We start from the raw sequence: 72,089 nt of genomic DNA, 5'->3' as shown, positions 1-72,089 counted from the left end.
GCATGACGTTCTGGATGATGAAGGAAAGATCAATCTCGAAACCATGATATATGCAGTAAATCAGTAGAGCATCCATCACTGATACTCTCTCGTGATGCCCTGCCTTTGGGATGATGTTGTGGCCTACAATGCGACCGATGATTCTAGCCGAATCAGTCATCTGTGCACTAGTCCGTGGCATATAACATCTGTCATCTCTCCAGAGTGTGATGCAAATCTCATGAAGCTCATGTGGTAGTAAGAAAGCATCTATCTCTGCCCCAGTCGGTATCCATACACACTCATGAGGATAGTGTAGTAATCTGAAGATCTCGGCCAGTGTGCTAGTAGAAAATTGAATCCGTGTCTCTCGAACTCGACTCTCTAAGATCAACTCGAATGGACCTCGTCTCCGACCCTCCTCGATTGATGTAAGGTTGCTATAGAACAACTTCACTAAATCCTGATAAACTGGAAGATCCTCAGTAAAAAGATGCGTCCACTCCATCGTATCGAATCTCTGACGGATCCGAAATGTGGTAAGCTGTCGTAGCCTGAGTAATCTGCCATACTCAATGCGGCACCGCTCGAAGAAGGCCTCATATAAGTACTCCGCTCGGGGTGTACTGAATAAGTCTCTGCGGTTAACTTCGTCTCTCGGCTCCAAAAGTGGAACCTGATGTCACATCCTCCCAGCCGGTACCCTAACTGACATACCCGAGAGTGTGATCCACAACCCGAAGATCAGGGATCGAGTAATCAACCTCCCACATTCACAATAACATAATCATGAACAATAATAATCGATGTGCGAAAGATAAACCATGGATCCAAATAAGGAAAGAATGAATCATATATAAATCAGAGTACTAAATATAATCAGAGTGTCTAAATCAAATAAGTAAAGTGAGGCGAAATCCCACTCTACAACCAGCGGAAATGTAGTTCTAAAAGAGAAGAAACATAATAGAATCTAATCCCAATAGCAGGTACAATAGGTAACTAAATTGTTCTCAATCTTATAGACAATATCCCTATAAGTATAAATCTCATAAATGGCACAAGGGCGCTTCCACTCTATGGTCGGACTAAGCATCGTACGGAGCATAACCACTCGCGGAATCTTCAGTGTAATTGTCGTAACCGCAATCACTTTCCTGGAGATATGCCTCTTCTCCTTGCGCTTCTTCATACTAGCAGTCATGATACTCAGAACATGTAGAGTAGTCTAACAAACATTGTACAAAAGGAATGAGTTTCAAAGAAACTCAGTAAAGCAGTTAAATCCATAATAACATAAATGGCAGGATTACAAAAAAAACATAAATGCAATATGGTATGAGACAAACAATGAATGTATGAATCTAACTCTATGTATGCTGGTCTCTAATGGCAGACATGCTTTAAGTCATAGCACCGTACTTCTTTATGAAAGTCTTATTCACTCATCATCAGTTGGTAATGGGTCCTTCATCCCTCAGGATATTCCATGGCTGGGGTATAGGTCACCACTCTCTCACATCACCATTGGTCTAAGTACCGGCGCATGTCAGGGTTAAAGCCTAGCCAAATGCAAGTCTTCTACTCAGCTACATCAAGTCAAATCCAGATACGTCCATTCCTCGCCCCTGGCAATCCTTTCCGGTATCCTTCACACTAGAGTCCTCATAGTCCCTGACTACGGACTCATCAACCCTATTGGTCATCCACATATGGTAAACGGGAAGCTCTCACGTCCTCTCACGGGTTGGTTACCGGTCTTGAGCACCCGTGAGCCCAAGTCTAACCATATGCAACCCTACCGATAAATGGTCCCCACAATGTGATTCCTGTCCTCTCACGGGTTGGTTACCGGTCTTGAGCGCCCATGAATCCCCATTGCTACCACGGGTCATTCGGTCTCAATACCCCTCCGATTAGGGTCTGACATAACAGGACATCCTAGCCAAACACTACTAGACAGTCCTTAATATGACATCCAACAGTTTAGGAAGGTGTCCAAAGGGCATCTCCGGAAACATCCCATAATATTCCCGTAGTAGTCCTAGGACAGAAGTGTCAAAAGGAACACCTCTCCTTTCCAAACCATACTTAAGCATACACAAGCATCAATTCATAACATCACATATATGGTAACTTCATATATGGAAAGAAATCAATAATTACAATCAACTTGTGTATAACTGGTAAGTAAATCATACATGAGTCAATTTAATATAAACAAATAATGTTACTGATATCAAGACAGTACCACAGTAGTATAACATTATAAGAATCTAATTAAAGAAATAAATTAACAAGATTCAAATATAGAAACTAAGATATGCAATTTATGTTGTTAAGGAAGTAACCATCCTTACCTTTTATAACTTGCAAAGGAATCTTAAGAAATCAAGTAAGATCTTGACAAACTTGAGAAGAAGGTCCTAAACAAGTGTATACAATATATTAGGAATGATCCCTAACAAAAAAGATATCAAAACATCCAAAATAGACCAAATCTGGAGTTGCTGTACTCATTGGTCGATTGGATTGGTCTACTGTCCCAGTCGACCAATCAGTCAACCAATGGAGACAGTGGCCTACAAAATCAGAGTTTTAAGAATAAAAAACCGAATTTGGTGGTTCAAAAGGGTACTAAACAAGGGGTAAACTACATTGGATAGACTTGGGCTCACGGGCGCTCAAGACCGGTAACCAACCCGTGAGGGGACGTGAGAGCTTCCCGTTTACCATATGTGGATGACCAATAGGGTTGATGAGTCCATAGTCAGGGACTATGAGGACTCTAGTGTGAAGGATACCGGAAAGGATCGCCAGGGGTGAGGAATGGATGTATCTGGATTTGACTTGATATAACTAAGTAGAAGACTTGCATTTGGCTAGGTTTTACCCTGACATGCGCCGGTACTTAGACCAATGGTGATGTGAGAGAGTGGTGACCTATACCCCAGCCATGGAATGTCCTGAGGGATGAAGGACCCATTACCAACTGATGATGAGTGAATGAGACTTTCCTAAAGAAGTACGGTGCTATGACTTAAAGCATGTCTGCCATTAGAGACCAGCATACATAGAGTTAGATTCATACATTCATTGTTTGTCTCATACCATATTGCATTTATGTTTGTTTTGTAATCCTGCCATTTATGTTATTATGGATTTAACTGCCTTACTGAGTTTCTTTGAAACTCATTCCTTTTTGTACAATGTCTGTTAGACTATTCTACAGGTTCTGAGTATCATGACTGCTAGTATGAAGAAGCGCAAGGAGAAGAGGCATATCTCCAGGAAAGTGATTGCGGTTACGACAATTACACTGAAGATTCCGCGAGTGGTTATGCTCTGTACGATGCTTAGTCCGACCATAGAGTGGAAGCGCCCTTGTGCCATTTATGAGATTTATACTTATAGGGATATTGTCTATAAGATTGAGAACAATTTAGTTACCTATTGTACCTTCTATTGGGATTAGATTCTATCCTGTTTCTTCTCTTTTAGAACTACATTTCCGCTGGTTGTAGAGTGGGATTTCGCCTCACTTTACTTATCTGATTTAGACACTCTGATTATATTTAGTACTCTGATTTATATATGATTCATTCTTTCCTTATTTGGATCTATGGTTTATCTTTCGCACATCGATTATTATTGTTCATGATTATGTTATTGTTTATGTGGGAGGTTGATTACTCGATACCTGATCTTCGGGCTATGGATCACACTCTCGGGTATGCCAGATTGGGTACCGGCTGGGAGGATGTGACAGTTAATGCTTGGATGACCTCATGTATTGCCACCACAACATGAGGTTGAAGATGGAACATGCCAGGGCACATGGTAACCGTGGTTCATAGGAGTGAGACATCCAACTTGATGTCTTTGAGGTGGCTACAGATGAGCTCCATTTCTTTACTGAGTGATTGTTGGACAGGGGTGAGCTAGTGTTAGACCAGCCTAGAGGGAGGTTACACCCATATATTGCTCAAGCTGTGGGAGTTGATGTAGATGAGTACGTGGCATCTCGAGAGGGGCAGGTACCTGCATAGGCAGCTGATGCCATTGCAAATGACGGTTGGATGGTGAAGCCTGGCACTCACAAGGACGATCCAAATTGCACTTTTGCTCCTAGTCCCAGTCATTCGAAGGGATGATGATAACGAGGGTCTTGGTGGTGGTGGTGGTGGAGGAGTACATGAGTGATTACATGTTCCATTACTAGAGGCACAACATGTCACATCCACCCAGCCGGTACCCTACCTGGCATACCCGAGTGTGTGATCCACAGCCCCGAAGATCAAGTATCGAGGTAATCAACCTCCCACATAGACAATAACATAATCATGAACATAAATAATCAATGTGCAAAAGATAATCAAAAGATCCAAATAAGGAAAGAATAAATTATATATCATCAGAATATGAAAGACAATCAGAATGTCTAAATCAATAAGTAAAGTGAGGCGGAAAGTAAATCATAAGTCAAAAGAAAGATTACAACTGTTTCTAAGATAAGAAAGAAAGATGTAACAAACTAAACTAAAGTCTATTCTATCTTATAAAGAACGTCTTCATAAACATAGACTTCATCAATGACGCTCAGACGTTCCCACTCCACAGTAGGGCTAATCCTGGTAACAAGTAAGACCACTTGAGGAATCCTCATTGTAATCTTCATGGTTTCCAGCACATTGCGTGAAGTAAGCTTCTTCAGCTTGCGCTTCCTCGTATTGACCTTCATAATCATCAATACCTGTAGAGTAATCTAACAAAAGATACTGTACAAAAAGACAGGAATGAGTTTCAATGAAACCCAGTAAGGTAGTTAATCCATAACAACATAAATAAGATGCTATATGATATGATACACATGATGCATATGATTCTAACTCTAAGTATGCTGGTCTCTATTGGCAAACATGCTTTAAGTCATAGCACCATACTTCTTTAAGAAGGTCTCAATCACTCATCATCAGTTGGTAATGGGTCCTTCATCCCTCGAGATATTCCATGGCTGGGGGTTAAGTCACCACTCTCTCACATCACCATTGGTCTAAGTACTGGGGCATGTCAGGGTCAAAGCTTAGCCAAATGCAAGTCTCCTACTTAGTTACATCAAGTCAGATCCAGATACGTCCATTCCTCACCCCTGTCGATCCTTTCTGGTATCCTCCACACTAGAGTCCTTATAGTCCCTGACTACGGACTCATCAACCCTATTGGTCATCCACATATGGTAAACGGGAAGCTCTCACATCCCCTCACGGGTTGGTTACCGGTTTTGAGTGCCCGTGAGCCCAAGTATATCCATATGCAACCCTACCAATAAATGTCCTCTTTCGAGTATCCACAATGTGATCCATGTCCTCTCACGGATTGGTTACCGGTCTTGAGCGCCCATGAGTCCCCATTGCTACCACGGGTTGTTCGGTCTCAATACCCCTCCGATTAGGGTTTGACATAACGGGACATCCTAGCCAAACACTACTAGACAACCCTAAATATGTCATCCAACAGTTTAGGAAGGTGTCCAAAGGGCATCTCCGGAAACATCCCATAATATTCCCGTAGTTGTCCAAGGACAGAAGTGTCAAAAGGACACCTCCCCTTTCCAAACCATACTTAATCATTCACAAACGTAAATCCATCACATCATATATATGGTAACTTCTTATATGGAAAGAAATCAATAATAACATACAACTTGCATATATTTGGTAAGTAAATCATACATGAATCAAGTTAACATAAACAAGTAATGCTACTGTAATCAAGATAGTGCATCAGTAGTATAACATTGGAAATCTAATTAAGGAAACAAATCAATAATGTTCAAATATAGAAACTAGATTCATGCAATCTATGCAATTAAGGAAATAACCATCCTTACCTTATATAACTCGCAAAGGATCTTAGAGAATCAAGTAAGACCTTGACTAAACTTGGGAAGAAAGTCCTAAATAAGTATATATAACATATTAGGAAAGATACCTAGAAGGAAAGATATCAAAACATCCAAAACAGACCAATTATGAGGTTGCTATACTCATTGGTCGATTGAATTGGTCTATTGCCTCAGTCGACCAACAGAGACAGTGGCCTTAAAAAATCAGAGATTTTAGAATATGAAACCGAATTTGGTGGTTCAAAAGGGTACTAAACAAGGGGGAAACTACAATGGCAGTATACTAGTATATAGAGGGCTTCAAAATACTAATCATATCAAGTCTTCAAGTTACAAATTAGGAAACAAAAAGTTACCATAATTAGATCAATCATGGTTCTTGAAGAATTCATAGTAAACATCATGGACAAGAACAATAGGATGATGGATCAGTAATTGTGATAAAGAAATCATGGAAAGCATGCATAGATCTTCAAGAAAAATAGATCTAAGACTGAAGAACATAAATCTAGTGAATGAATACATGTTTTCCTTCAAGAGCGAGTGATGATCTTGATGGAGATCATCAATCAAGCTTTAGATACTTAGGAAAAGAGAGGGAATGAGTAAAGAGATAGTTGCAACAGAGATACAACATCATCTCTACTGTCCTCAATCAGAAAAAAAAAAGGAAAAGTAATGAAGAATCAAAGATGAAACATAAGAGAGGATGATCACATACCACTTTGTGAAAAAGCACGAGATTTGACGAAGATCCGTCAAGAAAATCACCAAGAATGTGAGGGAGATGACTTGCAGAGGGCTCTGGTACGTTCCAAAGAGTTTGGAGGCAGAAAATACGAAGTAGACTCGAGATTGGACTTAAATAGAGCAAGCAAAGACCTAATTTGCAAAATCAGATCTCATTGGTCGATTGAATTGGTCAACTGGCCCAGTCGACCAATGAGTCGACCAATCAGACAAGGAAGTTCAAAATGTGGAATTGAAGGCTCAGATCAAGTCCAAACATAAAGGGGTTTTACACACACATTAAGTGACTTACCTATTAGGTAGAAATGCCTTCGAACCAAACCAGAGGGTACTCCAAGTCTATCAATTAATTCCATCTTCATCAGGATGCAGTTTCCATAAATGGAACACTGACATCAACACTCATGGATTCTAAGCCAGCCACCAAGTCTTCTACTGAAATGGCCCAAAGCTGACTTCTTGCCTTACTTCGGGTTGTCGGACCTACAAACAACAGGGTTTTCGGGTCAAGGTTAGGGCTGGGTTTCACACAACATCTCTGGAGAAATACACTGGAGAGCTTAGTACACTTATGACACCTATTGTCACAACCACCCAGCCGATACCCTACCTGGCATACCCGGGTGTGTGATCCACAACCCCGAAGATCAAGTATCAAGGAAACCAACCTCCCACATTTACAATAACATAATCATGAACATGATAAAATCAATGTAATACCATATAAACAATGAGATCAAGATAAGAAGAAGAGAGACAAAAAAATCAGAGTGCGAAAATAAATGATACTAGTATATGAAAAATCACAAGTATAGAGTGTGTGGAGAAATCACTCCCCAAATTGCAGCGGAAAAGTAGTTCGAATACAATTAAAGGTTACAATCCAGTTCTCATAAGAGAGGAAAGAAAGAAGTAAACATCTAAGCTAATGTCTCTTCGGTCTTATACGGTATATCCTCAAACATAAATAGAAGAAACAAGACATGGCCGCCTCCGCTCCAGGGTGGGACTAGTCCTGGTATGCAGCATAATCCATCAAGGGATCTTCAATGTAGTCCTCAACATTGCTAGTACCCTGGGGGTAGTATGCTTCATCAACGGGCTGCTCGTAGTATGGGCCATCAAGTTCTTCTGTTCCTGCAGGATAGTCTAACAAAGCATTTGCACAAAAGGAGTCAGTTCAAAAGAACTCAGCAAGGCAAGTTATTCCATAATAACATAAATAACATGAACAAAACATAGCATGATGCAATATGATATGAAACAGACAATGCATGTACAAATCTAACTCTATATATGTTGGTCTCTATGGCAGATATGCTTTAAGTCATAGCACCATACTTCTTTGGGAAAAGTCCAATCACTCAACATCGGTTGGTAATGGGTCCTGCATCCCTCTTGGACAATCCATGGCTGGGGTTTAGGTCACCGTTTGGTATAAGTATTGGCGTATGTCAAGGTAAAGCCTAGCCCAATGCAAGTCATCTACTCAGTCGTATTAAGTTAGATCCAGATACTTCCCCTATGGCACCAACCAACTTGGACTACGGACTCATCAACCCTATTGGTCTTCCACAAATAATAGATGGGAAGCTCTAACGTCCTCTCACAGATATAACTCACCGGTCTTAAGCACCTGTGAGCGCAAGTCTACTATTTGTAACCCTACCAATAAATGGCCTCTCATGAGTATCCACAATGTGATCTATGACCTCTCACGGATATAACATACTAGTCTCCAGTGCCCACAAATCCACATTGCTACAACTGGTCGTTCGGTCTCAATACCCTTCCGAATTGAGTCTGATACAACAAGGACATCCTAACCAACACCGCTAGACAAGCCCTAGGTATGACATCCAATAATCTTGGAAATCGTCAATGGGCACCATCGAAAATATCCCATACTATTCCCACTGATGTCCAAGGACAGAAATGTCAAAGGGACATTCCCCAATCCCAAATCATACCTATTCAATCACATTCCCAATTCCATCATATGATACCCAAATGATATTTCATCATATAGAAATATATATAATAATATGATCAATCGCACATGTAATTAACATAATGAATATTCATGATCACAAAGGAATACATAAGTATGAAATTATTGTACTGGAGGTACTTACAGCGGTCATACAATGTTAAGAATACAATAATGAAAGTAAATCTAAGAAGTTCCCAATTTAGAAACAAGATTCGTGCAATTTATGTAATTATGGTAACAACCGTCCTTACCTTAATTCGAATCGAATATAATCCAGAGATCAAGGAGAATGGTCCCAAAGTTAGCACTTAAACCCTAGACAAGCATAGATACAATATTAGAAGAAACATCCAGAAGATCGAAGGTTGAACAGATCAAAACGGACAAATACATCAAAGCTGTATTCAGCTGGCTGATTGACCCAATCGACCAGGCAGTCAACCAGATGAATAGTAACGGGGCTGAAATTGGATTTTTTATCCGAAACCTAGCTTTCGGGACTCGGATCACTCCGAAATTTGAAAGGAATGTTAGGAACAGTAAATGAAGACTATCTAATGAAGATTAGACATACAACAAGGATCAAATCAAGACTTCCCAATTTGAAACCCTAACTTTATAATTGCTAAAATCATGTTCTTCAATGAAATCAATTGCAATGCAAAAGGGAAATCAGGGATTCAATCAATAAAATGATGAGCAATAGATTAGAGACAATTACTAACATGTAATCAGACCTAGTATGCTAGAGAAATCAGTTTAGGAGATGAAATCATGTTGTTACGAAGAAAATCATAAGAATGCAAGGTTAAGAATCCAATATGAGATGTATAGCGTTGATAGAATTGGAGGGGGTTTATACAAATAAAAGGAAACAATAGAAGTGGTGGTTGCAAGGTTGCAACACCTTCTTCATAGTCCCAACAACAAGAATAAGATGAGATAAGAGTAGATTAGAGAGAGAATGAGAGATTACATATCTTGTAGATGAAATTAGAGAAGAGAAACTAAGAATCTTGTAGGAGTTCTTCACCAATACCAAGGACAGGCCTAAGAGGAGTCTTCCCACGTTCTTAGGAGTTTCTAGCAATAGAATAGGGTTATAACTACGAAGTCCACTTAAGTAGAGCACAAATAACCTAAAAATTAGATTTTCTCGTATTTAATAATCAGCTGATTGACTGCTTGGTCGACTAGCCAGTCGACCAGGCTAGGACAACATATTAGAATAGGGAAATGGAGGGCCAGATCAACTCAAAATCAAATGGGCTTCTTCCTGCATCTCAATTGACTAGTCTAGGTCAGAGAACTACCTTCAGATCATGTCAGGAGTGCATTAGGTCCATCAACTAAACTCCCCTTCTTCAAGGTGTAGTTTCTTTTCAAACACTGACAATGCATCCAAATATGGAGTACCATCATCAATCTCCATGGGTTCAGAGTCAAACACCATGTCTTCCACTGAGAGGGCCCACAGTTGGCTTCTTCCTCCACTTCGGGTCTTCGGACCTACAAATTAACATCAAGGTTTCTGGGTCAAGGTTAGGGTTAGGCTAGGGCTAGATTTCACACCTATGATGATGATCATGGTGGTGAGCTTCATCGTGGTTGTGCTATGAGCTACACTTGGCTAGGGAAAGGCAAGGGCCATGGGGGGAGCAGAAACATATGCATGGGGATGGCTATAGTGACGATACTTGATTGTATGGCTCATCCGACCATTTTGATTCGACAGACAACTTGTTGGGGGTGATGGGATCCATGAGCCTAGAGGAGTTTGTGGGCTCCACATTTGTTTATGGTTATGGTGTCCCTCCTGCTCATGGACACGATGGTACATAACTGTCTTCCAGGAGTTCGCACTATTATGGATATGTTGATGCATCATTCATGAGCTTGGATGACTCTAGCGGCTCCACATGGACCACATCTACTTATAGGGGTTATGATAGTTGGGGTCATGATCATCAGAGTATCTCGATTATCCTTCTCATTGGCTCGAGGTCAATCGAGTTTTTGGAGGCAGTATACGAAAACAGTATGTCACCAGACCCACCACATTATGCACTAGTTAGCACCACCACCACTACACCCAACATAGTCTCTTGACTCTCTTCCATATCTCTATTCTCATTACCCTCCTAATGGGAGTAGTTTTGCATCAATAGATGACTTCAATTATAGAGGTCTAGTTTCTCTATACCTTGATAACCATCAATATGAAATGTCATGGAGTGACTTTAAAAATATGATGGAGGAGAAGCTTATAGTTGTAGCATTTGGGCCTTCCGGCATGGGACATAAGTCACAAGACTCATAGCAGATGGACCATTGAAGCATAGTACTTGGTATTGACATGATACAGGTGGTGCCAGCACATGTATATACTTAGTTGTATTTATATACTTGTATTGTATAATGATGTTTACTGTCCTTGTGCATATCTATTTTGGTTTAAAATAATGTTCTAGAGTTCCAATTTTGCCCTTATACAGTTGGGTATGTGCCAATCATGGACACCAATTTAGGTGAGGTTTTAGCAAAACTAGCATTACAGTGTATTTATTAGCATCAATGAGGCTACACACCAAATTTGGGTCCAAAATGTCCTAAAATACTCCCTGAAATGGGACGTCGAAATATGGTCAATATTTTGGCAGTAATATTGGCGATTCGCTGGTTCATCAAGTTTGCTAGGGGGCAAATCGGAAAATTTTGCCAAAACTTTGCACCTTGCTCATAACTATCATAACCCTACTGCCATTAATTATTGTAATCTTTCCACAGACACCCCCCCCCCCCGCGCACCTCAAAAAGATACATAATCAAATAAGCCACAAACACCATTTGGGAAGGTCATATATATCAGGGATTTTTGTCAGCTCTAGGTCTGACATGTCTATTCATGTTCACCATTAGATTGTTGACATGTGTAATATTTTAATTCAACAATCAAATGAAAAGAGCTAATCAAACCCAACTCTAACTAAGGGTTCACCACAACACCAAAGGATTGGCCCGTTGGCAATGACCAATACATCTTAGTGAAAAGGTCAATGTTTGATTATTGTTGGTGGTATATGCAATGGTCCCCATTTGTGACATACATAGAATAGGAGTTCACAAAGAAACCTCTAATTTTTTTATTTTTAAAAAACCTATGGTTTCCCCTCCCTTTTTCACTTGCAACCATGGTACAAAAAGTCGGTGACATTTCATTGTGTCGATGGAACCCGACACACAAAACCCATGAGCGACCTGGGAAATTCCAAAAGTCATCAATATATCGGCGATATATGGCCAATGCCAGCGATATTTAGTTGAATTTTGGTTGAATTTTTGGCAAATTTTCACTCTATTTTTTGCCATTTTCTTTCTCTTCTCCAAAGCTTCCTAGAGCTTCTCTGTCATGTTTCTTGCATTTTAACCCTTCTAGCTATGTAGTTGTGTTCTCTTTGCATGTTTACATTGGTTTAAATGAGTTTTCTAGACTTCCTGTTTCACCCGCATACAATGGGTCATGTGCCAATCATGAACATTAGTTTAGGTGATGTTTTAGGCCAAAATAACATTCACAATGTGTTTATTGACCTCAAATTAGGCTACACCACAAAATTCATGCCAAAATGACTCTAAATACCCCCCTCAAAACTATGCGTCGATTTTTCATTGACGCAATGCTAAATATGGGGGAAATGTAAGGGTGTCAATGGTGTGGTTTGGAGTGGTTTTGGGCTGAGCACAGCTCGTTAGGAAAAGGACGGTTTCAGGCTAGTTTTAGTTTGGTGTGGTTTGGGTTCAGGTTGACTAACGGTCTGGACTCAGTTTGGACTAAATTAAAAGGCTTTGGAAATAATTAGACTATATCAAACTATAAGACAACGAGGTTATATAACAAGTAAAAAAGAAAATCATATATCTAACTAAGAAGTAGAAAAATATGACACATATGCACAACTGGATTATTTTGCTGGCAATGGTGCTTGGAAAAGTAATAATCATTAACATTTTAAATTGCATTTGAAAGGGCAGTTGTAAACAAACATCTTTTGTACTTGATATGGAGAAATTATGATCAGACCGGGTTCATACCTGGTTCGACCCTCGACCCCAGTCGAGTCAGAGAGAACCGACTCGCTCCCGAGCGAACCGGATCCGGAAGATGGCTTGCTGAGGAAGAAAACTTATTCAGCTACAAGCACGCCCTAATTCAACGGATGAATTAGGTTAATTACCCTAATGATGGCAGACTCGAATTGACGGCTGCGGCTAATCATTATCGAAGGGATAATCATCGCATAACCTAAAGGTTATCTCAGGAGTCCTCTACTAGTCCAAACTAGGAGAAGTCTATTGCTCAACGGATCTAACTGTTAAGATCCAACGACTACCCGAAGAAGGCTCAAGTGCATCCAACGAAGGAGATTCGAAGGTACACTCTATATAAACCTCACTGCCATACGAGGTGAGGACACACACAATCTGAGACTCATACTCAGATTCAGATACACACTGGTAGACATAAACTATCAGAGGCTTACGATCTAGATCACCTTTCCCAGTTCTTCATTCCTTAGCTCTGTGCTTCTAGCAGAGCCGTTTGTGATTAAGTTCATCAACTGACTTAGCCTTCGGAGGTGGACTCCCGACCCCCGCGGTAGGGCCACATCTGACGCTTTCGTTTTGCAGGTCATCACGAGGAGATCTAAGGGCTGAGCATATTTTGGACGCATCATTTGGCGCCGTCTGTGGGAAAGACTTGTAAAGCCATGGTGACTAGATCGGCAGCAGCCGCTGCACAGCGCAATTCCGGTATTCAGATCCCTAGAGTGAATAATCCAGATGTTCCCCAGGGAAGCCAAAATCCTATCGAAGTAGATGGTGGTTAGGGAGGACGTAATCCTCCTGATACATTCCAAGATCAATTGAATCAAGTAAAGATTCAACTCTTGGAGGTGAGTCAAGCACTCCGCATGCTCACCAGACGAGTGGTATTACCACAAGAGCTTGACCATCGCAATCCAGGGAGGCACGCGTTACCACGTGATCAACCGCGTGATCAAAGATTGGCTGAAGACCGGAATATCGGTCAGAACTTTTATGAAGGCGACCGAGGACCTAGACGAGTTGATGATCAACCTAGGCGGGACGATCGGTTCGAAAGACCACAGGAAAGTACAACCGATTTAAATACAAGGTTGGACACAGGGGTGAGAACTCACTCACCAACTGTTAGAAGAATCGGTCGCGATGATCGAGCAGTTCGTGACGAGCGGAATGTTCGAGAAGGACGGGCTGTTCGTGATGATCGAATAGCACGTGATGATCGTGTTAATAGAGGTCGTGATCATATCGCTAAAGATCACCCTACCCAGATTGGTCAGGAATTGGCCAACATCAATCAGAAATTAGGGCAATTGGCTAAAGGAAGGATGACTGAGGATATTTACTCAGTCATTCGAAAGACCCCCTTTGCTGAGCCAATTGCGGGATATCAGTTTCCCCATAACTTCCATTTGCCTACCTTTTCTACATTCGATGGTTCTGGAGATCCAACGGCCCACATTGGCTATTATCAGCAAACCATGGCGGTTTCAGGTAATTCTGATGAAATTTTATGCAGGGTTTTTGGTTCATCTTTGACCGGAGAGGCACAAAAGTGGTTTTCGAACCTCCCCTCTGGAAGGATCGTAAACTTTGATGAATTGGCGCGCAAATTCATAGGGCAATTCCAGAGTGGGATACAGGTCAAGAAAACGGAAGAAACCTTGTTTACTGTCAGACAAGGAAAAAACGAATCGATCAGAGAGTTTCTGAAAAGATTCAACAAAGTAACGATGGAGATAGAAAATTTGGATGAGCAAGTAGCCAAAACTGCTCTATTCACTCGACTCACTAACCGGAAACTCCTGGAGTTATTACTACAGGATATGCCTACAACTTATGCTGACTTGGTACAGAGATGCCAGAAGCAAGCCGAAGTCATGGAGATACTAGATGCGTGCCAAGGAGATAACAAAGTCTCCAATAAGGAATAGAAGGCTCCTGAACGCAGGCAGAAGCCAAAGAAAAATGTTCGTGATCGGGTTGGAAAATCTCGGGCTTGGCGCCAGAGGTCTCTCGGTAAAAGTGAATATACTCCATTGAATATTCCACGGGCTGATATTCTAAATATCATCAAAAGGAAAAATATTTTGAAGTGGCCACCTAAAATTCCTTTGAAACCTGGGGAGCAGCAGGATCGAGAAAAGTATTGCCGATTCCACAAGGACTTTGGTCATTATACAAATGACTGTCGTCATTTGAAAGCAGATATTGAGAGATTAATATCTCAGAGACACTTGTCCAATTTTGTTAGCAGAAGGAGGGAGGAGCCACATGAGCCACGCGTGGCTGCTCCTAAAAGGGATCGTTCGGTTAGTTCAGAACGATCAAGGGAGGCTCCGAAGTCTAAGAAGGGCAAGGAGGTGACTGAAGCTACTCGGTCACCTATCCTTAACATTTTCGGAGGACCAGAGCCCGAATCACTCCGCAATTTGAAGACAAAATCCAAATTTGTCGGAACCGGAGAGACGCAAAAGCGAAAGAAGTTGAATGGTGAAGATTCTATCACCTTTGGCGAGGAGGATGAGAGAGGCGTTTGTTTACCTCATGACGACGCCATAGTCATCAAGGTAGAGATTGCACGTCGAGAAGTGCATAGAGTTTCGGTTGATACGAGTGGTCCTGGTGACTCGATTTCTTATGAAGTGTATCAAAAACTGAAGGTGGATGAGGACTTGATGAAGCCTTCATCCACGCATCTATATGGTTTTGCAGGGTCGTCTGCTGTGGCGGAAGGATCTGTCCAGTTGGACTTATCTATTGGAAGTTTTATTAAGGAAACAACCGTCCGAATCAATTTTTTGGTGGTTCGGGAGCTGCCAGCTTACAATGTTATCCTCGAGCGATCATCTTTATCCAAGATAGGTGCTATTGTTTCGACAAAACACCTGAAGATAAAATTCTCGACTGATATGGGAATTGGTCAAGTTTCCTCTGACCAGAGGATCTCTCGGCAATGTTACGTTGCCTATTTAAAAGACAAGGAAGGCCCAAGGAAGGTGACTGCCCTACCTATAGAAGTTCAAGATGATCGGGAAGAAGCAGAAATGCAAAGGCCCGAACCAGTGGAGAAGCTGGAGCAAATCCAACTGTGTATCGAGGATAAAAAGAAAATCACTTATATCGGGTCTGAACAGCTGGAGGAATTCAAAGATGAGTTGAAGTTATTTCTTCAACAGAATAACGACATATTTGCATGGTCTGCTGAAGACATGCCAGGAATCGATCGGGCTATCGCAGAACATAAACTCTGGATAGATCCGAAGGTGAAACCAGTGATACAAAAAAGGAGAAATTCCTCCATTGAAAAGTATGAAGCCGTTCGGGGCGAGGTTGAAAAACTGAAGAATTATGGTTTTATAGAACCAATTGAATGCCCAACTTGGTTAGCTAACGTGGTAATGGTAAAAAAGGCGAATGGGAAGTAGAGAATGTGTATAGATTACACGGATCTCAACAAAGCTTGCCCTAAAGATTGCTATCCGTTGCCTCGGATTGACCTCTTGATAGATGCGACTGCAGGATATGAAACTCTAAGTTTCATGGATGCCTACTCAGGGTATAATCAGATCCTTATGAATAAGGAAGATGAGAAGTTTACGGCTTTCATGACTGATCGTGAAAGCTACTACTATAAAGTCATGCCATTTGGCCTGAAGAACGCAGGAGCAACGTATCAGAGGGCCGTCAACAAGATTTTTAAGGATCTGATAGGAAAGAATGTTGAAGCTTATGTTGACGACATGCTAATGAAGAGCTTTACAAAAGCAAATCATATTGCAGATCTGACTGAGGTATTCTCAGTACTGCGAAAATATCAAATGAAGCTTAATCCAGAAAAGTGCGCCTTTGGAGTTTCCTCGGGCAAATTTTTGGGCTTCATGGTGTCACAGAGAGGTAGTGAGGCTAATCCTGCCAAAATACAGGCTCTGATTGATATGGAGGCTCCCAAAACTGTTCTTGATGTGCAGTGTTGAACAGGGAGAGTTGCCGCTTTAAATGGATTCATCTCCAAGTCTGGAGAAAAGTGTTTGCCATTCTTCAAGGCACTCAAAGATTTGAGGGGCAGCAAGGAAGCAAAATGGACCGAAGAAGGCCAGAAAGCTTTCGAGGAATTAAAAGAAGCACTCGGGCAACCACCGATCTTGTCCCAACCAGAGAAGGGGGAAATATTACAGTTATATTTAGCGACGTCCCTTTCAGCGGTCAGTGCAGTACTTGTTCGTGAGAAAGATAAAAAACAGTGGCCGATCTACTATGTGAGCCACGTATTGCTAGATGCGGAGACACGATATTCACAGATTGAGAAGCAGGCTCTGGCTCTCATGATGGCTGCCAGGAAGCTAATGCCATACTTTCAGGCTCATCCAATTGAGGTATTTACAACTTTTCCTCTCAGTAAAGTTCTTAATAAACCTGATTTATCTGGAAGGATGGTGTCCTAGTCGATTGAACTCAGCGAGTTCCAAGTAAGCTTTAAGCCTAGAACCGCAATCAAAGCTCAGGCGCTAGCCGATTTTGTAGTAGAAACTACTGCACCGGTGGAATCCACCATTGAGGATCCCATTATACCAACCACTTGGGAGGTATATGTGGATGGATCGAGTAATAAAGATGGGGCAGGAGCTGGAATTCTATTGAAAAGTCCAGCAGGCTTTATTATTCGATATGCTTTGAGATTTGCATTTGAAGCAAGTAATAACGAAGCAGAATATGAGGCTCTGATAGCTGGACTTCGGTTGTCAAAAGCATTGTCTATTGCAGATGTTACTATTTATAGTGACTCTCAACTTATAGTCAACCAAGTCCAGGGGGAGTATGGTATTAAAGAACCACGCTTGCAGAAATATCAAAGGATAGTGCAGGCATTTCAAAACCAATTTCGGAATTTGAAGATTTCTCAGATTCCGAGGACTGAAAATTCAATGGCAGATAAGCTATCCCGACTAGCCAAAGAGAAGAATCTAGACCCTTCGGTCTACATTGAAGAGATAACATTTCCAAGTTATCATGAGAAAGAAATTTCTTATATTGAAGCAGAGCATTGCTAGATGGATCCGATAATTGAGTATCTGAGAGATGACAAATTACCTGAGGATCCGAAAGAGGCAAGGTTGATCAAGATACGATCGGCGAGATTTGTCATTCAAAATGGGAGGCTATACAAAAGATCTTATTCTGGACCCCTTATGAGATGTATAGGCCCCGAAGGAGCAAAGTCAGCTTTGGCTGAGGTTCATGAAGGAATTTGTGGGGCTCACATGGGTGAACGAGCCCTGGCCCACAAAATTCTAAGACTTGGGTTATATTGGCATAAGATCCAAGAGGCTGCTATGGAGTATGTTCGTCGATGTGGCAACTGTTAAATTCATGCTACAGTATCGAAGCGCCCGGGAAACCATGACTTCAATTCTAGATCCCATTCCCTTTGCGGTGTGGGGAATTGATATCATGGGCAAATTCACCAAAGCGTCAGGCGGACGGGAATATCTGATAGTAGCAATTGATTACTTCACGAAGTGGGTTGAAGCCAGTGCACTGGCAACAATTACTGAGAAAAAAGTGGAGAAATTTGTGCTTGAGGCTATCATATATCGCTTTGGGATACCAAAGATTATCGTCACTGACCATGGTACTCAGTTCGACTGTCCGCAATTTGAGCAATTTTGTGGAACATATATGATCGAGTATCGTATGTCCTCAGTGGCATACCCCCAAAGCAATGGACAAGTAGAGGTTACTAACCGAACGCTACTGGAAGGAATAAAGAGAAGACTCGAAGCTGACAAGGCTTCTTGGGTCGAAGAACTTCATAACGTATTGTGGGCCTATAGAACTACGGTTCGAACACCCACAGGAGAAACTCCATTCAGGTTGGCATATGGATCCGAAGCATTGGCACCAGTGGAGATAATGGCGGGGACATTACGGGATCGAGAGTTCGAGGAAAAAGCAAATGAGCAAGGACTGCTTGATAGTCTTGATCTGTTGGACGAAGTTTGGGCAAAAGCAATAGCACGAACCCTACATTATCAAGAAGGATAGCGTCTCATTATAATACTCGAGTGAAGAATCGTCGGTACTTAGCCGGAGATTTGGTGTTGAGAAACACCTTAGCTTCTGACCCGCGTCACCAAAGAAAATTGGACCCTTCCTGGGAAGGACCTTATATGGTTGTAAAACCAGTTGGTTCAGGAGCTTACAGGCTGAAGAACATCAGCACCCAGAAAGAGTTGGATCGTTCGTGGAATGCCAGGCATCTCAAAAATTTTTATCCTTGATGATGATTTCAATTTTGTTCTCGATGTAAACATTTTCAACTCAATCAATGCAATTTTTGGCTTTCAACAAATTATCTTTTGATTGGAGGGCATCATACACCACATTTAAGAACAAGATCCAACTATAAGGCATCGGATGAAAATCCGTGTGAGTCCTTCAACACTTATGGAATTTTTTCGGAATTTCTTAAGTCGAGGCATCGGATGAAAATCCGAGTGAGTTCCTTCTGCAAGGCGTCGGTTTGAAACCCGAGTAAGTTCCTTCAAGACTTATTGAATTTTTGAATTATCCTTAAGTAAAGGCATCGGTTTAAAACTCGAGTGAGTTCCTTCTCGGACTTATTGTATTTCTCCGGAAATCCTTAAGTAAAGGCATCAGTTTAAAACCCGAGTGAGTTCCTTATCAGACTTATTGTATTTCTCCGGAAATCCTTAAGTAAAGGCATCGGTTTAAAACCCGAGTGAGTTCCTTCTCAGAACTATTGTATTTCTCCGGAAATCCTTAAGTAAAGGCATCAGTTTAAAACCCGAGTGAGTTCCTTCTTAGACTTATTGTATTTCTCCGGAAATCCTTAAGTAAAGGCATCGGTTTAAAACCCAAGTGAGTTCCTTCTCAGACTTATTGTATTTCTCCGGAAATCTTTAAGTAAAGGCATTGTTTCAAACAACTAAGACCTAATATGAAACCCAGCCCTAACCTTGACCCGGAAACCTTGTTATTTGTAGGTCCAGTGACCCGAAGTAAAGTAAGAAGTCAGCTTTGGGCCATCCCAGTGGAGGACTTGGTGTCTGGCTTTGAATCCATGAGAGTTGATGATGAGGTTCTATTTATGGAAACTGAATCTTGATGAAGATCGGATTAGTTGATGGACTTGGAGTGCTCTCTATCATGGTTTGAAGGCATTTCTACCTATTAGGTAAGTCACTTGATATGTGTGCAAAACCCCTTTAGGATTGGATTTGATCTGGGTCTTCAATTCCCTGTTTAGGAGTTGCTGAACTGATTGGTCGACTGGACCAGTCGACCAATCCAATCGACCAATGGGTTCTGTCTTTGGCAATTCAGTCTTGCTTGCTCTATTTAAGTCCAATCTCGAGTCTACTTCGTATTTTCTGCCTCCAAACTCTTTGGAACGAACCAAAGACCTCTGCAAGTCATCTCCCTTGCATCCTTGGTGTTTTTCTTGACGGATCTTCGTCAAAACTCTTCCTTTTGCATCAAAGGTATGAATACACTCTCTTCTTCTCCTCCATCTCTGTTTTTCTTTCCTTTTTGAGTTGAGACAGTAGAGGAGATGCTGCATTCTCTGTTGCAAACATCTCTGGACTTGTCTCTCATGTTCTTCCTAAGGATTAATGGCTAATGCAATGATCTTAACCATGATCATTGCAAGCTTTTGAAGGAATCATGATCAAATCATGATCTTGTCTTTGTTTATCTTTTGATTTGAAATCTGATCTTCTTAGATCTACTATATTGATAATGTTAGTAGTCAATTGCTGTGTTTTCTTTTCATGATCCATGATCTATCAATCTATAGTTGTTTCTCTTCTACCATACCATGCTTTCTTCATGAATCATGATAGTTACATATATGGTAGGTTTTGTTTCCTTATTTAGATTTATGCTCTTAGGTCTATTTTCTTGAAGATCTAAGTATGCCTTCCATGATATCTTTATCTGAATCTATGATTCATTCTCCTACTGTTCTTGTCTATGATTTCTATCTTGAATCCTTCAAGAACCATAATTGATCTAATTATGGTAACTTTTCGTTTCCTAATTTGTATCTTGAAGACTTGATTCGATTAGTGTTTTGAGGTCCCCTATATGTTAGGATACTACTAATGTAGTTTACCCCTTGATTAGTACCCTTTTGAACCACCAAATTCAGATTTTATATCTTAAAACTCTGATTTTGTAGGCTACTGTCTTCATTGGTCGACTGATTGGTCGATGGGGCAGTAGACCAATCCAATCGACCAATGAGTACAGCAACTCCAGAATTGGTCTGTTTTGGATGTTTTGGTATCTTTTCTGTTAGGGATCTTTCCTAATATGTTGTATACACTTGTTTAGGACCTTCTTCTCAAGTTTGTCAAGATCTTACTTGATTTCTTAGGATTCCTTTGCAAGTTATAAAAGGTAAGGATGGTTACTTCTTTAACAACATAAATAGCATATCTTAGTTTCTATATTTGAATCTTGTTAATTTATTTCTTTAATTAGATTCTTATAATGTTATACTACTGTGGTACTGTCTTGATATTAGTAGCATTACTTATTTATATTGAATTGACTCATGTATGATTTATTTACCAGTTATATACAAGTTGATTGTAATTATTGATTTCTTTCCATATATGAAGTTACCATATATGTGATGTTATGAATTGATGCTTGTGTATGCTTAAGTATGGTTTGGAAAGGAGAGGTGTCCTTTTGACACTTTTGTCCTTGGACTACTACGGGAATATTATGGGATGTTTCCGGAGATGCCCTCTGGACACCTTCCTAAACTGTTGGATGACATATCTAGGACTGTCTAGTAGTGTTTGGCTAGGATGTCCCGTTATGTCAGACCCTAATCGGAGGGGTATTGAGACCGAACGACCCGTGGTAGCAATGGGGATTCATGGGCGCTCAAGACCGGTAACCAACCCGTGAGAGGACAGGAATCATATTGTGGGGGCCATTTATTGGTAGGGTTGCATATGGATAGACTTGGGCTCACGGGCGCTCAAGACCGGTAACCAAACCGTGAGAGGACGTGAGAGCTTCCCGTTTACCATATGTGGATAACCAGTAGGGTTGATGAGTCCGTAGTCAGGGACTATGAGGACTCTAGTGTGAAGGATACCGGAAAGGATCGTCAGGGGCGAGGAATGGACGTATCTGGATCTGACTTGATGTAACTAAGTAGAAGACTTGCATTTGGCTAGGCTTAACCCTGACATGCACCGGTACATAAACCAATGGTGATGTGAGAGAGTGGTGACCTATACCCCCAGCCATGGAATGTCCCGAGGGATGCCGGACCCATTACCAACTGATGATGAGTGATTGAGACTTTCCTAAAGAAGTACGGTGCTATGACTTAAAGCATGTCTGCCAATAGAGACCAGCATATATAGAGTTAGATTCATACATTCATTGTTTGTCTCATACCATATTGCATCTATGTTTGTTTTGTAATCCTGCCATTTATGTTATTATGGATTTAACTGCCTTACTGAGTTTCTTTGAAACTCATTCCTTTATTGTACAATGTTTGTTAGACTATTCTACAGGTTCTGAATATCATGACGGCTCGTATGAAGAAGCGCAAGGAGAAGAGGCATATCTCCAGGAAGGTGATTGCCGTTACGACAATTACACTGAAGATCCCGCAAGTGGTTATGCTCCATACGATGCTTAGTCCGACCATAGAGTGGAAGCGCCCTTGTGCCATTTATGAGATTTATACTTATAGGGATATTGTCTATAAGATTGAGAACAATTTAGTTACCTTTTGTACCTGCTATTGGGATTAGATCCTATCCTGTTTATTCTCGTTTTGAACTACTTTTCCGCTGGTTGTAGAGTGGGATTTCGCCTCACTTTACTTATCTGATTTAGACACTCTGATTATATTTAGTACTCTGATTTATATATGATTCATTCTTTCCTTATTTGGATCTATGGTTTATCTTTCGCACTTCGATTATTATTGTTCATGATTATGTTATTGTTTATGTGGGAGGTTGATTACTCGATACCTGATCTTCGGGCTGTGGATCACACTCTCGGGTATGCCAGATAGGGTACCGGCTGAGAGGATGTGACACCTAATGCAACAGCGATTCAAGTGGCTAGCAAAGTTCAAGATGAAGTTAGTTTCTTATTTCTTCAAAAGATCGAAGGAAGCCAGTATCAAAACATAAGATTACAAGAGCTGGGTACAATCTTCGGTCAAAAAAGAAAGTCATCATCGATGATCATTAAGAAGTCATACAAGATCGGCACAACTTTGCTAGAACAAACACATGAGTCAAAATTTGGTATGGATTCAAGGAAAAGAAGAGGAGAAATGAGGATTACAAAAAACATTTCTGTATGTATAAAATCCTCCGCAATTTCATACTCTTTGTCCAGCTTGTCCAGGAGAAGTATGGTCTTTGACCAAACTTGCATTCAAGGCGAGCTCGTCATAATTGAATCCTTCCAAGGGAGAGTAAACAGGAGAGTCTTCCAGATAATGCATAATATCTGGATCAGAAGGCAGAGGATCAATCTTATTTTTGGTCCAGTCAGGAGGAGGAAGGCCCAGTTTGGTAAATACTTCAGGATGGCAAACAGCACTGTAGGGTGACGTATCAAAATGAGGATCCTTACTTAATATTGATTCCCATAATTCGTTCTCACCATCCCGGTACACCTGCAAGTTATAAGCATTCAGCATATCAACAAAAGGCTTGCTGTGTAAATACTTGAAGACGCAGGCTCTGCGAACATCAGTTGGAAGGGATTCGGGCAAAGGAACGACAGCTTGCCTTTGGGGTAACGTTTCAGATCCTTTGCTCTTGACTTTCCAACTGCTCGTTCCAATTGCCGGATCTTCTCCCTGGCATCATCCAAGTCCGACTGAAGACGATCGATCACCGAATTCTTTTCTCATGCAACCTCCCAAGCTAGTTTCCTAAGGCGAGCAATCTCAGCATCTTTAGCTTCAGAGATTTCCCGAAGCTTGAAAACTTCATTGCTCAACCTATTGAGCCTAGAGGCTGCTTCCACTTGGTTGTGGAAGTTACCAGTAAGACTCCTGCAAACAACTTCCGAGTTAAGAAGGAGCAGAAGAGTAATATTTAGAATCAAAAGATAATGAAGAAAGACTTACATCACCAGTGACTTCATACAGACTTCATCTGGAAGTTTGGAAAGCACTGCGCTCTCAGAAGTCATTCGAGCAGCAGTGCACCATTCCAACGCTCTGTCAAACTCGTTTGACATTAATTCGGGCGAAGGATGAGAAGGATGAGCTACATCAAGAGAAGGATGAGCTGCATCACTTGTCACCCGACGGCGCTTCCTGGTGGCAACATCCTCCAACTCCAAAGGAGAGGAGGTGGATGCCAAACAAGCACTGGAATTGGAAATAGGAGCAGCACTTGCTGGGACCACACCTTCATCAGACTCCAACATAGTTGCCTCAGATGCCCAAAGAGTCTCCTTCGAGGGTGCACCACGGTCTCTGCAGTAGGGGCGTCAGCAGCGCCATCAACAACGGAGTGATCAAGATCTTCCTGGGAAAGACAAGCGATCACTTCGGGCAAAAGAGGCGCAGGGACGGCATCAATAGAAACTGTGGGAATCTGACTCGAAGAGTCACCAACAGCAGTCGCCTTGCACTTGGAGGATTCACTAGTTGAATCCACCTCACTGGCCCCACCCACCGCCGACGGAACAATTTTCTTACTAGACTTCACTCTGATAAAGTTCGGGTTGATTCTGGGAGCTACTGTATAAACAGAAAAGCCGTATCAGTACAGATATCCAACGACGAAAGAAAAAAGGGAAAACCCTAGCTCTCTATCACTTATGAAAAACCCGATTAACTAAACCCCAAGTATTACTACTGTGCAGTTTACTCAGGGGGAAAGGGGGAAAGAGATGAGTAATCAAAAAACTTACTTGTTCAGAAGTTGATAGAGCTATTGCTGGGGTACAAGGAATACGGAAGCAAGCAGGAGGACGGAATGTCGCTTTAGCAAATCTAACTTGCAGATAGCAGGATAGATGGAGAGTACCCACGAAGGCTTTAAATAGCCTTAGGTATTAAGACGACGGTTGAGAGCTAAAGATACCAACGGCCCAGATCGAAATGACGCTTCGAAATCCGTAGAAAGCAAGATCAACGATCGGAGGGATGCCACATGGGAACATGTGGAGGCGAGCACCTGATGCAGGGATACCTCCAATCGTCGCACCGCCATTGTAATAATGGATGTATTTCCGATTCATTGGAAACAGTGAATGGTATACCAGAGCAAGGAAATGTTTGGACTTCGCAGATATGAGAAGGGAAACATGTGGACTTTGCAGTAAATGAAGTAGTGGGGAAGATTAATGCATCTTTCCAAAACACATCTTCATAATATCTCTACAAGATTATTATTCGTCGAAGAATGTGAAGTTAAATAATTTATTTTTTGATATTCAAGACAAGATTTCAGCAGGAGACAGGGAAGGCCAACATGAAAAAGAAGTGTCTATTCATTAGCAAGGAGGTCAATCTTTACAAAAAAAAAAAAAAAAACTCCCTAAGCCTCTTCTTCATTGTTGCCCGAGGAACCCCCTTCAGCAGCAGCTTGTGACTCGGCTTGTGATTTTTCCTCTGGAAGCGCAGGCTCGTGAGCAAGGTATGCTTCATATTGTGGGTCGGCTGGAAAAAGATCATTTTCTTCCTAAGCCCAGTCTGGGAGATCCATGCCTAATTTCTCAAAGACCTCTTTATGGCACACCTCACGAAAGGGAGCAGTAATGAAGGAAGGGATTGATGCGAGAATTCGCTCCCAAACATCATTCTGCCCCAAGCGATAAGCTTGGATGTTGTAGGCACCTAGCAGTTCGGAGAAAGGTACGCTATTCAAATACTTCCAAACACAATCTTTCCGAAGCTCTGGCTTGATGTGCTCGGGCTTGCTGGGGATTGCCAACTTCAAGTATTCTTCATTCTCTATACATTTAAATTCAAGTCTGTCACCGAACAACGTGGCAACTTCTTTTTGCTTCCTGACCTCGCGCTCGGCAGCAGCGGCACGAGCCTTCGAAGCATCAAGGGTCTCCTTGAGGGAGATCACTTCTTCCTCATGCTTTCTTTGCAGCTCCTCGGCAGCTGCAATCAGCCGGTCTATCTTAGAATTGGCTTTGGCCAAATTCTCTTCACAGGTCTGCAGCAAGGAGCTGTTGCGGCCAACCCAGCTCAAGGCTTCCATATGTTGATAGAAGCTCAACACAGCATTCCTGAGAAGGCGGAAATTATCAGAAGAAGTCATAAGAAATTATGAAAAAATAAGTAAGCAAGAAGACCGGTACCTTGTGGATTGACTAACAAGGGCAACGTCGTCCAGGGTCTCAAATTCCTGACGATCAGAAGGAATAAGACTGAGGGAGCTCCATTCTGCAGCTTTCTCAGGATCCTGTGTTACCCTGTCGGTCGACTTCAGGGTCCATTGGGGGGTGAAGACCTCCTCACAATCCGCAGAATTCTTGGATTTTTTATGGGAGGAAGCATCAATAGTATCATGCCTCCTTTTGGTTCGGGCGGAGGAGGAGACATTAGTCCTCTCCACCATCGGCTTCTTCCCTTTACCCGAAGCATCAGCCACGGGCCTGATATTCCTGATACCCCTGTAAGAGGGGTCGGGAGAGGGAACAGAAGCCTCTTGATCTACGGTCAAGGCTCTGGGTGATCATTGCTCGGCTGTCACAACGGCCCTAGCAGCCTTCACTCGCAAGTTCTCGGGGTTCATTCTTGGAGGCACTGCAAAGAAAAGCAAAAGTCAGAATTGAAGACGTATCACTTCAGTAAAATTAAAAGATGATGGTTAGAAGCTCACAATGAGCCAGGCCCTAATACTGAAGAATGGAGTCATACTCCACCTCAAGTCCATGTATCTCTTGATACCATGGAATGGATTTGATCTTCCTGACGACCGCCTCGTCTTCTTTGGATAAGGGAAGGCCTCGGTTATTCTCGGAAGAAGAAGTACACCACCTCCAGGCGGTCGGGAAGTTAAGATCCGATGGAGGCGCTCGACAGAAAAAGTATCGTTCGCGCTGTCTTTTGTGGTTAGAAGGGCAAGTTCCTTTGGCAAGGATACTACCCCTCCAATCAAGCTCAGCCTTATTGCGTTTAGACAGAAAAACCCAGCCGGGAGGATGGGAGATAGAAAGAACATGAAAATGTACAAAGAGAGAAAGAGATGGCGTAATGCCAAGTTCAAAACACAAACCCAAGAAGCCAACGATGAGACGCCAGCTATTGGGAAGGAGCATTCCGGGGCAAATGTTCCAATGATTCAGAACGGCTGAGAACATAGGATTAAAAAAGGGAAGGCGAACCCCGCTTTCTAATGCATCTATATACAGAGAAAATTCACCCGAGAGGGTTGAATCAACCCTCTCATTAGGATGGGGAGCCCTGACCTGATAAGAGGAAGGAAAATCAAAATCTTGAATGGCTGAAAGAAGGGTTTCCTCCATGTAAATGGAGGGAACAAGAGCCAGTCCGCCATCGGACCTGGAAGTTTGAGACTGCCTAGAAGACTTGGCAGTTACCTTGGAAGTCTTGGAAGATCCAGACTCAGGAAGAACAGAAGGAGTTTCGGTTTTTCTCTCTAAACTTTTTTGAGAAACTTCAGCGAACTCATGCCAAAGGACAGTTAGGGTTTTGTTATCACTATCCAACTGTTCGGAAGGAGGAGAAGCAAAAGCTTCATTACCACTACTATTACTAACACTGGGTATCAGAGAAGCCCTATTATCCGCCATTACTTGTTTTAGTAAACTACAAAAAGAAAAAGACCAGTAAACTTACTAATTCAGTGAGGCAAAAGTTTGAGAGCAGGAAGGCGCGAAGCAGACGACAAGGTTTCAAATTCCAGGCAAGAAGAATGAAACCTACGAAGACAACGAACCACTTTTAAAGCACCCGTACGAGTGTTCGGGAATCTAAAAGATCGAGATTGATTCAAAATCAACGATCAAGATTAGAAGACGTTTTGAAAGTTTGAACTCACGAATCTGAAATAGGCGTTCGGAAACCATCGCTTGGATTACGTGAGCCACGACAGATCGACTGCAAGGAGACACGTGGCCTTACCCTCACAACGCTCGAGGAAAAGTGACCACCGCATTAAATGTGATATGACATTTAATGGAACACGCAAAGACTATCGCCTGACGAAGAACCCAGTTAAAAACCAAGCCCTCGGGATCGACCGAACGCTTGGTCTGAGGGGCTCGTGATATGGAGAAATTATGATCGGACCGGGTTCATACCTGGTTCGACCCTCGACCCCGGTCGAGTCAGAGAGAACCGACTCGCTCCCGAGCGAACCGGATCCGGAAGATGGCTTGCTGAGGAAGAAAACTTATTCAGCTACAAGCACGCCCTAATTCAACGGATGAATTAGGTTAATTACCCTAATGATGGCAAACTCGAATTGACGGCTGCGGCTAATCATTATCGAAGGGATAATCATCGCATAACCTAAAGGTTATCTCAGGAGTCCTCTACTAGTCCAAACTAGTAGAAGTCTATTGCTCAACGGATCTAACTATTAAGATCCAACGACTACCCGAAGAAGGCTCAAGTGCATCCAACGAAGGAGATTCGAAGGTACACTCTATATAAACCTCACTGCCATACGAGGTGAGGACACACACAATCTGAGACTCATACTCAGATTCAGATACACACTGGTAGACGTAAACTATCAGAGGCATACGATCTAGAACACCTTTCCCAGTTCTTCATTCCTTAGCTCTGTGCTTCTAGCAGAGCCGTTTGTGATTAAGTTCATCAACTGACTTAGCCTTCGGAGGTGGACTCCCGACCCCCGCGGTCGGGCCACATCTGACGCTTTCGTTTTGCAGGTCATCACGAGGAGATCTAAGGGCTGAGCAGATTTTGGACGCATCAGTACTTGAACAAGAAGAATGTGCTCAGTAGTTTCAAATTCTAGCACCACCTTAAAATCCACATACACTTTTTAAGAGGCCTTGAAAATTCATAACACTAAGAGAAACATATAAACAACACAATCACATAAGAAAAATAAATAAATAAACAACTACCAACATGAAAAGTTCTTCCCTGAGAAAATGCATCCAACAAACAATCCCACAACCACCCCCCGCCCAAAAAAAAAAAAAAAAAAAAAAAAAAAAAAAAAAAAAGAGAGAGAAAAAGCCAAAAAGAAAAAGAAAAAGAAAATTAGCTTACTATAATACATAGAGCTCACACATAATAGTAAAAAACTTTGTGGCTGCCCTTTTTTTTATTTTTATTTTTTTCCCTAATTTGTCATTCATAGGAACTATAAAACGGGTTATAGCGGGTTGTGATTCGGTTAGGCCAGTGCAGACTCCACCCCTTCAACACAAACACAACCCATTAATATTTGGAACGGGCTATAACTGGCTTGTGCAGTTCAATTTTAATGGTTCGAGTTACAAATTGACAACTCTAGCAAATTGTTACCAACATTTTGGGGTGTCATTAGTGTCAACAGCCAGCAACACCCAAAATGTCAGCGACATTTTGAACCTTGCTTGCAACTAGCAAATAAAAGTCCCAACGATGAATAAAAGGAGGGGCTATTTTATATTTACGGAGTTTTACCCCTGATACCAAGAAGAATTAAACTCTAGATCTTGTACTATAAGATGTTGATCTTTGTCAACTGAATGAACCTCTTAGGGTTCACTATTCAAGTTTGGATAATAAATTAATTTTTCATATTAGTTGACTTGAAAGTAAACAATTAATTTGGGGGGGGGGGGGGGAAATCATATATGACTTGTGAATTTAAGATGATTGACCTTTTTTTTTTTTTTTGGTATAAAAGGGACTTATTTAGTTGGGGATGAGGATATTAATATGCCTTAGCGAGAATTGAACCCACGACCTCTTCACTAAGAGGTGTTGGTTTCACCACTAGAACAGCTCTGCATTGGCTAAGATGATTGATCGTCTTAAAACTTCCAGACGTGAAATTTCATTGGGACATATGACGTACATATAAGATCATGTAGATATCATCTTCACAATAACGAATAAAACTTAAAACTAACCACACTACAAGAAGTAAGGGCTTTTGCCATGGAAAATTACCGTGGCAAAAGCCCATAAACTGTAGCAAATATGTTGACTTGATAGTAACTTTTTGTTGGAGTTCCGTCAGTTAGAAAGCTGTCGTAAAGATTTACGACGAAAAATTGGTGGGGGTTGGTTTTATTATATTTAGCCATGAGAATTGGTTACCTTAATTAAGTATATGCTACGGTAGGTACCGTGGCAAATAATTAAGTTTATGCCACAGTAGAGACTGTAGCAACTACTCCATTATATGCTACGGTTCCTTGTTACCGTAGGAAATAGTTTGGTAGTAGGCTGCCCTTCCTTTGTTTTTCGCTACGGAAATTCAAATAGTAGTCCCCCCTCTTTCCTTCCTTCTCCCCTAAAACAGCATTCTCATTTTCACATCCTCTCTCTCCTAGAGCTAGTAAGAATGAGTTGTAATCTGACAAGAAGTATGTAATAACATTCATAAATCTGAAAGCTGTTTGGAATTTTATTGTAAATACAATATAGTACAGCACTATAGCAGTGACCCATGCATCCTTGTCTGCTGCACCACACTATATATCCAATGCAATTCCAAACCAAATAAACTATTTTATCACAGAGATGATCAACCACTGAAATTTACCATCAATTATAATCACGTTAAAAAAAATTGTAAATGATCATTAGTAGATTACAGACAAGTACATACAGAAAAGAGAAATGGAAGATCATGGATTGATTGATTGTTCATTGAATTCCTACTGCCATGTTGCCCATTTAGATTATGCCCAGACCTAGCCTTTGAATTAATGAAGTCTGGTTTCTTATATTTTAAGTCCCTTGAGGTGGAGTGCTTCTTTGGCCCTTCCCAAGAGAGCCAACACTGTTGCAGCTATATCCCTTAAAGTAAGCCTTGCTTCGGCAATCTGATTTTGTGAAAATCCATAGTCAATGTACAGGGGCGGAGCCAGGATTGAACATTGGGGGGAGCCGAATGTATGTGGGCCAATGTAGGACCCACTGTAGGTCCCATATCAGAATATATTATTATATTTTAATGTGGAGTTTACATTAAAAATTAGATAAATTAATAGAAAATTCATGAGTGAGAGAGAGAGAGAGAGGAATAATTTGAAAAAGAGAGAGTGAATACCTGATGTGGAGAAGATTTAGGAAAATTTCAAAATTTGCTAACTACTTCAATATTTTGTGAGACGTGTGAGAAAGAAAAAATAGGAATAAAAGAGAGATTCATGAGAGAATAAATAGAAATGAAAATATAAGAGAATATATAATGAGAAATTTATGGATCGTGAGTTACTTTTTAAGTTAGTTTTTAATTAGAATTTAACATTTTATTCCTTAAAACTAGGGATTTAATGATAACCATTAGATAAAGATTATGAATGACATTTGTACCCATCATCTTTATCTTAAATTTTTATTTTTAATTTTTAGAGGGGGGCCAAATAGTGGTATTTCACATTTAAAGATAGAGAGATAAGGAAAAAAAAAAGAATATCTACAATTTCAAAAAATCCGGGGGGCCATGGCCACCTCCGGTCCCAACGTGGCTCCGCCACTGTCAATGTATCTATCTGGCAGCACCATCGATCTCAACTGCAAAGGATATCCAAAGTCATCCATAGAGTCAAGGGTCAAGGAGAAAAACAGCTCCAAGAAAGATAATTCTCAAGGAAATTAACTGGAATTTCTTTGAATGGATATTACCTTGAGGTGGCCATCAAGAAGTCCGTTCAAGCACAGAAAATGAGACACATGAGATCCAAATCCTCCAACAGAACCTTCCTCCACTGTAATCAAGATCTCATGCTCCTTAGCCAGATTTCTTATTAGTTCTGTATCAAGAGGTTTGCAGAACCTAGCATCAGCAACAGTGACTCTTTCGTTGCAGAAGATGAGTAAATTTGCAGGTTCAATACATTGCTGAACCAGGGAACCAAATCCTAGAATAGCCACTCTGTTTCCTTGCAACAGAATTCTGCCTTTCCCAATCTAAAAACCAAAAGTATATATATATATATATATATATATATATATATATATATATATATATATATATATATATATATATATATATATATATATATATTTTCCTCTCTAACTAGCCCAAATCAAATTGGAAACTTGCAATGAGCTTGTGAAGCTTACTTCAAGTGGGGTACCCTTGTTATTAGGAGGAAGTGCTACTCCAACTCCATTACCCCTTGGGAACCTAAAGCGGCTTGGCCTGTCATCAATGGCTGCTGCTGTGGCAACCATATGCATCAGCTCAGCTTCATTAGAGGGAGCCATGACTATCATGTTTGGCAAGCAATCCATGTATGTAATATCAAATGCACCGCAATGAGTAGGTCCATCTGCACTAACCAAGCCAGCTCGATCTAATGCAAACTGCATCGGTAATTTCTGAAGACCAACATCATGGACCACCTGAATGCATTCAAAAAAGCAGCTTTAGAAATTTCGGACACACCCAAAAAGAATACCCTAAGTCATATTCAAACTTAAATTGTTTTGAATGGCTTGATGTGTCTTAGTTACGATCCAAATGCCGACTAAGCCCCTTTGAGTTCCAGAGACGATGAGTCTTGCAAAAAAGTTTAAACGCGGACGGCTCGTATGCCGAGCAGCCGCCTCTGATGGCTAAGTCAAACAGTGAATAACTTAAGATCCCGTTCAAGAGCTACACAAGATTATGTTCAGAATGTATTGGTTAATTTGCTTATCGGAGGGGTGAGTGCTTGTTTAAATAATGTGTGTGTTACCTTTTAGGGTTTGGACAAGCTTCCCCGATGGTGGCCATTATATCTGCCATGACTACACTCCCTCGTCGGTTATCCCGCTTAATCATCTTTATAGTTGACTTTCTATCTATCTATGACGTTGTTGCTATACAGGTCCTGCGTAAGTGATGCTTGTATTCAATTAGTCGGTTAAGGTCCCGACTGAGTACCTGACTTAGCCCCTCTCGGGTCACATGATGGTCGGGTGCAAAACCTCCTATATCAGCTTGCCTGATCATATCCTCTCTGCAAAAATGAAGAATAAATAGCGCAAAATGGTTTAATTCCCTCTGTTGAAAGACCTGTTGCATATGTTACAGCATGTTGTTCTGCGATCCCAACATCAAAACATCGATCTGGGAACTTTTTCTGGAAGAAATTGAGGCCAATTCCACCACCCATAGCAGCACGAACAGCCACAATCTTGTCATCCATTTCTGCTTCCTTGATCAGCGATTCTACGAAGTACTGGGTGTAAGAAAGAGTTGGTGGCTTGGGTCAAACTTAACAACCCCTGCAATCAAAAACAAAATAAAGTAAGACGACCTACATGATCTAGCAGTTTTGATTATTCTCATTCTATTTTTTTCCTTCATATTTTGTTTTAATGATCGAGATGTATGTCATGATCTCTAAGTATAAAGAAAGTAATCCAATATAAAGGATTAGTCAATCAAATAATAGAAAAAAGATAACATGAGAATCAGAGACAAGAAGACAGTCAAAGAGAAAATCAAAGGGGTTTCCACTTCAAGGAGCTCTATGTCAGCCCCGAGCGAAGAGTAGCCAGCTTCAAGCGAAGATATCTTTTCATCTTGCGCTGATATTTTTTCAGCCTGACTAGCTATCTCTTCAGCCTGCACAGATGTTGTTGCCTCTAATGTGTGTATCTTAGCTTGCAATTGTGCATTCTCTTTAACATATGACTTGTTGAGCTCTCTTGTTGTCCCATGTACTTGTGTTGGAGTTATTCCTACTCCACACATCCGTACTTGACCATGGACATCTTCACCTACACAATTTCTAAAAACTTCGTCTTGCATGGCAGGGTCCCCTCGCATTTCTTCAGGAAGTTCGTTGATTTTTTTTTCATATTGGCCTACATTTGAAACAAAAAAATCAGTTACAAGTTATATTAATTGAAGTTATAAAATGGTAGTACCTCATTTATGATTTTATAACTTACAATGATCACGTTAGCAACCTCGTTTGTAGGGTCATGTGTAATCTTGAACATTTCCATACTAGTGGGAGGTTCTTTATCTGGGTGCTCCTTGTCACACCCCACCCGCCGGTCTCGGTTACCCGCTTGACAACCCGTGGGAGTGATCCGTCAAAGGATCCACGGTTTTAGTTTATCAACAATAATAAATACAAATAAAGACAATCAAGAGTAATAATAGTTCAATAAATGAATTAACGGGTTACAGGAGTCCAAATACTCCAATAAAAATAATCAATGAAAGAATAATGAATTAAAAATGAATACGAGTTCAGCGGAAGCAATCAAAAAGAGTTATATTATTTTATTTTCAGTTTCCTTTTCTAAGACTAAATAATGTTTCTCATGAATCTCTAGAAAAGGCGTCCTCCAGTTTTTCTCCAATCGTTGAGCTAACTGTTTAACCACTTTCCGTCTCTTTCCATCAATAGGTGCGATAAGCGCACTCCATGCACTCGCAGGAGCTCCCACACAGGCTATCTCCATTTCCCATTGCCGGTGCCACATCCTCTTCATACGAGAAGGTTCCTTCATAGGAAACCAGTCCATCTTCCGACACATTTCCTCCATCTGTGCATGCAAATAAAACATATACAATAAAGGAGTGAGTTCTAGAGAACTCAGTAAGAACAATTACAATTCCCATCCAAATATCCAACAAATCAGCAATGCATAAATGATATGAATGAGTGCAAAGTATGAATGATACTATAATTCTAACTATGCAAGTCTCTATCAGCTGACATGCTTTAAGACATACACCAGCCCTCCTCTGGGTATGTCTAATCACTCTGATCCGGCAAGGACTGGTTACCTCTGTAGGGATCCTGGGTAAAATGGAAAGTCTACACCTGGCTCTCAAACCATGGCTGGGGTTAAGTCAACACTCTCTCACCACGACCATTGGCAATGAGTACTGGCGCATATCAGGGTTTCCAATCCAATGCAAGGTCATACAGGTAACATATCTACATGAAGTCCAGATACATCCCCTATGGCACCAACCAACTCGGTTCAGTATCCTTCGCAACCTAGGAATGAGAATCCTCACGGACTGGCTACCGCTATTGGACTTCATTCCATAACCCTATGGTCATCCATATATTGTTGGGGCGGAATGCTCTCATGACTCCTCACGACACCCAGTCCGTTCCTTAGACGTCCATGAGCCCAACCCTACCATTTATATGACTAACAGTGGACCAACGTCACATCACTGTCATCACGGGTCATCCAGTTTCAATTCCCCTACCGAAAGGGTAGTAGCACGTGGGGTACCTAGCCATGCAATTCTAGACTCTACCTAAGAATGTCATCCAATAGTTATGACAGTGCTAGAGACATCAGCAGGCATGTGTCCCATTCCACAACCTTCTAATATCTCAAGCTAAGATATCCCAAAGGAATACCTCATACATCAGAACCATATACCAACCATCATCAGTTCATAACATTCATAACCAACAAAGTATATATGTAAACAAGATGAACAACAGTAATATAACAAGATCAGTATGTAAAGCATGGTTACAGCAGCATACATAATGAAAGACTAATACTAATAGACACTGGACTAGCATGTTCAAGTTTATTCATAAAGATAGGATTGAATGTCCTTACCTGCATATAAGTAAATCGTCCGTAAAAAGAAATCCGTAAACTATTATAAGACTCTCTAATCAAACAGAGAACACCTATATACAGGGTTACAATAATGCATAAGTCAATTGAATCAATTTGGATCAAAACCAAAAGTCAGTTGGTCACTGTTTACCAGCCGGTCGCTTAGGTTGAGCGACCCCCACTAATGACCGCCCGAAAAACAGAGAGTTTCAATCCAAAACTCAAGCTTCTGATCATCTATTTTCAATCCGGATTTTGAGTGATCATAGCCTAAATCTCGAATCTAATACTCCCACAACCACTAGGTGACAAGAAACCTAACAAACACCATAAATAGATTACCCAGAACTCTCCCTTTAACTGAATCTATTTTTTTCACGAAAGCAGGGTTTCGTTTTCGAACGAATCACATCAAGAAGATTGGAAAGAGAGTTGCGATTAATCAAAAGGGTAACCACCATGATGAGGGGATGGGTTAACACGAAATTGAAAGACAAAGGAGATAAAGGATGAAGGGTGAATCCATTACCTCACTCCAGAATACCAGAAACAAGGAAGGATTGATCTCCAGATCACTACCAGCACTTCAGATCTGCTTTCGGCACTTCTTCGCAGCCGTCTAACCTCCAAAACGGTAACCAAGAATAAAATATTCGTAAATTAGGCAAGGGTTACCTTTTATAGAAGTCAGGGGACAAAATAGGGCAAAATCCCACAAACAGACCAGGTGGTCGCTTGGTTTGATCGACCGCCACTAGCAACCGCCCCCATGTATTTTGCCATACAAGGGTGTTTTTGCTAGGGGGTTGATGTCCAAGTACAACCTAGCCCTAAAGAAGAGATGGGGGAGATCTTACCTTCATTCTGGACATCTCTAGACATCACTTGACTTCCATAAGTCCAACTACCAAGCAAGGCAGGCACCTCAGGCAGAGGATCTAGATCCATGGGTTCAGGGTATGGATCATGGATTTTTATCCGGACACTCCACAAATTTACCCGACTAGACCTTCGGATTCTCGGACCTGCAATACGGATCTCGGGTTAGAAATACGGGGGTTGTTACACTCCTAATGCTAAACAATTAAGAAACAATAAAAATATTATAACATGTGAACTTCCATAAACAACATTTATACTTTCAAATAACATCATATACCTTCTCCTCTCGATTACAGCAAAAGAAGTATTTTTTGTGTTATGTAATGATTTTAAGTTTTTTCTGTTATCAATATTGCAGGCCGACATAGCCTAAAATATTTTAAAACACACACAATTAGAATAGAGATATTATTGCTAACATAATTTACTGTTTTGTTACAAGATAAGCTAAATTCTAGGCATCATACCTGACTAGCCTCTTGGCTCCATGTCTCGAGGAATACATTCCATTGTTCTAATGGAACCCTCTTATCTAAATGGGCTAACCTCTCTGCATGTGTTCCATACTTGTTGAACACATTTATCTTTAGCTCATGCTTAAAATCCTCCCATCTCTAATTCAGCTTAATTTCCACTCATCTCCTACAATCATAAGGGAGATTGAATTTTTCCTACAAATGTAATATGATAACAGTTAATCTAACTCTAGTCAATATATGAATATAAACATCTAAATATAGATAAGAAACGTGATATGAGAAATATATCTTACATGTATCTTATTCATGGCGTCATCTTTCAAAAGTTGTAGGATTTTCCTCCAATCAGAATAGGATACAGGAAGTAGGTGTGCATCCGTTGTTTTAACTCCAACCCAAGTCATTAACTTTGAAGTTGTTTTGCTGCAAGGTTAACCATTATCATTAGTTTGGACATCAATTTTAACCCCTACGAGTTAGTCTTCAATCACCTTCCCTAGAGCCGGCCCTCTCCTAGATTTCTTGCCACCTGAAAATATTCAATTCTAGTAAGATACACATATTAACTATTAGTTAAACCAATATAAATTTGCTAAAAATGTTTAATCTCTTACCTGTAGACCCTGAACTCGAAGATGGAGCAGAGAACTCACTGTCACTCATGTTTGAGAACAACCTGCTTGAAGTAGCAAAGTGTGAATCAACCAAATGAAAGAAAACTATTAAGATGAAACAATTTAATCTAATACAATTTAGGCCGTGCAGCCATCTTTTATTAAACAGTGTGCATCAGCAGTAAGTCTCAAGAATTTCATGCCTTCAAGATGTTGTCACGGGCCTCACAGCAGGACGCTGCACTCTCACAGGAGGAGCAATTGCAGTGATCAACTTGGAGGAGAAGAATATATAACCAAACAATGCTTTATCTGAAGGCATTAGGGAACAAAATAGAAATACGAATCTTCTATAAAATAGGAGTGATCAACAGTCAAGAATTGATGAGAAGATAAGATTAATGAATATCACATTTCAGAACTCTACTGATTGTTGTTTAAATATAAGCAACTCAAAAAGATTTAATGAAACAAAAAATTGAAATAAATCAAGAAACGAGAGAAACAGTTAAATGGGGAACCTATACACCATTACATCAGATGCAAAAAAAACAAAAACTGAAAAATAAACAAACCCATCTCATCAGATTAAGATGGTTGAATTATTTGAAACCAGATGTGAAGCGTGGAAACCTTACTACAGAAGAGCAGCTTGTGATTCTTGAACTCCATTCGAAGTGGGGTAACAGGTGCTTATTCAATTATCGACAACTATGGTAATATTACAGTAGCATATAGTCTATTTGCTATAAACATGAAGCTGACTATTTGCTACGGTAATTTATTACCGTAGTATATAAACTAAATGCTATGGATTGTAAACTTGTAGTTGACTAATTTATTAACGTAGCATATATTTTAATTGTTAATGCCGAGCAAGGTAGGCTAAGAAATTAAAACTAACTATTTGCCACGGTAATTTACTACCATGGCATAGAGTCTATCTGTTATTACGGAAACCAATAGCCGTTGTATTCCTTGTGTTTTTTACAGCTGGTATAAATGGAGCTTTTTAGTACGGCAGTAAATTTCCATGGCAAATAGTCTATTTGGTATACATAAACCGTAATATTTGTGGACTATATTCCGTCGCAATTGACACTTTTTCTTGTAGTGACACACTGACACCATCTTCTTTTTTATGAAGAAACCACAAATAAAAGAAGAAACACATGAGACAACATCTGGATAGTTAAGAAATCATAAATTAGGAATCAAAAACATGCCAAACTATCACACTAGATCTCAGTTGATAAGGCCTTCCTGACAAGGGAGTCAACCACACTACTTTTCTCCCATGATGAGCATTACGATTTGAAGCACAAGAAGACACGAATAAATGTGACCACTCCAAGTATTGAATGAATATTGGAAGTCAGGCAATCTACCTCATGGAAAGAAATTTCGGCGAATTTCGCCAGTTTCGCCAGGGGGCGAAACGAAACAAGGGAGCGAATCGAGATTTGCGGGATATCGCCGATATCTCGCCTTTTCTTGCAGAACTGGCGATATCTCGCCGAACGTCAGCGATATTTCTCCAAATCTGTAACCGGTGAAGAGGAGAACCCAACAGTCGGTTTCCATTGCCTGATTTTAGAAGATCAAACTGCTCAGCCAAGGAACAGTGGGCAAGGTAGAAATCTTCAACCATGGATATCAACTCCGGTCGCTCCTTGTAGTATATTTCCGCTCGTTGTGCAAAGGAGTCCATGTCTTCCTCGATCAATTCAAGCATCGCCTCTATCTTCTGGTATTGCTATGTGATTTTGGTTAAAAAAGAAAACAGATTTCAGCAAAGCCAACCATTAGAAAGAGTCTGCTGCACCCTGATTGTAACTGCTGAGTCGCCGGACGGAGAAGTGAGGAAGACAAGGACTGAGGAAGACGAAGTGATTGCTGAGTCGCCGGACGGAGAAGTGAGGAAGACGAGGACTGAGGAAGACGAAGTGATGAAGATTGAATTCTGATTTTTTTGAGATTATAAGTTGTGAATTTGATCCGCACGCACACGTGGTTGATGGAGAACAATGGAATTATTAAAAAAATGAAATAAAAAATATTAAAGATAAACATGAGGCTAAACCTACTTACGCTTTTGCAGAATAACAGGGATATTTATATTAGTTTATTAATTTTTTGAACTTCAAAACTTTAAACGCATGCGAGCCATCACTCATCAATCATGTCATCATGTTATTTTATAACATATTATTATATAATTCAGGTAAATATCGGCGAGATTTCGCCGAACCGAGCGAACTTTCGTTCCATGATCTACCTATATATTATTTCATCTATTGGGAAAATTAATAATTGCAGACTTGTTGATTGAGGTCTTTTTCTTATTTGATTGATTGAAACGTGGGCTCTTGTATGGGAGTTCACATTCTCTCATTTTCACAGTTGTGCTGATATAAAGACTTGTCCGTGCACCATGGGCAGACATGCGTGAGGGTGGGGAGATAAGGAAACTGCCTGCACAGGTGAAGAGGATCTGAATTATTTGCATGGGCCTCCTTTTGTTGTGAAGTTCTATGTGTCCCGTGTAGGTGATCTTCTCTCGTAAGCCAACTGGAGTCCTTTCTGACTAAAACAAACAATGCTAATGCTTTTTTGATTCTTTTCTTCCCTTTAATTTGTTTCGGTAGTAAACTTGCTGCAAGTCTCTTACGAAAAAGAAGAAAAGAAGACTTGCAATATTGGGCATACCTACCTTGGCTGAAACTCAAAGTGTTGCATCTCATTCACATATAAATGAAAGAAGTAGCATGCAGGAGTTGAGATCATCTTAGATAGGTGCTAGCTAGTTCATTTCAAACAGACGAAAGAGACTTGATGAATCAGAGATGCTGGGATTGCATTGCTTAGTAAGCCCTTTTCTCCATTTATGATATGATTTTCTTTGCTGCTTCTCATTCACACAATCTCCGTTTCAATGTTTAACGAAGAGCGAAATTTGTGCAGTTTTCATGCCCATATATTCCAACCACTGTGATGAATATGGCATGGAAGTAGTCGTCCACTGATCACCAGGTGCGCTACCTTCTTATTAACTTATTATTCTCTCTCTCTATATATTTCTATATTTCTGTATCCTACAGCCAGCTCTGTTTCTCTGATTCATTTGATTCGTCCTTTACTAGATTTTCCTGCTCTGTGATGTTTCATTACTGTAAAGAGTATATAAGACGGTAAAGATACTGTTCAAAATAGAAACACAATTTTAACGTGGTTCGATCTTCAGTATGAAGTCTACGTCCACGGTGAAATCCCCAATCAACTGTATTCTGGGGAGAGCTTTCATTATCTTTAAATAGAGATGGTAGTGTACATGATGTGGTATTTTACAATGAGTGGGACTATTAGTCTTTGTGTTACACTGAAAGACTAATATCCGATAACACTCCCCCTCAAGTTGGATCGAAGATAACATCTGAGGTCAACTTGGACAATAGTTTTTGGAATGTTCCCTTGGATAAAGCTTTTGTGAAAATATCTGCAAGTTGCTCTTCACTTCTTATGAATGGAGTTTCAATAGTTCCATCTTGGACTTTCTCACGAATAAAATGACAATCAATCTCAATGTGTTTGGTTCTTTCATGAAATACTGGGTTGGAAGCAATGTGAGTAGCTGCTTGATTATCACAGAAGAGCTTCATAGGTTGATTAAAACTGTCAAATCCTAATTCTTGAAGAAGAGATCTGATCCATACCAATTCACTAGTTGCAGATGCCATTGCTCTATACTCAGCTTCAGCACTGGAACGTGCAACCACACTTTGTTTTTTACTTTTCCAAGTGACTAGATTTCCTCCAACAAATACGCAGAAGCCAGTAGTTGATTTTCGATCAATAGGATTACCCGCCCAATCAGCATCAGAGAATCCTTCAATAATAGTGTTCCCATTTTTCTTCATCCATATACCTCGTCCTGGAGATGACTTCAAGTAACATAGAATACGGTCTACCAACTCCATATGTCCTTTGGTAGGAGCATGCATGAATTGGCTCACATAACTCACTGAATAAGCAATATCAGGTCTAGTAATAGTAAGATAAATTAGCCGTCCTACTAATCGTTGGAAACAACCAATATCTTGCAGAGGAGTAGAATCATTGATCACTTTGCTATTATAGTCCATGGGAGAATTAGCTGGTTTCACACCCATTTTTCCAGTTTCTTTTAGAAGGTCAAGAGTATACTTCCTTTGACAAATGAACAATCCCTTACTAGAGCTTGCAACTTCAATACCAAGAAAATATCGAAGTTTTCCCAAATCCTTGATGTCAAAAGTTTTATCCAAATATTGCTTGAGAGTAGTAATTTCCTGATGATTATCTCCAGTGATAACTATGTTATCAACGTAGACTAAGACGACAACTATACCGCCAGTAGTTTTCTTGACAAACATTGAAGAGTCTGATCCACTTCTTTTGAATCCAAAAACTATAAGGGCTGTACTTAACTTCTCATACCACGCTCGTGGTGATTGCTTAAGACCGTATATTGCCTTTTTCAATCTACAGGCAATACCATCTTGATTTTTTAATGGATGACCTGGAGGAACTTCCATGTATACTTCTTCTAGCAAATCTCCTTGTAAGAATGCATTCTTAACATCCATTTGAAAGAGAGGCCATTCACAATTGACGGCTATTGACATTAACACTCTTACAGTGTTCATCTTCACTACTGGTGCAAAAGTTTCCTTATAGTCAACCCCATATGTTTGGGTATATCCTTTGGCAACAAGCCTAGCCTTGTATCTTTCAATTGTACCATCACTGTTGTATTTGATTTTATAGACCCATCGACAACCAACTGGGTGTACACCATTTGGAAGTGGAACAATATCCCAAGTATGATTCTTATCAAGGGCCTTTAGTTCGTCTTCCATAGCCTTTATCCATACTGATGAATTCTTGGCTTCAAGGTAATTAATTGGTTCCTTATGATCATCAATGGCAGTTAAAAATGTAAGAAATTGAGGAGAAATACGATCATAACAAATATGAGATTGAATGGGATATTTTACTGCATGATATGTTGAAAAGTCATGCAATCTGATGGAAGGTTTAGAGACTCGAGTTGACCTTCGAATTTGTATAGATGATGTCTGCTCATTCTCAGGTAGAACCAATATTTGTGGTTCTTCTTGAGTATCAAGATTTTGTTGCTCAATGTCAATTGATGAGCTATCTGGCACATACTTGGTAATGGGGTAGGAGCAAATTCCTGCACAACAAGTTCATTATAATTATCCATATAACAATTTTTGGATCTGATGTTTTAGTGGTGGTCTGATCTTTAGAAGGACGCAAGTGAGGGTGCAACTGCCAGTAACGTTCTTTAGAATGACCATCACGATTACAATAATCACAATGATAAGTAGGTCGAGTTCCACGACCTTTCCCACGATGACGACCATAAGAGACGTGATTTCCAGAGCCAGAATTAGGAAAAATATTTGTTTTTGCAACATGGGCAATAGTCTCACTTTGATCAGTCCCTGTTTTAGAGTCAGAATGCGTAACACGTCTTCTAGTCTCTTCTCTCTGAATAGTGGCACAAACAGTAGTGAATGTGGGAATTTCTGAATTCATAAGTATCTGTCTTTTTAAGTCTTCATATTCAGGTCGAATACTGGCTAACAGTTGAAAGACACGGTCATGCTCATCTCTCTTCATATATTCATCAATAGTTTGGGCTGGGGGACGATACTGACGAAGTTCATCCCATTTCTTTTTAAGGTTTCCAAGATGGTCAGAAAAAGACTGAGAAGATCCTTGCTCAACATGAGCAATCTCTTGTTGCAGTTCATAGATTCTAGAGGAATTATCAGCTTGTCCATACATAAGACTTAAGGCATCCCACAGAGATTTAGCCGTTTCAGAGTAAGCAAAATCTCATATATCTGAGGTTCCATGGAATTAAAAAGCCAAGTCATAACTTGGTTATCATTGGCAAGCCATTCACCATATTTGGGGTCAGCAATATCAAGAAGCGTGGTCCATGTCCATTAACATGACCAATTTTAGAATGACCACCTAAGGCAACGGTTATTGCACGAGACCAAGTCAAAAAATTTCTCTCATTGAGTAAGGTGGAGGTAAGACGACCAGTAGATTCGTATGAAACCTTTGAATCAGTCATGATGAATACTTCTACCCGTGCAACAACCAATCAATAACCAAGCAAAGGGTTAAAAGAGATGTTTTGCCTTTCCTTTCTCCCTTTTTTTTTTATAATTTGGAGAAACAAAATCAGAATGGCAAAGGGTTTACACGTTAAACCCAAAGCAGAAAGGCAAAAAAAAGGTTTTTGAAGGCTTAAAAAAACGTGAGACCCAAGCACTAACCAAGTGCCAAGCAAACAAAGAACACAAAAAGAGACAGCAATGTACTTATCTTGAATTTGGCAAAGGGCACGTGGAGCTTCAAGATTTTCAATTGAAAGCATTGCAGATTGGTGGGCCCAATTTATCAAGTTTGCACTTGACACGCCTCCTTTGTCTGATAAGAAACTAAAGATGCTGTGATTCTCAAAAAACGGACTCGATGAAGATAATCAACGTTGCTTCGTGAAACTAAAACCACTTTAGCAATTCAGAGAGGGAAGCAAATCGTCTCTCCTTGCGGAGATGCAGCACAAAGCCGAGAAGAGGGTTCTGAAGAACCGAAAAAAAAAAATACCAAGACCGGATCTTTGCCACCACCGAATTAATTCCCAGATCATATATGCTCTGATACGATGTTCAAAATAGAAACACAATTTTAACGTGGTTCGATCTTCAGTATAAAGTCTACGTCCACGGTGAAATCCCCAATCAACTGTATTCTGGGGAGAGCTTTCATTATCTTTAAATAGAGATGGTAGTGTACATGATGTGGTATTTTACAATGAGTAGAGTTCTACAAGTAAAGGAACTTTACAATGAGTGGGACTATTAGTCTTTGTGTTACACTGAAAGACTAATATCCGATAACAGATACATTGTCATCAAGTTCATATAGGATCAAAGTTAAGCATCCCTTATTCTTTTGGCTAAAAAGTGTTTTTTTTTTCTCGTTTGTGTTTATTATCTCTGGCAAGGCAGGAAAAAACATAGTTAAGCATCGATTTTTAATTGATTGGAAGAAGGGTTAAACCTACTTTGCAACTTCTGGTATTTCTTGTCTTGTCATATGAAAATGTGACTCCGTATATAATTTCAGGTGGTTTCAAGAGAAATTATTTTTTTTAACCCCCTGAAAATTTCGTTACCATTTGATTAACCCCCTGAAAATTATTCGTTATGGCATACGCAACTTCTTCCGTTAGAGGAAAGTCAAGATTTGCGACGTTTCTTACTGGCGATTCCTTTGCTCCTAATCGATCGAGTTCTTAAATTGACTACAGGACAAGAATCTCCGATTCTTACTTTTCAGTCATGGCTCCGGACATGTCGCCCTGTTAAGGCATGATCACCAGAACTCTGTTAGAAGATTTTCTCGAACTTGTCTTGTCAAATGCCTTCTCACAGTTTTCCAAAGCCAGAGAGTGTGAGATCTCGTCACTACAAGATTATCACAAAATGGACCAGCAAAGTACTTGTCTTGTAACAATCTTAATTAGAAATTCCAACGAATTAACCTCCTCAAGGTAGTATTTAGGGACTTTTTTTTTTCTTTTCCTAAAAGGTTTAGACTTTTATTAATTTAATAAAACAAAATAGACACACATAAGAACCACACACTCAATCTTGTAACAACAGTTGCCTCCATTACACCTAACCTCACTGGTTCTTCTATCAATAAGCAAAGATTGATACATCCATAAAAAAACTGACAGGATACATTAAAACCTAAACCTTGGAAGCCATAAAGCATCCCATTGTAACTCCTCTTGGATATGTTTAGGCCACTCTCCTAAAGGGGTTGAAGTCTAATATTTTCCGCGGATTCAACAAGAGAATCGGCAATAGGGTTCGCTTCACAAACACAATGTGAAACCCTCAAATCAATGCTATCCATAAAACTCCTCAACCCATACCACCATTCTAGAACATACCATGGAAAGCGAGAAGTCTTCATGGCTATCACCACCACCATGGAATCCATCTCAATCCACAATTTTCCCACAACCAAACTATAGGCTGCTGCAGGCCTTTCATGAGGCCAATAAACTCAGCTTCTACACTTGTCTTAACCCCCAAGACCTAGCGGAAGGAAAAAGAGCACCCTAGCACTGGAGTCTCTAGTCACCCCCCCCCCCTACTAGAGATCCAAGAGCAAAACCATCTACATTTAACTTTAACCAGCCCAGTACTGGCCTTTGCCTTATAACCTCTCTAGAAGCATTGTTGTCCTTGATCTTCACCTTGAAGTTTGCATGCTGCACCACCAATTGGTCGGCCCTACTCAAATGCCCTTCCACTGAGTACACATCCTCCTGTAGCTACCTTACACCAGCACGGAAAATCCACTCAACCTCACACTCCCTGCTATCAAACCTCCTCCTATTACATTCTTGCCAAGTCATGTATGGGTCCAATGAAATCATCTAAGGATACTGGATCAAGGTGAGAGGTAATAGATGTGACAAAACTCATAATAAGCTTAGATATGGGTTGAGTAGCAGCGGCAAAATTGTCTACAATGTTTTTGATCTTGTGGATGCATTATAGAAAAGTGGAATTTATAATATTCGCAATAACTAATATTTTAATTTTATTGTTCTTGCTTGAAATTGGGACACACAGTTGTGCTCAAGAGAGCTCCAAGCTGCATGGGATGTGAGAGACCAACTATTTAGTAGAGGGCCTTTTTAGAAAGTAAGGAGACGACCCAAGATATCATCAACTAATCCTGCTTGTGCCATCGGTGATATGCAAGATTAGGGACTGGGGTTGCATTTGATATTGTTGAGGAATAATTGATGGTCATGGAAGGAGGTGGATAGGTTCGATCAACATAACTATAAAGGTCACACGTATATAACAGTGGAAGAAATTGAGATTACAATAAGAGATAGTTCCTGCAATCCTACACATAGGAGGGAGATAGTGTTGTTCGGAGAACCACAGAGGAGGTGGAGGAATTAGCTGAGCTCATCGTGGAAGGAAGGAGAGCTCCTTAGTGGTTAACGGCAAGAAATTATTCCCAAGATAAATTGGAATTGTTGATTATGCAATTTACCATATGTTTCATACAATGGATTTTGTTTATTTGATGTAAGGGTCTCAAAACCTAACCCGAACAGTTAAAACTGGCCCGAAACGGCCTGGACCAAAGCTTAATGGGTTGTGTTTGGGCGGAACAACCTCAGTCTAGATGGGTTCGAGCTGGTCCGGGCCAGCCCATGTGTGGCCCTCTAACCTGAACCGTTTGGCCTGAAACTAGCTCTAGCGAACCAGCCTATTAAACCCGTTATAAATAAATAAAATAAAATAATTTAAATGTAAGAGATTGGAGAAACCCCAAGTATTCATTTGTTTTCCATAATTGTTTTGCTTTGGAATATGCAAACAACAAGTTTATCAAAGCCTTCACCATTTGGAAGATAGGCTTAGTAATTATTTAGCAAATGTTTTTAAATATCTTTTAATGATTTATTTTGACCCATCTTTACATGTGTATGAAAGAGGGGGGGGGGGGGGAATAAGTAGAGACAACCCACTAAAATCCATCAAGATGCCAACTTTCTTTTGTATATTAATTTTATATTTTTCACTTATTTGTAAAAAGAAAGTTTTTGGTTTTGAACATGCAACACAAGAGACAATGTGAATAAGGTGTAATTAAATGATATCATATATTAGAGGACCATTAGATAATTTCATGTAAGCAGGAAACCAAAAGAACATAAGCACTCTGTTGGGAAGGAACAGTACAGTAGAACTCAGATGGGTTCACGGTTAGAGTGGTGGCAAGTGGACTCCGACGCTAACCAGGGCCAACTATGCTATAAAAAAAAGCACTTCCCCACTCTCACTATCTTTCAAAAATAAGACTTGGAGAGAACTTAATGCTTATTTGCGTCTCATGTTCTTGATAAATTCTTCTTTTTTTTTTCTTCGTAGAAATGTTCTTGATAAATTCCACACATTAGCAAGGTACACAAAACATACTGCTAATAAACCTGAATCCAAACCCTTATAAACCCAATTTTAAACCATTAGCCCAAATCGTTAGTTAGCCCGAACCCAAACTGCATTGGCTCGAAACCATTATTTTCCTAATGGGTTGTGTTTGGGCTGAATGATTTTCAGCCCAAAACCAGCCCAGCCCGAACTATTGACACCCCTAATTTGATGTTGTTGGTTATAACAGTATTTTGATTTCAAAACAGTCCAATGGATATGACACACACAAGGTCTTGGAATTTCGGTTGAATACAACTGCTATTATCTCGGATTCCCTACCAAGCAAACGACTTCCTATTATCTTGGAAGTATGCTTGATATATTCAATGTTTGAATTTGAATTGGTTTTGTTTTTGTTTTTTTGTTTTTTTTTAACAAGAATGGGGTTAAGCATGACCCAAACAGAATCCCATAGCATACTAGGCTGGCTTGGCCAGCGTATCTGCCCTTAGAAGTTCCTCCAGGTCTGGAGGAGGTGATCTCCAAGGTGTCTACCTATCGAACATGAACCTCGAGCACCAATTGGAAGCTTTATTACCTTCACGACCCATGTTTTTGAACTAGCATGGCCATTAGATGCAAACAACCTATGAATAGCCTTCACGAGCCTCCCATGCTTTCCCTCTGTACTAGTGCAAGATTCCAGCATGGTGATAGCTTTTAATGAATCCAACTCCAGCCGGCCAAGCCTTTAGGTTTAAGGAAAACTCAAGCCCCTCCCTTATGGCGAGGAGTTCCATTTCTAGGACATCCCCACACTTGATCTTCTTTATGGAGCCATCCCAATACTTCCCATCTTAATTAAGTCTCCAATTAACACCCCCCCCAGCTGAGTGAACTATCCTTTGCTAGGTATGGGTGCACTATGTGTTGCATTTGAACCGCCTTATTGGAGGTCTCGTCCACCCTATCGTTCCCTTAGATTGTAGCGTCTGTTGTACTGGGACCCTACAGAAACCCCATGCCTCCTTGTTTAGCAAAACACTCCTCGATGATGGACCTGTAGTTCCCTGGTCTCACAAAGAGTTCGACATGGACATCTTTATTTCCCCATCCCTAGAGAAAATAGAGTGTGCAACAAAATTTTTCTGGCCACTTTGGATTCCAATTTTTAGCATTTTCCCATGAATTTATGGTAACCAATCCTCTCGGCTACAACCATAGAACATGAATTTTTTTTTTGGTTGTCAACCCTAGTTTGGGGTTCGACCCGCGTCGCACACCTAGCTATGGTGGGTGAGTCTCCCAGCGGGGATTTTTTGCATCCATAAGGATTCGATACCGGAATCTTGCTAAGCGAACCAAGCTGCTTACCACTTGGACCAACCCCCGTTGGTAACCATCTTACCCTCTACATTAGAGAATCTCTCGTCAAAATTGTAAATATTTGGAGTTTTGAATTTCTTGAACTTTGATTTATTATTTTTTATGCAACTTTGGTTCATTTCAAATGTGACCTGACTGGTTTCTTTATTCCAAAGTCGTACCTTAGTGTATGTTTCATGCAATAAGATAGCTGACTCCTTAGTCCTTAGCAAGGGGAGGCAGACCTGTCAATTACGTGTAGGACAGAACGACCACTATTCAATCATTGGTCTATGGATGATTTTTTTTAATGAAAAAGAAAATACTATAAAAACTTAATCAGTACAGTTACATGTAGTCGCATAGTTCATCATATTAGTGCCTATATTGGCATTAGCTGAGGGTAAACTTAAAAGCCAATTTTTAAGGATGTGGGATCTAAAGCCACACATTTTGGTTTGCTTAAAGCCACATAGGTTGGTTTGCTTGGTATGTAGCAATAATTCTGCTGAAATGGGAACCATTTTTAGGGGTCATGTATGGTCATGCTTCCCCAGCAAGATAGAGTTTATGTTGCCTTCATCACACCACATTTCCTTTATTTGCACCCCGTGTCTTCTTGACATTTTCTTCCATCAAGAATGCCATGTGCCAAAGCCTCCAAAATAGTCCCAACCTGTGGTTTGGAATTGGATGTTGTTATCCCAAGAAAGTCCCACACTCCATTAGATGTAATTTAGATGTTCATTAGATAACCCTATACACATTAGAGTGGGTGAGTACATGACATTTGTAAGCAAATAGTGACAAGGATAAGGGTTATGTAGTTCTAGATGTTGATCCCCTCGGGGTTCCTTAATATCTTGTTGTTCTAATTTCAAACCCTTTATCCATCTATTCATGTTGGTCAACACCCTTATTGGGTTTAGGTCCTTATTATTACAAACCTTGGAGTTTCTCTCTATTTGTATAGAGTAGCATGCAATTATAAGCACATAGAAAAGCCATCTCTTAACAGTTCTTTCCAGGTTTGAGTTTAGTAATATGGAATTGCATAATTGTAAGAATGAGTAGTGACTAAGCTGCTCCATCCTTAGCCCCAATGGCTTGCCACCCAAATCCTCTTTGTTCAGTTGTAAGAAAGGAAAATATGCCAAATTGATTCGTCAATGTTACCACATAGTTCACTTGTTGGGCTAGCTGTTGTCCATTTGGAAAAAGCTGTCTTGACTGTTAGTCTTGCATACAATAGACACTGAAAAAAGAATTTGAACTTAGGATAAAGTGGTAATCTCCAAAACAATTTCCACCATCTTAAGTGATCATTTAGCGATAAATCATTCTAAAATTTCAACAAGGCTTGCCCCCTTTTTTGATAGAGAACTCACTAGTTGAAATAAGTGATAAGCATGAATGAGTGGATGGGGCTAGGTTTATGGATTGAAGAAAAGAAAGGGGGACGGGAAGATGATTATTCAAGATAATAGTAGATGTTGACTGCCAGATGGTTTGTCCTAGAGAGGACATGATCTCTTCCACTATTGCATTCTTGTGCCAATCTTCACAGTTTGGATTACCCATTGTGTGGTCATTTGTTGTTTGTAGCCAAGGGTCAAACCAAAATGAAGTGTGCGTTCCCTCTCCAAACTTCCTTAGGAACATAGCTTGTAGCTAAAGTAGGATGCTGCGGATACTATTTCAAATCCAAGAGCCCCTCTGTTGCCTTACCTTTGGATCAAAGTGGGACAAGTTTAGGAAGTATTTTGCTTTTAAAATTTGGGTCCAATTGGATTCAGGATTTATGAGCATTCTCCATTCCTGTTTGAGTAAGATGCCACAATTTATGTCTTCCATTCTTCTAAAACCTAGTCCTCCCTCTAATTTTGGTTTGCAACATTGGTCCTAGGAAATGTGTAATCGCTGCTTTGTTTTGGTTGGTTTCCCTAGTCAAATCCTTTGGCACAGAGAGTCTAGTTTGTTTACAAAATGTTTTAGGGGTTGAAGAACTAACTTCATCAGCACCTACCTTCCGGCATAGGATAGAGTTGTTGCCCTCCAAGTGGTCATCATGTTTGTCACTTTTGTGAGCAGGAATTGGAGGTCTTTTTTGTCTTAGCTCTTCCATGAAGCAAATTTGTGCCTAGATAGATAGCATCCTTCTTCATTTCAATGATGTCTAGCAATGATAGGATTGCATTTTTGTTACCTTGCTCTACATTTCTAGATAAGAAAACTCCACCTTTTTGAAAGCCATTTGTTGTCCTATAATGTTAGAGAAAATTTCCACCGTAGCTTTTATGGCAAGTACATCCTCCTTTTTCACCCCGCAGAAAAGGAAATTGTCCTTTGAAAAAAAGAGATGAGAAACTTTTGGTGCTCTCTTGGTAATGTTGATACCATGGAAGAGATTGAGACCCCTATATTTAGACAGAAGTAAGTCAGAAGAATACCTCCATGATTATGAGGAAGAGGTAGGAGCCCAGGGCGAAACCTTGTCTGAGTCCTTTGGAACTCGAGAACCTAAGGTATGGGGATCCATTTAGTTTCATGGATAAGGAGGTTGAGGGAATGAGTGAATGGACCATGTTGCACCAATGCCTATTAACCCCCCCCCCCCCAATAGCTCAAAAGCTTGGTGATTACTTCCCATTCAACCCTATCATAAGCCTTAGACGTATTAAGTTTTAGGGCTATATACCCCACTTTTCCTCTTGTGTTTCCCATGAAGTGGAAGATTTCTTGTGCCTCATGATATTGTCAGTAATTTGTCTATTAGGTACAAAAGTCCCTTAACAAGATGAGATGAGGTTCATGAGGCAATGTTTAAGTCTTTTGGACATGATTTTGGCAAGAATTTTGTACATGACATTGCATAGGCTGATAACTCTAAAATATAGAGCCTTGGCCTACTCCTTCTATGGTCAAAAGCATAACAGGGTATAATTGACTCCGAATGGGAGGATAAGGTTGGTAAAAAAAGCATTGACAAAATGATTAACCTCATGACAAATCAAATCCCAACTTTTTTTGGTAAAAAAAAAGCATTGAATCCATCATATCCCAGGGCTTTGTGAAGCCCCATAGAGAAGATGGCATTTCTGATTTCATCCATAGAAAGAGGTATGGATATATCCACTGGGATTCAAGGGGGAAGAGTTCCTCAACAAAGGCAGGGTCAAGGGAATTACAAGAGGTGTAAAGATCTTGCGTAAAATTGGAGAAGACTTAAGCAATTTCAATGGGGTCACTGATAATGGATTTATTATGTTATATGGATCCAATCTTCCTCTCGATGTCGGTTTATTTTGGCAGCCAAGTGATAATGCCTTGTATTTTGGTCTCCATTTGATATGTATTTTTCTCTTGATTTTTGAAACCAAAATTATTCCTCTGCCACCAGAACTCAACATAAAAACTTTTTTATTTTATTTTATTTTTATTTTTTGAAGTTAATTTAATCTCTTTTTAGTGTGGCCTATCACAAAAATGTGGAGATCATTCCAACATATTTTCTTATCGATGTAGGAGGGTGGTGCATCTAAAAAGATTATAGCCCACTCCAGTCCTCAATTGGAACAAAAAATACTAATGAAAGAAGGGTGAGTGTAATGGATAGAGATACTAAGAGCAGTCTTTTAAGACATAGATACCACCCTTAAGACCCGTTTCCCCATGACTATTGGCTTAAGTCACAAGCTCAAACTGTTTGAAACATTTCTTCTTAGTCAAGAAGAGGATTTCATGATCAACACATTTGGTTTCACAAAAGATAGCCAGATCTGGCTTCTGTTTTTCAATACCTTCGAAGTGTATTGGATTGCAAAATTACCATTCATACCATGCACATTCCATGACAAGATTCTCATGATTAGAATGCAGTAAATCTTAAAATAAATAGTAGAACAGCTAGATAGAACAACCTCTCCTCCTTGAAAGAAAAAGTTAAAAAGGTACACAAGAGTAGTAAGCACAAAAGTACAGAGCAAATAACCAAAGCAACAAGGACACATAATGGATAGAGATCCGAAAGCAAGTTCATGCTCTACTTATTTAATCACTAACAAGAACAATAAGCAGAAGTAAGGCCAAGTTAAATCTAAACTAAAGCCAAAACAAGTAATAATAGAGCTTAGAGCATTTAGGCACTAAAAAGATTCCTGCAGCCAAAGGGGATGTTGTTGAACCAAAGATAAGGAATACCGAGGAGAAAATATATATACAAGTCACCAATCAAAAAAGTCGCTATAGAGATGGTAGGGAAAGCCTAGGGGCATCAATTGGCTCTTGAATCTCATTCAAAACCATTGGTGCAGGCATTTATTGCTCAACATTCAACATAGAGTTCAATAGGTTGTTCTCTGCAAGATAATTGTTACAACATGCCTCAACACTAGCCTTGTAGTGCATCAAAACATCTATAGAATGGGGGAAATTTGCAAGTGTGGAATCCAAGTTGTAATTAAGGTGTTAATCATAGTGGTGGGTCCCACTACTATTTGAGCCATAGGTGGCGGCAAAATAGTTACGTAGTCAGGATGACTACCCCTTTACTTAGTTTAGTCTAAGCAGGACTCTGATATTGCTTTTCCTCACTTAGTTAAGTCTAAGTAACACTCTAATTCAGGAATTAGGATTGAGGGAAAATATTATAAATAGAGGGATGGAATACCAAATAGATGGTTGAAAAAAATACTCTCCTTTGCTCTGTGAATTTTCTAAAGAGAGAAGCTAATCCCCGAACCTCCATCACTGTGGTTCATCGATTTAGAAGCGTGAAAATAACCTACAGAGTACGCAAGACAAATCAAGGAAAAGGGACCACAAAAAGGCACCTCCTGTATCTAGATCCATTGCAATCAAGATCACTAAGGTAAATGATCTAAAACTCATCATTTTATAATTTTAATTAACATGAGGGTATCGGTAGGATTAGGCATGGGTTGATATCAATGATTTTGCAGTGTTTGCAATTGGCGGGCCCCCTCGAGTGGTGCTTCCACCGACCCCCCTCCACTCCCCCTTTCTAGGTTGAGGAAAAGGTGTCATTGCCGGTAATTGGCTATGATTCACTTGCTTCATATGGTTTTTCCTTCCCTTTTGCATTAGTAACACAACTATAGTTAAAGATAACCGCATTGACCTAGAAGTGGATAATAATGTTCCCTTGCCTTCCAAATATTTTAAAGAATTTCATGCCTTTTTCATCATTTATTAGAACTACAAACATCGACTCTTCTACTTTCTTGTTCCCTGCGCCGTTCCTCACCTCTACATTCTAAATTGTTTGCGCATCTTGTGGAATTTGAGTAGTTGGATCAAGTGAAGGGGGTTGATTCTCCGCCGGCTTTGGCGTACACTCTAGAAAATGGATCATTTTGGGCACATTGGGTACTCTAAGAACCAAGGGGATTTTGGGTGTTTTGGTCAGGCAGCATTGGGATATCTTCTTCACCCATGACTTCACCTTCTACATGTCGTAGGCCATTTAAATGGTTGAAAGCTTGGTCACCTTCCTCTGTTTATCACAATTCACTTCCGTGCGAGTCGTTGCCCATCTCTATTTCCTCCATCAAATTTAGGGATGGTGGCACATTGAAGCTAGATTATGGGGCTTAACATTTTCACCAATTACTCCCAATGGTGGGGTTAGCTTGTTTACCTCATCAACAACTTTGCTAATGAGATCCACCATCGGGAGAGAGTACGTAGCTTCTAAACCGTGGGTTGAGTAAACTCTAGCTATGCCACCCTCAATAGGTTCATTCATTAAGCCTTTGAAAACTCTGATGGTCCCACGACACTTTGAGCATGTCTAAATCCTTGAGATGGGTCGATCCCCCCCCCCCCCCCGCACCTCCTTATAGTGCGGTAATGTGATTTATTTTTTTCACATTTAAAACACATCACCCTTACTTTACGGAGCACTTGTAGCGGACCAAGTGACCTATGAAATTTTTAATGGAGGTTTTGAATATGTTATATACATTGTGGTTTAGACCATTAAACCAGAGTGTGCCGTTTGATTGAGAACATTTTCCTAGACCCGGTTTGAAGGAGTTGCTCAAGTACTTTTGGGTATGCCACTTCTCGGAGAATTGTTGGCTTTGAAGAACATCTTTTAGTGAATGCCACGTGGCATTTGGGACTTCTCTGTTAACACCTTACAAGGCGCCCGGGATGTCACTTTCCTAAAAAAGTAATGCTATGAAAGGATTCCGCTCATCATTATCCAACTGTCAATCAGGGCATCAGATACAACATTAAATGCTCTGAGATGCATTAAATGTCCAGCGCTCATCATGAAGCCCCTCATTCATCCAAGTATTTTCGAGTATCGTTCCCTTGTGATTTGTTTGGTGAATTAAGGGATAGTTGTCACATATGAGCCACGTGACTTTGAGCTAATGAACAATCTGGGATAAGGTGTAGTTGGCTTGAAGCTTCTCCAGGAAGATTGAACTCTTAACTTGGTGGTTAAGTTATGCATCGTGAGCAATCTCCACCCTTCATCTTAATGGGGAAGATTCTACAGTCACGATACGTCTTCACAATATCCAAGGTATGGAGTTGATATATAAGTAATACACTCAGAACAAATGGGGTAAGCCTAGTTACAATAACTCTAGCATTAATTCTCCTGCAAGTTCCAAAGAAGACATTCCTTCTTGGAGCATTTACTCCTTAGTAAGAGGATTTGTGTTTTCCTGAATCTGAATAATCATTGGAAGTGGTTTTCCATCCCCAAAGGCGGCCCACTCTCACATTTCTTTGATCTCCAGGAACTTGGTTTGGGCTAGGAGTGGACCAAATTGCACACAGGTAGATTTTGGAACAACAGAATCCCACCCCTTTGTTAATATCCAACATTATTTTCACCCTAGTCATATCCCTAGGTAACCAAGTCAGTCGGGTTCAAATGCACATCAATGACCCTCCCAAATTCAGAAGGTACACTTTGAATATGATCATACGAGAAGCAGTCCAAATTCAAAAGCTACACTTTGAATACGGTCATATGAGAAGCAGTCATTGCTTATGCCTCTCAGCTGAACCCACACTTCAATGGTCGTGAGTATTTCATCCCGACTATATTCAGGCAAGGGATCAATGGCCAAGTGTCACATCCTCCCAACCGGTACCCTATCTGAAATACCCGGAGGTGTGATCCACAACCTCGAAGATCAAGTCTCAACAATCATCCTCCCACATAACACAATAGTACAATCATAAGCAAAAACAAATCATTGTATTAATATAATTAAAAGAATAATCAAATATGGATCTCAGAAGGATCTTAAAACAATATCAGAGAGTAGAACTGATGTCAAAATAATCAAAGTACTAGAGTATGCAGAAGTAAACACAAATAATCATGACGCGGAAGAATAGTCAAAACTGAAGTATTACAACTAAGAGAATAACGAAAGGCCAAAATTGTTCTAAGTGCTACAAATAGATTGTTCTAAGTGCTACGAATAATATGTTTCCTTATAAAAAAGGTAATGTCTAACTCAAAAATCTCCGTATCCAATACGGGGTAGACCAACTCCAAAGTCAGGCTAATCCTTGTATGTGCAGTCGACACACGAACATTCTTCACTGTGATATTTGTGATCGCCAACGTTTTATACACTATATGGATCACTCATCGGGGTCTCATATTCATGGGTCTCAATGTCATCAACACCTGCAGCAAAGTCTAAAGCAAAAATTGTCCCCGAAGGGTAAGCTCAAAAGAACTCAGCAAGTAGTTCAGATACAAATAACAATTACAATTCTATTCAAGAACATAACATGATGCAATATGATATAAGACAATATGCAAGAATGCAACTAATTCTAATGGATCCTAGTCTCTAATGGTAGACATTCACTAAGATGGAACACTAGCCTCCTATGGGTAGGTCCCGTCACTCTAATCCCTCATAGACTGGCTACCTCTTTTGGGATCACGGGTAAGGAGTTCAGGGCATCCCTCTTGGACTATCACCATGGTTAGGGTTTAGGTCACCACTCTCTCACCACACTATTTGGTATGAGTATTAGCGTGTGTCAAGGTTATACCTATTCTAGTGCAAATCATCTACTAAGTCACATCAACTGAAGGTTAGATACTTCCCCTCATACCTCTCATAATTGGTTATGGTATCGTTCCCCCTAGAGTCATCATATCCTATGGCACCAACCAACTCGGACTATGGATTCTTAACCCAATTGGTCATCCACATATAATAAACAGGAAGTTCTCATGTTCTCTCACGGGTTGCCTACCAGTCTTGAGCGCCCATAAGCCCAGGTTTATTATGATGCGACTCTGCCAATGAATGGCCCCCACAATGTGATTGTGTCCTCTCACGGGTTGGCTACCCGTCTTGAGTGCCCACAATCTCCATTGCTACCACAGGTCACTCGACCTCAATACCCACACTGATGAGTGTGATATGACGGGGTTTCCAAACATTTCTAAACATCCTAGTATGACATCTAGTAATCATGAAAAGTGCCAAGAGGCATCATAGGATTGTGTCCATACCACCTCTACTGATATCCCAACACGGAAACACCCAAATGGCATTCTCCAATTCACAATCACAACCTAAGCATTCACATTACAATATGATTCCAAACACATCATTATATCATAATTCATTCTAATTCCAAACATTCACATATTTAACTAATATGCATAACATCATTACTAACAATATTTTGAAATTGCAGAGGCGTAGCAATCATGTTTAAGTCCTAAAAACAGCAATATAGAACATGCATTCAAGTTCTCTTACAATTAAGAATGTAACTAAGGTTATATGTAAGTGAACGTCCTCACCAAACCTTCGAAGAGTAGATAAAAATATGAGTTCAAACGTGAATAGTCCTAACAATATGATAATTCAATGTTAGGAACAAACCCTAAAGGTTTGGAGATGAAAAGAGGGAAAACTAGGCATTCTATTTTCAGCAAAGATGCTTGGTTGCCTAGCGCTACCAAGCCAATTGACCAAGGCTGCTTGTGTACGGACAACAAATCCTAAAATTGATAGAAAACTCATCGTTTGGGTTCCAAACCACTCCGAAATTAACTAGAAAAATCTAAAATCATGGTAGGACATTATCTAGTATGGTTTAAGCATTAATCATGGCCAAATGAATGAAAACCTAACGCGTCATATGTTAAGTTTCTTCCAAAATCAAACTGTAGATTGACGGATAGACTAGAGTGAATGGAGATTCATTTTAGATAAAGAGAATAGTAGAATAAAGTCTGAAAACATCATAGAATATGATCTAACATGGATTGAAATCAAACTAATCAAAGAAAATAAAAGTCACATAGATTCATGCTAGGTCTTTACGAAAATCATACCGTGAAATTAACAGAAGAGCAGAGTGAATGAAGAGAACTAAGAGAATAGAAGATTAGGTACTTACATAGACCTTCTTCAAGGTCTATGCAGTAGCAAGAAATAATAGAAAAAGAATAACTAGAAAGATTAGAGTGAATGCTACCTTACAAAAGAAAAATAGTTGGACGGAAAACTTTATGGATGCTCCTAAACCTTCCTTCACCTTGGAGAGGGTTCTCTAGAGTGTCTCCGACGGCTTTAGAATATAATGATCGATACGTTTTAGAATGAAAAACAATTAAATTGGGCTTCAAAAACCTAATTCCCACAAAATACCAAGTTTGCCTTCTACCAGGCTTGGTCGCCTGGGTTGGTCACCTGGGTGACCAAGGCAAGCTGCCAACCCCTAGTTTTTTTTTTGTCAAAAAGGGAATTCTAGTACTACGTAAGCCCTAGCTCCATCTTTGGTCATTTTCCAAGTTATAGAAGGGTCTTACCTGATTTTCTAGGACTTTCCACTTGTATCATTTTTGTACTCTTGATCCATCTACCAAGTCCATCAACATTCGAGTTAGTCTTTTTTCTGGGATCCGAAAAGTTCTCAACTTAGCATCATCTCCATCTACTTCCATTGGTTCAAAGTCAAATCCAATGGTTTCAATTTGGTTGGCCCACAGTTGCCTTCTTCCCGCACTCCCAGTTTTTGGACTTACAATATGGATTTCTGGTTAGGGTTATGAGGGATTTCACACGAAGTGGAGAAAAGACTACCCTAGCCATTGAGTTAATAGAGAGCCTCTAATCTTTAGAAGCAAACACAGTTTTAAAAACATCGTTCCCTACACACATAATCGTCACTGCCCTGGAAGCCATACCTCAGTGAGCCTTCTCGAAGTAGTGATGATGGACTACTTAGAGAAACCAATATCATGGCCAAACAGAGAGCATTCAACATCCTACATAGGCATGGATTAGGCACCTTTGTAGAGGTTGACACCTCCTACAAATTCAACAACTTCCAAACCATATTTGGTAGGTTCTCACCAAACTTGGAAAAGGGTCGAACTTTAGTAACACTCATTGAATCTGTAGCACGATAGGAGCGGTTTGGGGGTTATGGGAAGCAACATGATCCGATTGCCTACCCATTCGTACACAGAGGTATCACACAAACACTACAGAGACGACACGTTAGAGTTGGGAGCTAATAAGTCAGCACGTGACAAATGTGGTGGTTTGGTATCACTTAAAGGGAACAAAAGGAATAAGGGGGTGAAGAGGCAGGCTTTAAATGAACTGAAGGTTTAGGTGAGAGATATTCAAACACCTTACAACCCCATAAATGGAAAAATTTGAAAGAGTGTGGTTGTTGCACCATAAATGGATATAAAATGAAAAATTTTGTTCAACCCCATAACAAGATTGCCTGAGGACCACCATTGAAGGAGGTGCAACCTTTATCCATGGTGCACCTAAGGCCATGTACAGAAGGAACAGAAAGGGGAAGGGTAGAGGGGACCAATATCAGGTCCGGTCCATTTCTTACAAGGAAATGGATGGTCAATTTCCTTGTAGATGTGTGACAAGTGTCTCAGCATCACATCAAATGGTGGAAATCCATTTATAGGTCACATCAATAAATGGATTTCCGTGACCTATAAATGGATTTCCACCATTTAATGTAATGTTGGGACACTTGTCACACATCTGCAAGGAAATAGATGTTCCATTTTTGTCCCAGGGTGGAGGTGCTCCCTTTCTATTGGAAGACTATTCTTACAATCGTGTATGAATGATGTTTCGCTGGATGACTTAATATAATTCATTTAATGACCAAAAAAATAATGTGAAGATGGTAATATCTTTTTTTCCCCTTCCGCTCAACCAAAATAAAAAATAATTTTATTATGAATTCGTACTAATCACTTGTTTACCATGTACAGAGGTTGCAGAAAAGAAGCAAATGAATGTTTACAAATCTCACACATGACTACTGTTTCCATTAAAGTGCCACTAGTACATCAAACTACAAGATTCTGAAATGCAATTATAGATTCGTTCCAAGGAGAAAAAAACGATGGCTGAGGGTACTATCATATCTATCACCAAGAAACTAGGAGTAATATTACTAGAAGAATACAACTTTCTGACAGGAGTCGAAGAGCAAGTTGCTTCTCTTCGTGATGAACTGGAATGGATCAGCTCCTTTCTAAGGGATGCTACACTTAAACGGAGTAAGTATGAGAGAGTGGATGTATGGGTAAGCCAGGTTCGAGATCTCGCTTACTCTGCTGAAGATGCTATTGACTTCTTCATCCTTAAGGTGATGTATGAACGAGACAAAAGTTGCTTCAAATCGTTTTCGAGATTGCCCTTCGTCAGTTATCCTGGTCCGCCTATTACTGTTCATAGTTTGGGGGAGGAGATCAAAAGCATCAAGGCAAGACTCGAAAGGATTTCAGCTAACAAATCAAAATATGCCCTTTATAAGCTGGAGGATGGAGATTATTTGGGAAAAGATGTTGTCTTTGATGAAAGAAGAGTCCCAGATCCAGATGTACACGATGATAGCATTGTTGGCTTTAATAGTCAGTCATATGCTGTGAAGAAAAAATTGTTCTTGATCACAGACCCCGAAGATTTATCCCAACTTCATGTTGTTTCCATAGTTGGGATGGGTGGTTCAGGTAAGTCAACCCTTGCTACCAAGGTTTACAATGAAGTTAAATCTAAATTTGATACTTGTGCTTGGATAAATGTATCCCAAGATTTTGATGAGGAACATCTGTTGCGAAGCATCAACAAGAAGAAAATACCTGGGAAGGAGGATTTTGGGAAATTATTGGTGGTGTTCGATGATGTATGGCGAACCGAAGATTGGGACGTAATACGCGAATGTGTTCTTGGTAGAATTGTAATGGATAAAAAGAAAAGTAGAGTTCTAATTACTTCTCGCTCCCTTGAAGTAGGCATACATGCCAACTCACTAGCGGATACCTACCAGATAGGAAAATTGGATAAAGAGGATAGTATAAAGCTCCTGGCAAAGAAGGTTTTCGGTCAAGAAAGTATCCCTCTAGCACTGCAGAATATAGCGGAAAATATTCTCGACAAGTGCGGCCATTTGCCACTAGCAATCGTGGTACTGGGTGGCCTCTTGTCCACAAAACCGACGACACCTGAAGTGTGGAACAAAGTTGCGCAAAGTGCAAGGTGGCAACTGGTACAAGACTCCAGTAAATGCTCCGAAGTACTAGCTTTGAGTTATGATAATTTACCTATTCACTTGAAACCTTGTTTTCTTTATTTCGGCCTTTTTCCAGAAGATCATTTGATCGATTGTGAAAGCCTAGTTCAGTTGTGGATTGCTGAGGGTTTCATCCAAGAAAGAGGTGAAGAATGTATGGAAGATGTTGCTGATGATTATATAGAAGAATTGATTCAAAGGAGCCTGATCCAAGTTGATCGTAGGAGCTTCAATGGAAGTGTTGAAACATGTCGCATCCATGATGTGTTACGTGAGATTGCAATCTCGAAAGGACGACATGACAAGTTTCTTGACATTGTGGGGAACAAACGATCAACAAAGGCAAGCCATACTGGCTCACGTCGACTTGCCATTCATTCTTCAACTTCAATAACTGATGAGGAAATTGAAGAGTTGGAAATTCTGGATAGTAACTCTTCAAGTAAAACCCGATCGATTGTATGCTTTGTTGACTTCAGCAATGATAAATTACAGAGAGCCTCTTTTTACGAGAACCTCATGTATCTTAGAGTCTTGGATCTAAGAGGGTCGAAGAAACTCAAGAAGTTACCCAAGGAAATCGGGAAACTTGTGCTCCTCAAGTACTTGAATCTCCGTGGAACTCCGGTAGAATTGCTTCCATCCTCAATAAGCAATCTCCGCAACCTACAGACTCTTGATATCTCTTTAACTCGAATTGGATGCGTACCTTGGTCAGTTTGGGAATTGAAAGAGCTGAGACATTTTTATGCTAATCTTGAACAAGTCATAGATTCATCAGGATCATCTGTTAAAGGAGTTAGTCATAATTTCTTGCTGATGGTTAGCTGCAATTCTCATACTAGCAATGCTGGTGCAGCTCAGAAACCCAAAACCAGGAGACTAGATAATCTTCTGACACTGTCTACAAGAGAAGACGGTTGGATTTGCAATATTGAATTTTCTAGCTTGACCAATCTCAGAAAGCTAAAGATCACTGAGGTGAATGTGGAAAATCATTTATCCCAACTATCTAGTTCGATTGCCAAATTTGTTTTTCTAAGGGAGTTGGACATTGAGTGGAAAGGCACCCTAGAGTTTCCATCATTTGCACGCCATGTTCACCTCTACAAAATGAGATTGTCAGGGAAGATAAAACTTGCAGCAGCAAAGACAGAAGAAGCAAGAAAGACAGAACAACAACCAAAATGGATTTTTCCGCCAAATGTTGCTGAATTAGGGTTATCCCTTACGGAGCTCTGTCGGGATGGAATTGATGCCCTTTCAAAATTAAAGAACTTAAAGTTCCTCGAGCTCAAACAAGGATCTTTCTTGGAAAGCTGTATGGTTTTTCCTGAGAATGGGTTTCTTAATCTTTCACGCTTGGATCTGGAAGTGCTGTCTCAGTTGAGAACAGTGGAGGTGAAGGAAAATTCATTGCCCAAACTCAAGATTCTAAATCTTTGTTATTTAGAGAACCTGGTGGAGCTTCCATCTGGATTGAAGGAAGTCAAAACTCTCCAGACGCTCAGGTTATTCTTTATGCCAGAAGAATTCATCGCAAGGGTTAAAAAAAATGAGGGAATTGATTGGAAAAAGATCCAACACATACCCACCATTGGGATCATTGGTTCCCTCTTTAAAGGGGCTATACAATTTAATGTGGTGAGATTCTCCTTTTATATTTCTCGTCCCTTCTTCTAACTTCCAATTTTGTTTTCCATTTATTTATTAGTAATAAAGTTTTACATTTCTGAGAACGATTTGGTTTACCAGGCAAGCAGCAACTGGGAGTGGGCGGGAGCATCTGCTTAACTGCTGATGCATTCTTGGCATCAATGGGGAGCACCGAGTAAGTGTGTTGCATTCTACCCAAAAATAAAGAATAAATAAATAAAGAAAAGGAAAGGAAAGTGTGTTGCATATATGGAATTGGTTTCAATATAACTGGTTCGCTGTAACATATTTTGAGTATGAACTAATATGAAACAGTTTCAGTTAAATTGTCTCCCTATTAAATAGCTTTTCAATGTTCCACTACTTCCAACTTCTTCTTTCTTTATTTTATTATTTTATTATTTTTTGAAATCTGTATTAATAACAATGTAAACTTTAACATAGATTAAGTTGTTTACTATTAGGTTTACCTTTAGCCATTCTTACTAGGGTGCAAGTTTGGTCTCGGTGGACTTAACCCACCTACGAATAAAGCTTGGGATCAAGATCCTTGGCTCTGATGGTAGGTAAAGGCAAAATATTTTAGCACTAAATTAGGGCAAGGGCAAGCTTAAGATTAGTATTTGTTCTGTTCAGCCTATTCCAGCCTATTTCTAATTTTGGCCCTAATCCAATGTTCATGACCTGATTTTGTCTCTAATCCTGAACCTAATCTAATTTTGGATTTATAAAGTGTTTTATGGACAAGAAAACAACGCAGAATTTGAGTTGTTTTTACATAAATGCATTTTCTTGTAGGAAAATTTCCCAAATAGACTGATTTTGCTCAAAAGATTTACCTAATAAGATATTTTTTTTAAATGTTTTACTTAAATAGATTCTATACTTGAAAAAAATTACCAGATCCCAAATTATATATATATATATATATATATATATATATATAAAGTCATTATTATTTTAAAGTTATATATGCCTGATGCGTCCAAAATCTGCTCAGCCCTTGGATCTCCACGTGATGTCCTGCAAAACGAAAGCGTCAGATGTGGCCCGACCGCTGGGGTCGGGAGTCCACATCCGAAGGCTAAGTCAGTTGATGAACTTAATCACAAACGGCTCTCGCTAGAAGCACGAGCTAATGAATGAAGAAACGGGAAAGGTGATCTAGATAGCAGATCGCTAATAATCTAGGTCTATCAGTATGTATCTGAACCTGAGTCTCAGATAATATTCTTCTTGATCGATTGATCCGTCCCTCACCTTGTATGGTAGTGGGGTTTATATAGAGTGTACCTTCGAATCTCCTTCGGTGGATGCACTCGAGCCTTCTTCGGGTAGTCGTTGGATCTTATCAGTGAGATCCGTTGAGCAATAGACTTCTACTAGTTTGGGCTAGTAGAGGACTCCTGAGATAACCGTTAGGTTATGCGATAGTTATCCCTTTGATGATGATTAGTCGCAGCCGTCAATTCGAGTCTGCTGTCATCAGGGTGATTACCCTAATCCATAAGTAAGATTAGGGCACGCTTGCAGCCGAATAAGCTTTCTTCTTCAGCAAGCCATCTTCCTGACCCGGTTCGCTAGAGAGCGATTCGGTTTTCTCCGTCTCGACCGGGGTCGAGGGTCGGACCAGGTATGAACCCGGTTTGATCATAAACTCTCCATATCACGAGCCCCCCAGACCAAGCGTTCGGTCGATCCCGAGGGCTTGGTTTTTAACTGGGTTCCTCGTCAGGTGATGATCTCTGCGTGCTTCATTAAATGTCATATCACATTTAATGCGGTGATCACTTTTTCTCGAGCGTTGTGAGTGTAAGGCCACGTATCTTCGTTGCAGTTGATCTGTCGTGGCTCACGTCATCCAAGCGACGGTTTCCGAACGCCTATTTCGGATTCGTGAGTTCAAACTTTCAAAACGTCTCTCAATCTTGATCGTTGATTTTGGATCAATCTCGATCGTTCAGATTCCCGAACACTCGTGCGGGAGTTTTAAAAGCGGTTCGTTGTCTTCGTTGCAGTGCCTCCCAGAACGAACCCTGAAAGCCTGCGGGTGAAGGCCGCTAGGGCCGTTGTGACAGCCGAGCAACTATCGCCCAGGGTCTTGACCGTAGATCAAGAAGCTTCTCTTCCCTCTCCCGACCCTCTCGATAGGGGTATCAGGAATATCAGGCCTGTGGCCGATGCTTCGGGAAAAGGGAAGAAACCAATGGTGGATAGGGCTAATGTCTCTTCTTCCGCCCGAACCAAGAGGAGGCATGACACAATTGATGCTCCCTCCAACAAAAAATCCAAAGCTTCGACGGATGCTGAGGAGGTCTTCATCCCTCAGTGGACCCTGAAGATGACTGACAGGGTTACTCGGGACCCCGAGAAAGCTTTAGAATGGAGCTCCCTCGGTCTTACTCCCGCTGATCGCCGGGAGTTTGAAGCCCCGGATGACACCTCCCTTGTTAGTCAATCTACAAGGTACCGGTCTTCTTGATTACTTATGTTTTCATAATTTCTTATGACTTCTTCGATATCTTCCGTCTTCCCGGGGAATGCTTTGTGTTGAGCTTTTATCAACACATGGAAGCATTGAGCCGGGTTGGTCGCACCAGCTCCTTGCTGCAAACTTGTGAAGAGAAATTGGCCAAGGCCAATTCTGAAATAGACCAGCTGACTGCCGCTGCCGTGGAGCTGCAGAAAAAGCATGAGGAAGAAGTGATCTCCCTCAAGGAAGCCCTTGAAGCTTCGAAAATTCGTGTCTCTGCTGCCGAGCACGAGGCCAGAAAGCAAAAGGCAGCTGCCACGTTGTTTGGTGACGGCCTTGAAGTCAAAAGTAAGGAGCTCGAAGAGCATCAGAAGTTGGCGATCCCTAGCGAGCCCGAGCATATAAAGCCAGACCTTCGGAAGGAGTGCATTCGGAAATACCTGAACAGCGTACCTTTCTCCGAATTGCTAGGTTTCTACAATATTCAAGCCTATCGCATGGGGCAGAACGACGTTTGGGAGCAGATCCTTGGAACGATCCCTGACTTCGACACTGCTCCTTTTCGTGAGGTATGCCACCCAGAGGTCTTCGGGAAAGTTGGTAAGGATCTCCCGGTCTGGGCTCAAGAAGAAGATGATCCTTTCCCAGCTGACCCTCAATATGAGGCATACCTGAATGACGAGCCGGCACTTCCAGAGAAGAAATCGAAAAAGGCTTAGGGAGTTGTTCTTTTGTAAAGATGTACCCCCAATTTAATGAATAGACATTTCTTCTTTTTTTTCTTTTATGTTGGCCTCAAAATTTTCCCGTCTCCTGCCGAAATCTTGCCTTGAATATCAAAGTATTAATGATAAAACTTATCACTTAACTTTTCATTCCTCGCCGAATAATGATCTTGTAGAAATATTGTGAAGATGCGTTTCGGGAAGATGCATTAATCTTCCCCACTACTTCATTTATTGCAAAGTCCGCACGTTTCCCTTCTGCGAAGTTCAAACGTTTTCCTGCTTTAGTATCCCATTCACTGTTTCCAATGAATCGGAAATACATCCATTATTTTAATGGCAGTGCGACGATTGGAGGTTTCTCTGCATCAGGTGCTCGCTTCCACATGTTTCCATGTGGCATCCCTTCGACCGTTGATCTTTGCTTGTTGCGGATTTCGAAGCGTCATTTCGATCTGGGTCGTCGGTTGTCCTTAGCCTTCAACCGTCGTCTTATACCTTAGGCTATTTAAAGCCTTCGTGGGTACTCTCCATCTATCCTGACTTCTGCAAGATAGATTTGCTAAAGTGCCAAAGCAACCTTTCGTCCTTTGGCCTGCTTCCATATTCCTCGTACTCCAACGACAGCTCTATCCATTTCTGAACAAGTGAGTTTTTTGATTACTCATCTCTTTCCCTACTTTCCCCCCTGAGTAAACTGCACAGTAGTTATACTTGGGGTTTATTTTGTTGGTCTGTCAGAAGGTTTAGAAAACTAGGGTTTCCCCATTGTTGCTGTTGTTTATTTCTGTACTGATACGGCTAGTGAATCCTTCAAGCGTAAGGCGACTGCTGGTGGTGAATCTTCAAGTCAGATTCTTGCAGCTTCTGTTGATGCCGTCCCTGCGCCTCCTTTGCCCGAAGTGATCGCTCGTCTTTCCCAGGAAGATCTTGATCACTCCGCTGCCGATGTTGTTGCCGGCACTCCTGCTGGTGAGCCTGTTGGTGCACCCCCGAAGGAGACTCTTCGGGCATCTGAGGCAACTATGTTGGCATCTGACGAAGGTGTGGTCCCCGCAGGTGCCGCTCCTATTTCTAACTCCAGTGCTTGTTTGGCATCCTCCTCCCCTCTCTTTGAGTTGGAGGATTTTGCCACTAGGAAGCGCCGTCGGGTGACAAGTGATGAAGCTCATCCTTCTCATCCTTCGCTCGAATTAGTGTCAAACGAGTTTGACGGAGCGTTGGAATGGTGTCTTGCTGCCCGAATGACCTCTGAGAGCGCAGTTCTTTTCAAACTTCCAGATGAAGTCTTTACGAAGTCACTGGTGATGTAAGTCTTTCTTCATTATCTTCTGATTTTGAAAAATTACTTTTCTGCTCCTCGCTAACTCGGAAGTTGTTTGCGGAGTCTTGCTTGGTAACTTCCACAACCAAGTGGAAGCAGTTACTAGGCTCGATAGGTTGAGCCATGAAGTTTCTAAGCTTCAGGAAATCTCTGAAGCCAAAGATGTTGAGATTGCACGCCTTCGGAATCTAGCTTGGGAGGTGACAGGAGAAAAAAATTCGATGATTGGTCGTCTTCGGTCGGAATTGGATGATGCTAGGGAGAAGATCCGGCGATTGGAGCGAACAGTTGGAAAGTCAGGAGCCAAAGGATTTGAAACGTTACCCGAAAGGCAAGCTGTCGTTCCTTTGCCTGAATCCCTTCCAACTGATGTTCGCAGAGCCTGTGTCTTCAAGTATTTACACAGTAAGCCTTTTGTTGATATGCTGAATGCTTATAACTTGCAGGCGTACCGGGATGGTGAGAACGAAGTATGGGAATCAATATTAAGGAAAGATCCTCATTTTGATACGACTCCCTACAGTGCTGTATGCCATCCTGAAGTATTTACCAACCTGGGGATTCCTCCTCCCGACTGGACCAAGGATAAGATTGATCCTCCACCTTCCGATCCAGATATTATGCAATATCTGGAAGATTCTCCTGTTTATTCTCCGCTGGAAGAAGTCAATTACGACGAGCTTGTACCGAATGCGAGTTTGGTCGAGGACCATTCCTCTCCTGGACAAGCTGGACAAAGAGTATGAAATTGCGGAGGATTTTCTGAATATCGAAATATTTTTGTAATCCTCATTTCTCCTCTTCTTTTCCTTGACTCCCCACCAATGGCCGACTCATATGTTTGTTCTAGCAAAGTTGTGTCGATCTTGTATAACTTGTTAACAGTCACCTGTAATGACTTTCTTCTTTGATCAGAGATTGTATCCAACTCTTGTAATTGTTTTGATACTGGCCTCTTTAGATCTTCTGAAGAAATAAGAAATTACTTTATCTTGAACTTTGCTAGCCACTTGAATCGCCGTTGTATTAGGTCTTAGTTGTCTGAAACAATGCCTTTACTTAAGGATTTCCGGAGAAATACAGTAAGTCTGAGAAGGAACTCACTCGGGTTTTAAACCGATGCCTTATACTTAAGGATTTCCGAAGAAATACAATAAGTCTGAGAAGGAACTCACTCGGGTTTTAAACCGATGCCTTATACTTAAGGATTTCCGGAGAAATACAATAAGTCTGAGAAGGAACTCACTCGGATTTTAAACCGATGCCTTATACTTAAGGATTTCCGGAGAAATACAATAAGTCTGAGAAGGAACTCACTCGGGTTTTAAACCGATGCCTTATACTTAAGGATTTCCGGAGAAATACAATAAGTCTGAGAAGGAACTCACTCGGGTTTTAAACCGATGCCTTATACTTAAGGATAATTCAAAAATTCAATTAGTCTCGAAGGAACTCACTCGGGTTTCAAACCGACGAATTCAATTAGTCTCGAAGGAACTCACTCGGGTTTCAAACCGACGCCTTGCAAAAGGAACTCACTCGGATTTTCATCCGATGCCCCGACTTAAGAAAGTTCGAAAAATTTTCCATAAGTGTTGAAGTGTTGAAGGACCCACACGAATTTTCATCCGATGCCTTATAGTTGGATCTTGTTCTCGAATGTGGTGTATGATGCCCCCCAATCAAAAGATAGTTTGTTGAAAACCAAAAATTGCATTGATTGAGTTGAAAATGATTACATCGCGAACAAAATTGAAATCATCCTCAAGGATAAAACTTTTTGAGATGCCTAGCATTCCACGAACGATCCAACTCTTTCTGGGAATCTATGTTCTTTAGCTTGTAAGCTCCTGAACCGACCGGTTTCACAACCATATAGGGTCCTTCCCAGGAAGGGTCCAACTTTCTTTGGTGACGCGGGTCGGAAGCTAAGGTGTTTCTCAACACCAAATCTCCGGCTAAGTATCGACGATTCTTCACTCGAGTATTATAATGAGACGCTATCCTTCTTTGATAATGTTGAGTTCGTGCTATTGCCTTTGCCCGAACTTCATCCAACAAATCAAGACTATCAAGCAGTCCTTGCTCATTTGCTTTTCCCCTCGAACTCACGATCTCGTAACGTCCCCGCCATAATCTCCACAGTGCCAATGCTTCGGATCCATATGCCAACCTGAATGGGGTTTCTCCTGTAGGTGTTCGAACCGTAGTTCTATAAGCCCACAGTACATTATGTAGTTCTTCGACCCAAGAAGCTTTGTCAGCTTCGAGTCTTCTCTTTATTCCTTCCAGTAGCGTTCGGTTAGTAACCTCTACCTGGCCATTGCTTTGGGGGTATGCCACTGAGGACATACGATGCTCGATCATATATGTTCCACGAGAATTGCTCAAATTGTGGACGATCGAGCCGAGTACCATGGTCGGTGACAATTATTTTTGGAATTCCAAAACGATATATGATTGATTCAAGCACAAATTTCTCCACTTTTTCTCGATAATTGTCGCTAGTGCACCGGCTTCTACCCATTTTGTGAAGTAATCAATTGCTACTATCGAGATATTCCCGTCCGCTTTGATGCCTTGGTGAATTTGCCCACGATATCAATTCCCCACATTGCAAAGGGAATGGGATTTAGAATTGAAGTCATAGTTTCCGCCGGGCGTTTCGATACTGTAGCATGAATTTGACAGTTACTACATCGACGAACGTAATCCATAGCAGCCTCTTGGACCTTAGGCCAATATAACCCAAGTCTTAGAATTTTGTGGGCCAGGGCTCGGCCACCCATGTGAGCACCACAAATTCCTTCATGAACCTCAGCCAAAGCTGAATTTGCTCCTTCGGGGCCTATACATCTCATAAGGGGTCCAGCATAAGACCTTTTGTATAGTCCCCATTATGAATGACAAATCTAGCTGATCGAATCTTGATCAATCTTGCCTCTACTGGATCCTCGGGTATTTTGTCATCCCTTAGATATTCGATTATTGGATCCATCCAGCAACGTTCTGCTTCAATATAAGAAATTTCTTTCTCATGATAACTTGGGAAAGTTATCTCTTCAATGTAGACCGAAGGGTCTAGATTCTTTTCCTTGGCATTTGCTAATCGGGATAGCTCATCTGCACTTGAATTTTCATTCCTCGAAATCGGGATATCTTCAAATTCCGAAATTGGTTCTGAAATGCCCGCACTATCTCCCGATATTTTTGCAAGCGTGGTTCTTTAATGCCATACTCCCCCTGGACTTGGTTGACTATAAGTCGAGAGTCACTATAAATAGTAACATCTGCAATAGCTAATGCTTTTGACAACCGAAGTCTCGCTATCGAGGCCTCATATTTTTGCTTCGTTATTACTTGCATCAAATGCGAATCTCAAAGCATATCGAATAATAAATCCTGTGGACTTTTTATCAGAATTCAGCCCTTGCTCCATCTTTATTACTCGAACCATCTACATATACCTCCCAAGTAGTTGGTATAATGGGATCCTCAATGGTGGGTTCCCCTTGGTGCAATAGTTTCTACTACAAAGTCGGCTAATGCTCGAGCCTTGATTGCGATTACGGGCTTAAAGCTCACTTGGAACTCGCTGAGCTCAACCGACCAGGACACCATCCCTTCGGACAAATCGGGTTTCTTAAGAACTTTACTAAGAGGAAAAGTTGTAAATACCTCAATTGGATGAGCACGAAAATATAGCCTTAGCTTCTGGCGGCCATCATGAGAGCCGAGCTCCTTCTCAATCTGCGAATATCTCGTCTCCGCATCCGGCAACACGTGGCTTACATAGTAGATCGGCCACTTTTTTTTATCTTTCTCCCGAACAAGAACCGCGCCGACCAGCGAAAGGGATGTCGCTAAATATAGCTGTAATATTTCCCCCTTCTCGCCCTGGGCGGATCGGTGTTTGTCCAAGTGCTTCCTTTAATTCCTCGAAGCTTTAAGGCACTCTTGAGTCCACTTTGCTTCCTTAATGCCCTTCGGGTCTTTAAGTGCCTTGAAGAAAGGCAAACATTTTTCTCAGACTTGGAGATAAATCGATTTAAAGCGACAACTCTCCCCCTGTCAGGACATTATACGTCCCGAGCGGTTTTGGGAGCTTCCATATCAATCGAGCTTGTATTTTGGCGGGATTAGCCTCAATTCCCCTCGCGATACCATGACAAAAATTTGCCGAGGGGACCCCAAAGGCACATTTTCGGGTTCAACTTCATTTGATGTTTCCTCAGTTCTTGAGAAAACCTCGATCAAATCTGCAATGTGATTTGCTTTTGTATGGCTTTTCACTAGCATATTCGTCAACATATGCTTCAACATTCCTTCCTATCGGCTCTTTGAAAATCTTGTTGATGGCCCTCGATATGTTGCTCCTGCATTCTTGGGGCCAAAATGCATGACCTTGTAATAA

The 72,089-nt window shown here is 40.7% G+C and overlaps 2 protein-coding genes and 1 long non-coding RNA gene across 3 annotated transcripts; 2 read left to right on the top strand and 1 right to left on the bottom strand.

Annotated features, from left to right (window-relative positions):
* Positions 1-30,671: 30,671 nt before the first annotated feature.
* On the bottom strand, positions 30,672-39,209 carry LOC148999145 (1-deoxy-D-xylulose-5-phosphate synthase 2, chloroplastic-like). Its single transcript, XM_089141430.1, has 9 exons — positions 38,963-39,209; positions 37,699-37,786; positions 37,475-37,536; positions 33,404-33,753; positions 32,886-33,146; positions 32,020-32,301; positions 31,579-31,863; positions 31,438-31,467; positions 30,672-30,800 (listed from the first exon to the last, which is right to left on the bottom strand). The coding sequence occupies exons 1-9, from the start codon at positions 39,207-39,209 to the stop codon at positions 30,672-30,674; spliced, it is 1,734 nt and encodes a 577-aa protein (XP_088997556.1).
* A 1,061-nt stretch (positions 39,210-40,270) lies between these two features.
* LOC148999144 (uncharacterized) lies at positions 40,271-60,590 on the top strand. Its single transcript, XR_016171009.1, has 3 exons — positions 40,271-40,341; positions 40,439-40,507; positions 60,194-60,590. It is a non-coding gene; the product is annotated as an uncharacterized LOC148999144 (long non-coding RNA).
* Positions 60,591-60,924: 334 nt separating this feature from the next.
* On the top strand, positions 60,925-63,291 carry LOC148999143 (putative disease resistance RPP8-like protein 4). The gene is made up of 2 exons (XM_089141429.1): positions 60,925-63,141; positions 63,253-63,291. The coding sequence occupies exons 1-2, from the start codon at positions 60,925-60,927 to the stop codon at positions 63,289-63,291; spliced, it is 2,256 nt and encodes a 751-aa protein (XP_088997555.1).
* The last annotated feature ends 8,798 nt before the right edge of the window (positions 63,292-72,089 follow it).

Source organism: Hakea prostrata, unplaced genomic scaffold (assembly GCF_041222555.1).
Source record: "Hakea prostrata isolate BN-2017 unplaced genomic scaffold, UWA_Hpros_2 contig_34, whole genome shotgun sequence".
In the NCBI taxonomy this organism is placed as follows: domain Eukaryota; kingdom Viridiplantae; phylum Streptophyta; class Magnoliopsida; order Proteales; family Proteaceae; genus Hakea; species Hakea prostrata.
This window is presented reverse-complemented; position numbering and strand designations above follow the sequence as displayed.

Bases quoted from the DNA above. Each gene is read 5' to 3' on its own strand.
- LOC148999145 (XM_089141430.1), bottom strand. From the start codon at position 39,209: ATGCTTGAATTGATCGAGGAAGACATGGACTCCTTTGCACAACGAGCG. The intron at 33,147-33,403 runs GTGGAAACCCCT...GTTTGACCCAAG, and splicing joins CTGACATAGAGCTCCTTGAA to CCACCAACTCTTTCTTACAC. The intron at 30,801-31,437 runs ATTGACAGTGGC...CCGCCCCTGTAC, and splicing joins TGGTGCTGCCAGATAGATAC to ATTGACTATGGATTTTCACA.
- LOC148999143 (XM_089141429.1), top strand. From the start codon at position 60,925: ATGGGTGGTTCAGGTAAGTCAACCCTTGCTACCAAGGTTTACAATGAA. The intron at 63,142-63,252 runs GTGAGATTCTCC...TTGGTTTACCAG, and splicing joins GGGCTATACAATTTAATGTG to GCAAGCAGCAACTGGGAGTG.